We start from the raw sequence: 60948 nt of genomic DNA, 5'->3' as shown, positions 1-60948 counted from the left end.
AAAAAAAGAACAAACTTTTGCAGAGTTGTTTGTCTGTGTTGCCATGTTTGGAAAGAGGCATGGCTTACTATGTTAGAACCATTGACTTCGGAATTATTGATCCCGGAAGTTTGAATCTGTGAAAATGTATCTAACTTTACTGTAGTCTCTTCAACAGTGTCATGTTCCGTGTTGTCGCTCTGCTGCCGCCTATCTGTTTTCTGTTTCAGTGCACACCAACCCCTAATGACTCACGTGAAACACCTGTGTTCAATTACCTATGCCTTTAACAGCTGCTGCCAGACTACAGACTGTTGCCAGTTATTCCCTTGCCAACCCTGCTTCCTGCTTCCTGCTTCCTGCTTCCTGCTTCCTGCTTCCTGCTTCCTGCTTCCCTACCCTACCCTACCCTAACACCCAACTGGTCACTATTTCCTTGTTGCTATTTTGCCTTATGTGTTTTTTCCTAGCTAATCGTTGTATACTTGCCTGTACTGAATTCCGTTTTCTGCAGCCTCCTTAGTTTATTGTGTGTGTTTTTCTCCTGCCATTGCAGTGTTTTTTGTTAGTGTTTTTGGCCTGCGCCCTGAGTACCTTAGTTATATTTTTGTATTTTTATTGTACCTTTTTGTATTTATTACCTGCGGTAATAAATTGTATTTTTTTACCAAGCGCTGTGTCCAATCTGCATTTCGGGTTCCAACACTTGGCAACAGCCAATCGTTTTACATTACAGTTTTACATTATCTCGCAAAATAGTTTTGCGAGGGAACACAAAACAGTTTCTGAGATCTTGCGAGATAATTTTTTTTTTTTTTTTTACCCATCATAATTTTTTTTCTCCGTGTCCCCTCTGGGGCTCTGTACTTTTTGAATGTCATAAAATCATTAAATATTTTTATTCTGCTGTATCTCATTGTGACCACTAGATAGCAGAGTTTTACCTGTGACGTATTTTGTGGCGACTTTTTTTTCTTTTTTATAATAAAACAAGTGTTTTAATGCACTTGATTGATGCCTCAGAATGTTTATTGCTCCAGCAAATATTGTAATATAAGAAGACTAATAGGCTCATGTTGATATGCTCTGTACTTGATCGCAAGGCATTCCAATATGTTTGTTTGTAAGTTCAAGTAAAAAATATCAATAAAGTTTTTTTAGGGAATGGGGCGGAAATGATGTATTTTGTACATGCGCACTAGAAATCGGTAGCTAAGTGGACAGGCTGCGGAACAGATTTAGCATTTCTATTTGTTTTTCCGGTTTCACCGATGTTCTTGGATTCAAAACACCAACCACCAAACGAAGAGAGTTACAAACTTCCTGGTTTTAAAAAAAAAACTTACGTTTGAGTATATTGGACATCAACAGAAGTAAGATGATTTTGGTTCCAAACGCCAGATGGTAAGTGGTATGTACAACTTTGGTTGTGCTATTAATGTTGTCAGTTCATTTTCAATAACCTATTTAACAAGCTGTTAGCGTAACACCATCGTATCGCTACTCAGTGATGTTTGTTGCGTGACAGCTGCTAAGTTTTCAAGCTGCTATTTCGATTCAATGATCCCGAACCATTGGACGGAGGTACACGACGAAGTAAACAAGTTTGGACATTGTCGTCATGATTAACTCCGCCAGCGCTTTGAAGAAGTTATATCTAATTTGAGAATCAATGACGCCACTCAGCAGTTGGCGGGGGTATCGAGATGGCTGCTTCCAAAAAACATACAGTATCAACACATATCTTTACATGTCTTGATATGCTCAGAGGTGGGTAGAGTAGCTAAAATTTGTACTTAAATAAGAGTACTGTTACTTTAGAATAATATGACTCAAGTCAAATGGAAAGGTTTCCTTCAATAATTACTTGACAAGGCCTAACTATTCAGAAAAAGTGCCTGGCGATTGACTTCTGATGTATTATTCTAATTTTTTAATATCGACGTCAAATAGACAAATGTATAAAATAGGAATGTGCAAATTCAGATATTGCTCAACAATGTCAACTAAATTTAATAAAATAAAAAAAAACAAATTGATGCAAATTCAGCCACAATAAATTAGTTTTGTCACGTGATCACACCCGTGTCTGCAAAGTAGAGAAAAAAAGATGGATAAACTAAATAATGGAGCCAAAGTTGTTTTATATTTATTTTGTGATTATGCGTTGCTGGAAAGACAATAGCAATAGTTCAGTGCGAAACCTTGCATTTTAAATCATGATAATATTACTTCATTGCTTCGAGCTAGTCATCCCATTTGTACAGCACTTGTCAATGAGGGTGCTTTAAAATTGCCTTCATATATAGATTTTTAGTATTAATAGGTTGTTTGGCTATCTACAAGTTATTTTTTTTTATTTATCATTATTATTCATTTATATCTTAACTGGAGGGTTCACGATTCTCTTCATTAGCCAAGTCAAACCATTTCTTAACTATTCTTATTTTAATAGTTATGCATTAGTTTATAGAGGATCTCATTTGTCGATAGAAGTTTGTGAATTTTCATATAAATATATATATATAAAAAATATATAAACGTCTTGGTAGCACACTGATAGGCAGTCATCTTTGCAAACTTACTTGCTGGACATAAACCCTCACAAACACGCGGGCTATACTCTAGATCAGGGGTCCCCAACCACAGGGCCGTGGCCCAGTAACGGTCCGTGGGCGGGGCCGAACTGGGCCAAGGAAACCTTTCGGGCGCAATGATAAAAAAAATACACATACAAAAAAATACTTTTGTAAATAACTAAATGCAATTTTAAGTAAATACAGATCGATTTTGGAAATATGGGCCATTATTTTTGTTAAAAAAATAATATAGTTATAAGTTTTTGCATGTTTGTTTGTTGCGAGTGAACCACTTTGTTTGACAGTCCTTGAACGCACCATTGTACGTGCACTAGCCCTCTCCCACTCTGCACAGATTGTCAACTATACTGCATTTTTATCATTTTTCTTTCACTTCATATTTGCTTTGAAATGCTGATACTGTTATGCGTGAGTGCGCGGTGGACCACAAATTGCAGCAGCAAGGTGAGTGATGACAGTTCTTTTAATAGTCTTAGGCGGGAGCCAACAGAAAGCGCTGGAGTCCGTGGGTAGCGGAACTCCAGGAAAAAGGGTGTCCACACAACATAAACTATGCAAAAGGCAGAACAAGGGGACAACTGGAGCACCCAGCTGTAGAGACGCCGAAACTTGGGAATGCTAGAGTGGAGATGCCGTGAATGCTCTGACCAGCAGCAAGGAAGGAACCGGCGTCTCACAGCTGCTCCTACTCAGGTATAAGTAGGAGGGAGGATGATTAACTGCCGGTGTGTCCAGTTGTCCCTGCTCCTGCTGTGCGCCCAGCTGTGAGAGAGAGAGATAGAGAGAGCGAGGCGCAGCAGCACATGACCGTCACAGATACTCTGGAAATGCATAACGGTAAAGTTTAATGATGTTAATACGTGTGATGCTATTGTGTATATTTGTTATGTGCACAGCATCAAGTTAATTCATGCTAGCACACTGGCTGTTACCACACACATCAAGCAGCGGCGCTATGATCTTCTCTCTGAAAAACAAATTCCAAGCTTATAGTGGTGGATGGTGGGTCTGTATTCACTTTGTGCTTTTAATTTGATGTTGTTCCTGTCTTTGCTTTACACAATACATACTAAATTAGATAAATTACATCACTATACGAACCACCCCACCACCACCCGGTCCGCGGAGATTTGTGGGAACACGAGCCGGCCCGTGGGTCCAAAAAGGTTGTGGACCACTGCTCTAGAAGATGTCCCAGAAAGACACAAGTCATCATGGTCCTCGTTGTTGTTACAGCAACACCACACACTCCTACTCAACTAGTGCATATATTTTACACGTTGGTCTAGTGGTTAGCATGTTGGCCAACACAGTAACAGTCTGGAGATCAGGAAGACCTGGGTTCGATTCTCCCATGGGCATTTCTGGCGTGGAGTTGGCATGTTCTCGCCGTGCGTGCGTGGGTTTTCTCCGGGTAATCCGGTTTCCTCCCACATTCAAAAACATGCATGTTAGGTTAATTGCCGACTCTAAATTGTCCATAGGCATGAATGTGAGTGTGAATGTTTGTTTGTCTATGTGCCCTGCGATTGGATGTCCAGGGTGTACTCTGCCAGTTGCCCAAAGTCAGCTGGGATAGGCTCCAGCATGCTTTTTTTCTATAAATGCCCAGACAGATTTTCTAACAATAAATAATCCTTTGTCCTTACAATATAGCACTTGTTATTATGTTATAAACGTTAGTACTTTAATTGTATTGATATTAAGTGGAATAGATCAACAGCGGTAGCATAATTTCTTGATTCTTTGCTATTATGGCAGAGGAAATGCATGACATCAACAGTACTTCAGCACATTATCAATGAGTATTGTTAAAAAAAAAAGTTCCTCCAAAGCTGTAAGTGTATATACATTTCTATTATCCATTTCTTTGTGCATGGTCTGTTGTCCTTCAATTTGTCTTGTGAATCAATTTACTCCCGGAATGTTCTGAACAGAAAACACAAAATCACATTAACAACAGTCATGTAAAAGCATAAATGTTAACATTTGCTAATAAAATAAAATGTGCATTATGTCCACATACAATACTACGTAACTCCATCCTGTCCGTTTACGTATTTGTAGTACATAAGTATCTGTGTAGGCTCTCAGTCGTACAGGAGTTGTCCAACGAGGGAAAGGCTTCTTGAGACGTCATCTGTACTTCTGTGAAGAAGGTGTCGGACGTTTCGCTCCTCAGCCGAAGAGCTTCGTCAGCAAACTAACAAGTTCTGGTAGCCTAGGCCTTAAATACAGTAAGAGCGGGCGGAATTGGTGTGCCAATGCCCTCCTGCTATTGGTTCCTTACACTAAGACTGGGAGGAGTTGTGGTCTAATCCTCTCCTACCATTAGCACCTCCGAACAAAGGGAAGTGTAGCTCCCTGTAGTTGGGTATGAACGACTCTGATACTGGCTCGTTAGCATCTATTGTTTTGGCTCGGCCCTGGCTCCACCTCATTTGCATGACTAAGAGCTGTGGGTTTTGGTCTCGGTAACCTGCTGAACACAGGGTCCAAATTAAACCTCAAACCACCATTCCGATTCAATGATGGGTTCTGTTGTTTGACAAAAATAGCTTCCTTTTTACTCCTCTTTCAAACCATCTGTTTTCTTTGGCCAAAATCTTTACCTCGCTGTCCTCTAAAGAGTGATTTAGATGGCGCCGTTTCGTTGATCTTGAATTCTCTTGTGGCGGCTCGATTCCCATGTTCCTCCGCATAACTGATAGTTTGCAGTTTAAACTGTGCTTCATATGCCATATGTCTCTTTGTAGGTGCCATTTTCGAAGGTCATTAGCCAAACCGATGTTGTTTTGCACAATGCACATACTGGCGCTATGTACCACCTACTGGGGGCATGCCTTTTGTTGTCCTCTTTTACGCCAACCCTTCCCCGTTTAACGTCCGCATGCTGTCCTCAGTCACGTCCGCTTTACCTCTATATAAACAGCGTGTTGGCAAGAAATGCTTCCAGTCAGTCAGGCGAAGCACTCATCAAAAATCCTTCCATTTATTGATTCAATACATCAATGTCTACATGGTGGTGTTGAGTTTTCTTCTTCTTGAGGGTGGCGCGAGTCGAGTGGCAACCAGCTTTGAGGCGCATTACTGCACCTACCATGTTGGAGTGTGGCTCAGAGTTACGAACGTGATACGGCAACCAGATCGGCCCGATGTCGTGGCGGAAGCCGATATTATCCAATCTTCACAAATACAGCGAATCGGCAGCCGATCCCCATCCTGAAGATCGGATCGGGACATCCCTATTTGTGATAGAACATCAGCTAATTTTCCCCATCTTTTTTTTTTTTTTTTTTTTTACAGATTTAATGGAAGTCACACAGAAGGCTGCTTTCTTAGCAATGCGACCTGGATGTTGAAACATTCAAGAAAAGGCCTGTCCTGCACTCCAACTACACAATATTACTCCACTCTCATCAACTTGAAAGAGTAATATTATATGTGATTGAGTGGTTCACCCTGAAAAAGGACTGCTGACTAATGAAGCAAATCAGTGTTTTGGGAAGCCCAAAATAGTCTCTTCTCCGTCTCAGAGGCACTGTGAAGACAGTTACCCAGTCAGCCGTCAACAGAAGCAGACTGCGAGCAAAGCAAACCCAGGAATTAGACTTCATCAGCGACCTCGCCTACTGCCGATGACATCACATGTGGTCAGTGCAGATTTCAAATCCTTATTAAATGCACCATTTTCATCAGAGAAGACCTATGCTAATTTCTATACAAGAGCCCATTCAAAAAATATCTTACCATCTGCTTTAGATTGTGGACAAAATCTAGACTATGCTCATTCAATTGTTTGTGGGCAACAGATGTATTCTCCACCACTATCAACATGTGGACCTTTGTCAACTGGAGGAACAGAGCCACCGACAGATAACCAAATACAAACCCTGATTGCTGAAAAGCTCGCCTCCTTTAGGACTCGGAACGACAATATTCATGGCTCTGCAACCACTCACAAAGGTACATCACTTTGGACAAATGTTGAGCACTTGACTGTTGGGAGTTGCACACATTGAAAAAAGAAAAGCTTGAATGAGGTGAAAGGAAAGGCTGGTGAAATACATCCCAAGTCCAAATAGGATTACACTTATTTCGGTACATAGTCACTGAGGATGTAACGGTACACAGTAAAATCGAGTCCCATTTGGTCTGCCATTCACTTGACAATCCACCTTATGAACGGGCGGGTTTTAAATACATTTTGTACGCGCACGCTGGCTTGTCCAGACTAGCGAAAAGCCCTCCCCATGACGTAATACCCCATTTACACTGTAGTCAGGGACAGTGCCTTAAAGCGGACGAAAAGGCGAGGCATTCGGCGACAGAGTAAAGGACAGAGTAGTGTTCATATCGGAGAGTATCGTATCGTATCGTGTCAGGGATGTGTGAGGTGACTTGGACCGGCTGGATCTCGTAACTAAAAGTAATGTAAAACCAGAGCAAAAATACCACATTAATGCGCCATTCCCGCATATGGCAATCGTTAAAATATGTATTTCAGAAAACACTATGACTAAGATTGTCCATCATAACAGGAAAAAAGTTCAGAAAACGCCACATTTCCGGCGTTAACTAACAAGCTGTTGCTCCCGTCGAGTGGAGCAGAGTAAACAGGCTCCAGTTTACAGTGAGCACCAAGAAGCACAATTTATACCAAAATTACAGTTTAAACATTCTTGTAACTCGAAAATCTCTTCCCTGAGCTACCACCTTATCGTGGTGGAGGAGTTTGCATGTCCCGATGATCCTAGGAGCTAAGTTGTAAGGGGCTTTTATACCCCTGGTAGGGTCACCCCTGACAAACTGGCCTGGGAACGCCTCAGGTTCCACCAGGAGGAGCTGGACGAAGTAGCTGGGGAGAGGGAAACCTGGGCTTCCCTGTTTAGGCTGCTGCCCCGGCGACCCGACCTCGGATAAGCTGAAGAAGATAGATGGATGGATGTAAACATGAAAGTCATTTTTTCTGTATGCTACATCAATATTATTATTTTTCATTCGACAATGTTGTTTATCTGAGAATTACCTACCAGTAGATTGCAATTGCATTTTCATACTTCTTTAAAAAAAATCATTGAATAGTAAATTTGGGGTGAGAATTTGAGGAAGAAAAAGTCTCTACGCACAATGTTTTTCTTTACGTTATCAAAAGATGTGAAAGATTATAATTAGCCGGTACATAGGTGAAACAAATAACTCTGCTTGGGAATGATTGAGAGTCCAGTAATTGGTCAACAGTTTTGACACTTTTTTGTTGTTGCAGGAAACAGAAATAGAATGTTTTACAATTAAGATTAATATAGGATATTATATTATAAAGCCATGATATTATAAAGCCATTAGTTGTTTAATAAAAGTACTGAATGTATTTCCAGCTGCAGTCCTTCGTTACACCATGTAGTGTGACAATTCTAATACTGTATAAATTTACTTTTGTCACCCTTTAAAGGAAAACTGCACTTTTTTTGGGGAATTTTGCCCATCCACAATCCTTATCACATGAACATGTCTTTCTCTTTTCTGTGCTTTCTAAAGATATAAAAACAGATAAAAGAGACAGCTCAATACTGCACAAAATGGGACAGACCTATGCAGCCGACAAAGGCCGCTATTAAAACACCTCCAAAATCCTCCAACAAGGTTTTATATACATGTACATAGCATGTAGTGACATGGATGGATGGAACTTCCTTCCTGGGCGCATTGATTCCGCATAGCAACATAGAAACGAACGCCTACACCTAGCATTTACTTTTCCAAACTCAAAAATAAAATGACGCGCTGTGGGAGTGTGTGTGGTGAAGCTAGTCGCCGTGTGGCAAGCTGTCAATATGGCAGTAATGTAGTTCGATCGGCATAACAATGGTAATAATAATAATAATGCTGCTTAATATGCACGTCACATTATATGTAAATGGAGCGTTGTTGGCGCTTTTTGGATTTTTTTTCCAGAAGGCTTATGTTATTTTGTACATTATGTGCATTCTTAGCTCTGTCTTTTTTATCTGTTTTTGTATCTTTAGAACGCACAGAAAAGAGAAAGACGTGTTCATGTCAGAGAAATAATCTACTAAATATAATAATCTAGAGAAATAGTCTATTTTGTATCAAAAAGGTATTTATAGCACCTGCCTTGATTTATTTATCACCCCTTCTTAATGAAATGCCCCTCCCCCTGCCCCACCCACCCCAACCCCCCTTTGTTTATGCTGGTAAAGGTCACAGGTCACATTCCATAGTGCTATAAAACCCTAAGACCAAAAGGGTTTGGCTGTTATTAAACGGCCATCTGATTGAAGGGACGTCATAAAACAAACAAACAAACAATAAAACAATAAAGTCACACCTGCGTGACAGAGATCAAAGCATCAGGAAGCGGACATCTGGAAGCCATAAAACATGAAAGGGGTAAGGAAACAAAGGATCTGGAAGTCATAAAACAAACAATCATAAAATTAGAATCATGCCCACGTGACTGTATTTTCTTCCAGCTACGGGTGGGGGAAGCCCCAATCCCATACCCCTCCTCTCCTAACTACCCCCCTCCAACCCCCGGCCCCCAAGACGTCCTCCAGCCTTATCTGAGTGTGTCTCAGCATGTGTGACTGGGTCCGAATACCGCCCCCTCCAGCCTTTCTGTGTGTCTGGCAGTGTCTCAAAAATGTAGTTTTTCCATTTAAATAATACAAACCAGTAAAGCGCTAAAACAGTCAAAACAATGCATCCTTAGCTACCACATTCCCATTTAAACAATACAAACCAGTAAAGCGCGAAGACAGTAAATTGCAAACTCTTTTTTTACCACTTTCTTGTATTTTAGTCCACCCAATTTAATACTTTTACAACTATAGTCTATATTTATTGTTTTTAAAAGACCAAATTTATGATGTGCTTTTACAAAAATCATTACATCCTTAGCTACCAGGTTTCTATGGCAGCTATTTTGTTAAAGATTATATTGTGTTAAAAAATATCATGATTACCTGTCAGCCGTCCATCCACCAGCCTTGTTTCTCCAAGAGCAAAGTAGAAATACCCCATCTAGGCCACTCCCCCCAACCAGCCGATACAATTATTGTTGAAAAAACAGAGGTATCAGCTTGACGTGCGTGCGTGTGCGTGTGTGGGTGTGTGTGTTTTACTCTGACCACGGACAATGTAGCATGTAGGGACATGCCCTATTTTTTAAAAAAGTCTAACGTCATCACAACGTCAGAGGTTGGGGGCCGTGTAGGACCGGACTCGGTAAATAAAACACATCTCCAGTGTTCGCACTCCACACATGATACAACCCGTTGTAAAGCTGCGGTAGAAAATTTGGATCATGGACAAATCAACACCCAAGGGAATAATCAGTGAAACACCGGTCTCTATTTACCATAGGGACTGTGATGACGTCAGAAAAACTCCACGCAAAACAGTCATGTGTTTACAGCGAGTGCAAAAGCCTCCATTTCAGCTTTGAAGTACATACTATATAAGAAAAACAGAAATTACCTCGGATGTTGAAAGGATGTCTACATCCTCCCACCATGTCTGCTTCAATGTTGATCAAGTCTTGCAGGAAAAAAAACAATGTACATTGCACTCAGTGAGGACAACGTTTTATTTGTATTCCTTCTTTTTACGTCTATTTTATTGATTTATTTCCAAACGCAGTATCAGTATACTGCAAATGCTCAAATACATGAATGTACTATATTCTATTTATTTATTTCCAAACGCAGTACCAGTATACAGCAAGTACTCAAATACAAGAATGTACTATATTCTGTTTATTGTACTTATTTATTTATTTCCAAACGCAGTACCAGTACACTGCAAGTGCTCAAATACAAGAATGTATTATATTCTTCCGAACGTATATGACGGAGTAGAATATATATTCACCGTCTTAGATTTATTCCAGTAATGTGAGTGACAGAAACAAAAGACAAATAACACCCTTGAGAATGGAGACAGTCTTGACATCAGAAGGGGTTGCTCAGCTCAAGAGGGTCTCTCCCCCTCAGCCTTTGTCCCCCCTTATCTAGTCTTTGTAGAGCTTTGATCAACAGGGCTCCTCTTGGAACTTCTTCTCCTAGCTTGTTTGTCGTGAACAAACATCCTGTCTCGGTTCCATTCGGTGTGACTTCTCTCGGGAGTCCATCCTGACCGCATCCCCATTTGGTCTGATTTCTTATGCTAAAGTGTATTGCATTGTGACGTCGTCCTCTGAGCATGATGTATTCAACTTGTAGAGCTTTCCTCACACAGCCATGCTATCCCTGCAGTGTCTTATCTTTTAATCAGCACTCTAGTGTTATGAATGTCTAAAGGAAGGTAGACTTACAACTTGCAACCATTTGGGCTCTGTTAATAAAAATACAAAGTCTAGAACATATAAAGTTTATCTAAAACGATAGTGACTTTGTTAGGTATGTGTCCTTCTGAAAGCCTTTCCTACAAAGGAATGTCTTGATTGAAAAGTGTGAATGTTGGTTATTAGCAAACCTAATTGTCCTGATGCATACATTTGACATTACATTATCCCCTAAAGGGGATGCAAATACTGTACATACTTTATGTTTACATATGACCAATATTATATGTATTATCACCATATATATATATATATATATATATATATATATATATATATATATATATATATATATTAGTCATTTAATGCACCCGGAGAGATTGGTTAGAGGTTGTTATTATTGTTATTCATTGTCTAGTTGTCCACAGCTGTCCAGATATGATGTTTTGTATGAGTTCTATTTATTATTTTCACTGTGTCTTTTTTAATCACAGTTAGTTAGTACATATGTGTACTATTCATTTTTGACCTATCTATTACTTCTTTCATAATTTTTTCATTTTTATTATAGTTCGAACATTGCGTTCAAGGGGTTGGTAATTACACAATATGCATGCTACCCGTGCATTCTGTATGAAATCCTACAGAGGTACTGATATGATGCACTATGGTGTGCTACTTCAGTTACACATTTGACGAATACATGCACCATGGCTCGCTCAAAAGAGCTGTCTGAAGACCTGCGATCAAGAATTGTTGATTTGTATAAAGCTGGGAAAGGATACAAAACCATCTCTAAAAGTCTGGATGTTCATCAATCGACAGTCAGAGAAGTTGTCTTCAAATGGAGAGAGTTTGGCACTGTTGCTTCTCTCCCAAGGAGTGGCCGTCCACCAAAGATGACGCCAAGAGTTCAGCGCAGAATACTCAGAGAGGTAAAAAAGAACCCTCGAGTGTCTGCTAAAGACTTACAGAAATCACTAGCACAGTCCAATATCTCTGTGAACACATCAACTACAGTCAAACCTGTCTTAGCGGCCACCTTTATAGAACGGCCACCTGCCTATAGCAGCCACTGAAAAATCCCCCGCAGCAAATTTATATGTTATTGACCCTGTGTATAGCAGTCACCTGTCCAAAGCGGCCAGCGGCCACCCATTTTGTCTCCCTTGGTCAATATCTGACCGCATATAGCGGCCAAATTAACGACTCAAGTAGAAGCTTCATGCACGAAAAAGTTTCGTTTTTCAATCAATGAAGCCGTCGTGTGTAGACTTTAATTACTGAGTCCGAGCTCAGTCACAATCATTCACAAGATCCACACAAACTGTCAGTTGTTCCACATAAAAAAGCCGTCTTCTTTTGAGCTTGCTATTTCCTGGTCAAACATGTAACTTTAAGAGCATTTGCACCAAAACATTACCGCAAAGTAGGCTGGGAACAGGATGTGCTCCCAGCGACGCTACAATAAAAAAAAAAAAAAACGCTAGCATGCATGCGGCAGCGGGAGCAAAACTGAGTTCGGTTGTACTTAATTGAAGTATTTTAGAATGTACTCACGTTATTTTTGATCAATCCTCATCCACAAATCCATCAAAGTCCTCATCTTCTGTATTCGACACAAAAAAAGCCGTCTTCTTTTCCGCTCGCTACTAGTCTGTTAACTTGTCAGTGTTATTCAGCTCCGAAGCAAAGAAGGAAACTTCTCCTGTTGCTTCTGCCAACTTTATTTATTTAACGCGGCCACCAGATAGCAGCTCAGAACACACACACATCTCTCAGAATCGTCTCTCCTTCCTGCTTGCCCACAAGGCAAAGGTTAAACAAACCCCACTACATAGCTGTCCAGCCAATGGCTGTAACAAGTGACACCGTTTATTTCCTGGTGTGAGACAATGTGCACTGGTCAATACAGTAATGCCGCTTGTTGTGGGGAAGGAGAGACTCACGTCGCCGATGCACTTTAATCATTTTATTAACAGCGGAGAACACTGCAGGACTTTACATCCACGCCAACATAAACACACTTCCCAACTCTCTCGACACTCACAGCTAGCACTGAGCCTAGCTCTCCTGCTCAGGACGCCCACCGTCACTTCCCGTCACTTCCTGATGAACTAAAGCTGTAATGACACTCGTCAAAAAGTAAAATAAAAGTAAAATATAAAAAACAAGCATAAGACATTACTAGCACAGCTTTGTTCTGTGGGTCGTGGATATATTCTATCAGTTATTATTAAGCCTCTAGCTTCCTTTTAGTAAGTAAAAACCTTGGCTATGATTGCACTACGATGTCATGCAGACCTACAAAGTACACTTGGAAGAACAAGAGGTGAATAAATGTATTGCAACTGATGTGAAACTAATGAGGGGTAGGATTAAATAAGCTTTGCTTCTTCCTACTCCTTTTTGGACACGCAAAATTGTGAATTGTACTATGTGATGTGCTACTGTTTGACTCATGCATGTTCAGGATGAATTAAAACCATGAACCATGATAATAACAAGCCTAGTAGTGCTGTACAACTTTTATCCGCAGTCCGCAGTGCCCTCTACTCGTCAACATTATTATTATTTTTTTCCCTTTTTTTGTTTTTTTTCCTCTACTGGTCAACATTCAAACTGGACGGCAATCTGTCTACAAGTATAGAGGCCACCTGTCTATAGCGGCCACTTTTGCAGACTCCCTCGAGTGGCCGCTATAGACAAGTTTGACTGTACATTAAAACAATGGCCAAGAATGGTGTTCATAGGAGGACTCCACGGAGGAAGCCACTGCTGTCTAAAAAAAAAAAACAAAAAAAACATTGTTGCTCGTTTAATGTTCGCAAAAAGGCACTTGGACACTCCACAGAAGTTTTGGCAAAATATTTTGTGGACTGATGAAACCAAAGTTGAATTGTTTGGGAGGAACACGCAACGTCATGTGTGGAGGAAAAATGTAACAGCTCACCAACATCAACACCTCATCACCACCGTGGAGCATGGTGGAGGGTGCATCATGTTTTGGGGCTGTTCTGCTGCCTCAGGGCCTGGACAATTTGCAATCATTAATGGAAAAATGAATTCAAAAGTTTATCAGGATGTTTTGCAGGAAAACCTGAGGCCGTCTGTCAGACAGTTGAAGCTAAAAAGAGGATGGATGCTGCAACAAACAATGATCCAAAACACAGTGGTAAATCAACTTCAGAATGGTTTCAGAAGAACAAAATACACGTTCTGGAGTGGCCAAGTCAAAGTCCAGACTTGAACCCCATGTGGCATGACCTCAAGACAGCGATTCATGCCAGACATCCCAGGAATCTGACTGAACTACAGCAGTTTTGTAGAGAAGAATGGGCCAAGATTAGTCCTGATCGATGTGCCAGACTGATCTGCAGCTACAGGAAGTGTCTGGTTAAAGTTATTGCTGCCAAAGGGGGGGCCACAAAATATTAAATGTTATGGTTCAGTTACTTATTCCTCCCCCTTTTGTCATTGTTTGCATGCTATTGTCATTAAAATACGAAAACATATAAATGTTTGGGTGGTTTTAGTTAAAGCAGACACTGTTTTTTTCATCTGTGTGATTTTGACAAAGATCAGATCACATTTGATGGTGATTTTATGCAGAAATGTGAGAAATTCCAAAAGGTTCAGATACTTGTTCATACCACTGTATGTATGTATATATGTATACAGTGAAACCTGTCTTAGCGGCCACCTGTATAGAATGGCCACCTGCCTATAGCAGCCACTGAAAAATCCTCCGCAGAAAATTTACGTGTTATTGACCCTGTGTATAGCGGTCACCTGTCTAACGCGGCCAGCGGCCACCCATTTTGTAGCCATTGTTTTAATGTACAGTCAAACTTGTCTATAGCGGCCACTCGAGGGAGTCTGCAAAAGTGGCCGCTATAGACAGGTGGCCTCTATACTTGTAGACAGGTTGCCGTCCCTTGGTCAGTTTGACATAAAAAAGCCGTCTTCTTATTTTGCAATGCCGCCCTGAAAAGATTCAATGACGGCCAAAACGGTAATCTTCCCACTTTGCAATGCCGTGAATAGATTCTAAAATAGCCAAAACACCTGAATAAAACATCTAAAATATCACTTAATTGCCGACTAATTAGAGATGAGAAGCCCATTCAATAAGAAAGGAGCGATGGTATTGTTAGTTTACGACGATCTTCGCACCTCCTCCGCACTCAGTTGTTCACGCACACACCCATTTATGACTGCTTCACGCGTATCCTGTACATATATCCTCAGGCTAGTTCACAAAAATTTTTATTTCTTGCTTTTAAAATCGTGTTTAAAAAAAAAATCAAAGATGGAAATTTGTGACGTTCTGCTGGACAGGAGCGAGCGTCCCCTGTCCTGCGCTCTTATTTGGCGGGCTGTGCCTTCTCCGGGGAGGAAGAGGCAGCCGCTTCATGCCTCGTGGCCGCGCAGCTGCGGTCAATTGACATTTGTGGCAGATAAAAGGCCAGCGCCGTCGAATGTGCGGCGCTGGTTCATTGTTGTTATTGATATTACTAGTTTCCTCACCGGAGCTGTTATCTAGATTTACCTACCTGTTTATGTGTCAACAGAACGTTTTCCCCTATGTCTCTTGGTTTTGTGGCAGTCTTTTTGTGAATACATGTTAATATGTGTGTGCACAAATTCAAAATGGCTGCCAACCTGTCTATAGCGGCCACCTGTCTATAGCTGCCACTTTTGCCGTTTCCCTTCAGTGGCCGCTATAGACAGGTTTGACTGTATATATATATATAAAAACACTGAAGGGAAACGGCAAAAGTGGCCGCTATAGACAGGTTGGCGTCCAGTTTGAATGTTGACCAGTAGAGAAAAAAAAAATGTTGACCAGTAAAGGGCACTGTAGGACTGCGGATAAAAGTTGTACAGCACTACTAGGCTTGTTAATCTCCACCACCCACAGAACAAAGCTGTGCTAGTAATGTCTTACGCTTGTTTTAAATATTTTAATATTTAAACATTACAGCTTTAGTTCATCAGGAAGTGATGGTGGGCGTCCCGAGCAGGACGCCAGTCAGTGTGGATGTAAAGTCCTGCAGTGTTCTCCGCTGTTAATAAAGCGATTAAAGTGCATCAGCCACGTGAGTCTCTCCTTCCCCACAACAAGCGGCATTACAGTATTGACCAGTGCACATTGTCTCACACCAGGAAATAAACGGTGTCACTTGTTACAGGCATTGCCTGGACAGCTATGTAGTGGGGCTTGTTTAACCTTTGGCTTGTGGGCAAGCAGGAAGGATACACGAGACGTGTGTGTGTGTTCTGAGCTGCTGTCTGGTGGCCGCGTTCAATAAATAAAGTTGGCAGAAGCAACAGGAGAAGTTTCCTTCTTTGTTGGAGTCAGGTCGCCCTTACTACGTTTCGGAGCTGAAAATTCCACTGTAGTAGCGAATGGAGAAGACGGCTTTTTTTTGTGTCGAATACAGAAGATGAGGACTTTGATGGATTTGTGGATGAGGATTGATCCAAAATAACGTGAGTACATTCTAAAATGCTTCAATTGAGCACAACCGAACTCGGTTTTGCTCCCGCTGCCTTTTTAAAAAGCATTTTAAAAAGTGTTTTAGCGTGCAGGCAGTATTGTATTGTATTGTAGCGTCGCTGGGAGCACGTCCTGTTCCCAGCCTACTTTTTGGTAATGTTTTGGTGCAAATCCTCTTAAAGTTACATGTTTGACCAGGAAATAGCAAGCTCAAAAGAAGACGGCTTTTTTATGTGGAACAACTGACAGTTTGTGTGGATCTATTGAATGATTGTGACTGAGCTAGGACTCAGTAATTAAAAATTGAAAAACGAAACTTTTTCGTGCATGAAGCTTCTACTTGAGTCAGTAATTAGGCCGCTATATGCGGTCAGATACTGACCAAGGGAGACAAAATGGGTGGCCGCTGGCCACGTTAGACAGGTGACTGCTATACACAGTGTCTATAACATGTAAATTTTCTGCGGGGGATTTTTCAGTGGCCGCTATAGGCAGTTGGCCGTTCTATAAAGGTGGTCGCTAAGACAGGTTTGACTGTATGTGTGTGTGTATATATACAGTGTATATATATACAGTATATACACACACATGTATAGACCAGGTCGCATAGGCGCCCGCCCTCAACCGCCGCCCAAAGCGCAATGCACCGGACCCTTATGCTTGCCCCCGCAGGTGGTGGGTCTACGGGGAGGAGATCCCGTGTGACTTGTTCGGGCTGAGCCCGGCCGGGCCCCACGGGTGAGAGCGGTTGAGACATTCCGACTAGATATAGTCGGACTCACCTCGACCCACAGTTTGGGTTCTAGATCCAAACTCCTTGAGAGGGGCTGGACCTTGTTCTACTCTGGAGTTGCTGCAGGGGAGAGGCGGCGAGCTGGTGTGGGCTTATTAATAGCCCCCCGGCCCGGTGCTTCCGTGTTGGAGTCATCCCCAGTGAACGAGAGGGTCATTTCCCTACGCCCCTGGGTTGGGGAAAGGGTCCTGACTGTCGTTTGTGCGTACGCGCCGAACGGCAGTTCAGAGTACCCAGCCTTCCTGGAGTCCATCAGAGGGGTGCTGGAGGGCACCCCAACTGGTGACTCCGTCGTTTTGCTGGGAGACTTCAACGCCCATGTGGGCAATGACAGTGTGACCTGGAGGGGCGTGATTGGGAGGAACGGCCTCCCCGATCTCCGACCCGTGCGGTGTGATGTTGTTGGACTTCTGTGCGAACCACAGTTTGTCCATCACAAACACCATGTTCGAACATAAGGATGTCCATAAGTGTACATGGCAACAGGACACCCTAGGCCGCAGGTCTATGATCGACTTTATAGTCGTATCATCAGATTTATTATTTTTTTGTTTATAAAAAAATTGTTCTTTATTTATTTATTTATTATTGTTATTATTATTATTATTATTAATGCATATGTATATATATATTTAATTTTTTTTGTTGTTTTTTTTTTGGGAGGGCTGTCTTACCATTATCTATTATGTATTATCCTGACTATGACAGAAAACATGACATGGAATGCAGGAAGTGAACTACATGTACTGTACTAGATGTAGAATGGATGGGGGGTAGGATTAAATAAGCTTTGCTTCTTCCTACTCCTTTTGGACATGTGGAACTGTCAAAGAATGATTCATGAGATGTATTCCATTGTAACCTTCATGTTCAAATAAACTAAACCAAACCAAACCAAACCAAACCAAATGGTTGCAAGTTGTAAGTCTACCTTCCTTTAGTCATTCATAACACTAGAGTGCTGATTAAAAGATAAGACACTGCAGGGATAGCATGGCTGTGTGAGGAAAGCTCTACAAGTTGAATACATCATGCTCAGAGGACGACGTCACAATGCAATACACTTTAACATAAGAAATCAGACCAAATGGGGATGCGGTCAGGATGGACTCGCGAGAGAAGTCACACCGAATGGAACCGAGACAGGATGTTTGTTCACGACAAACAAGCTAGGAGAAGAAGTTCCAAGAGGAGCCCTGTTGATCAAAGCTTCACAAAGACTAGATAAGGGGGGACAAAGGCTGAGGGGGAGAGACCCTCTTGAGCTGAGCAACCCCTTCTGATGTCAAGACTGTCTCCATTCTCAAGGGTGTTATTTGTCTTTTGTTTCTGTCACATTGCTGGAATAAATCTAAGACGGTGAATCTGAAATCTACTCCTGCTTGGTGAGTCTTAATTTAGAAAATAAACGAATACGTTCGGAAGAATATAATACATTCTTGTATTTGAGCACTTGCAGTGTACTGGTACTGCGTTTGGAAATAAATAAATACAATAAACAGAATATAGTACATTCTTGTATTTGAGTACTTGCTGTATACTGGTACTGCGTTTGGAAATAAATAAATAGAATATAGTACATTCATGTATTTGAGCATTTGCAGTATACTGATACTGCGTTTGGAAATAAATCAATAAAATAGACGTAAAAAGAAGGAATACAAATAAAACGTTGTCCTCACTGAGTGCAATGTACATTGTTTTTTTTCCTGCAAGACTTGATCAACATTGAAGCAGACATGGTGGGAGGATGTAGACATCCTTTCAACATCCGAGGTAATTTCTGTTTTTCTTATATAGTATGTACTTCAAAGCTGAAATGGAGGCTTTTGCACTCGCTGTAAACACATGACTGTTTTGCGTGGAGTTTTTGTGATGTCATCACAGTCCCTATGGTAAATAGAGACCGGTGTTTCACTGATTATTCCCTTGGGTGTTGATTTGTCCATGATCCGCAGCTTTACGACGGGTTGTATCTTGTGTGGGGTGCGAACACTGGAGATGTGTTTTATTTACTGAGTGCGGTCCTACACGGCCCCCAACCTCTGACGTTGTGATGACGTTAGACTTTTTTAAAAAATAGGGCATGTCCCTACATGCTACATTGTCCGTGGTCAGAGTAAAACACACACACACGCACACGCACGCACGTCAAGCTGATACCTGTTTTTTCAACAATAATTGATCGGCTGGTTGGGGGGAGTGGCCTAGATGGGGCATTTCTACTTTGCTCTTGGAGAAACAAGGCAGGTGGATGGACGGCTGACAGGTAATCATGATATTTTTTAACACAATATAATTTTTTAACAAAATAGCTGCCATAGAAACGTGGTAGCTAATGATGGAATGTTTTTTGTAAAAGCACATCATAAATTTGGTCTTTTAAAAACAATAAATATTGATTATAGTTGTAAAAGTTGTGGTAGCTAAGGATACAATGTTTTGACTCTTCGCGCTTTACTGGTTTGTATTGTTTAAATGGGAATGTGGTAGCGTGGGCATGATTCTAATTTTATGATTGTTTGGTTGTTTGTTTTATGACTTCCAGATCCTTTGTTTCCTAACCCCTTTCATGTTTTATGGCTCTCAGATGTCCGCTCCCTGATGCTTTGATCTCCGTCATGCAGGTGTGATTATTGTTTGTTTTATGACGTCACTTCAAACAGATGGCCTTTTATACTAGCCTAACCCCTTTGATCTTATGGAATGTGGAAATTGAATGTGACCTTTGACCTTTACCATCATAAACTGAGGGGGGTGGGGCATGTCATCAAGAAGGGGTCATAAATCAATCAAGGCATGTGCCATAAATAATATTTGACATATCTCACATAAGGATTGTAGATGGGCAAAATTCCAAAAGTGCAGTTTTCCTTAAGAGGAATCAGATAATCAGACCTGTGTTCATTTGAATAGGAAGTGGGGAATCAGGTTCTAAATGGGCCAACTAACGTGTGTACTGAACTTAAGATACTAGCATACTAACAGTCATCTCTTTACATCCACAGAATGTCCCCCAATTAGGATGGAAGTCGCTACGACTAACACACAGAATCAAGAAGACTGTCCAATGGTTGAAGTCACAAAGCATTCCTCTGGTTTCATGGTCAACAATAGCTTACTACAAAATGAAAATAAGCCTGTTTGGTCAAATGTGAGCAGTAAACCAGAACGTTGTCAAGTTGCTTATACCAAGCCAAATGTGTTACCAGTCAAAGTCACAAACACCGTATTTGAAAGTAAAAGTGAGGAGACGTCCCTTATTCAAATGATAAAGGATCCACAGTATGATGACATTTCAGATGATGACGGAGAAATACTCAAAATATGTTGCGAAAAGTCACAGTATGAGGACATAAGTGATGATGAAAGTCCTACATTTGGGATCCCATCGCCAACTGAACCAAACATGTCACTATTAAACAGTGACACCTACAGACAGGATGGAGCCAAAGTACAGATGATCATTTCAGGTGAGATTGAGGAGGTAAGACAAATTCATCAGTCTGTTTCGCCAAGGAAATGTCAACTTGAGGAGCAGGAAGACAATGCCTTTTATGTTATTCCTCTACACATTTTGTCCCTTAAATATGAACCCCCAAAAGAACAACATGACTTTGTCATGATTGACAAATGTGCAATGAAAGAGACTAGACAGCAAGGTGGACCAGCACCACCTCTAGAACCTTTATTATCCCCCTCTGCTTCTTGTTTAGAGATCTATGATTCATCTGAACTATATCAACAGGTGAACTCTATGAAATTTGCTGACCATTTTGAAGTACTTGAGGATGACATAGATGAGAGGAAAGATGCATTTCAAAAGGAGGGACTGCTGTACGTTGATCTTGACAGTTGTGAAACTGAAGACAGTTGTGATTACTCTTCTTCATCGGAACACAATTATTTGACTGTGTCGAAGCATTTGCTGGAAAGGACAGTGCCACTGTGTTCTGAGGATGAAGATTCTCAAATCGGACAGCATATTGAGCACAAAAGCACAACAAAAGTGGAACAAATGCAAACAGGTGTGGGCTGTAAGAATGTTGCACACAAAGCCAACAAACTAACTGATGACTTGGTTACAAACACGGTACATATACTTGATTCGTCAGAGGATGAAAATGATGTGCAACTGACTGATGAGACCACAGATTCTCTGCATGTGCAAATCAATACACGAGGAAGTGTTACGAATCTGGACTGTGATGAAAAAGAACAACATGGTCATGTAATAAAGGGGAAAAAAAGATTTCCCTCTGGATCACTGGACATCATTGATGACTATTTTGTGCCGCATAAAAAACATCCATCTTGAATTGAAAATGAACCATGGCTGTAGCAATTGCTTATATCAACAGTCTTGTGTGACTTATTCACAATTAAATTTGAAGGAAAATCATTTAAGTTTTTTTTTTGTCCATTTATATTATACTATATTCTGGAGTGATTAGGAAACAGAGTTCTTGCTCCTTCACATCGAGAGGAGCCAGTTGAGGTGGCTCGGGCATCTAGTCCGGATGCCTCCCGGACGCCTCCCTGGTGAGGTGTTCCGGGCATGCCCAGCCGGGAGAAGGCTCCGGGGCAAACCTAGGACATACAGGAGGGATTATGTCTCACAGCTGGCCTGGGAACACCTTGGTGTCCTCCCGGTGGAGCTGGAGGAGGTGGCCGGGGACCGGGAAGTCTGGGCTTCACTATTGAAGCCACTATTGATTCACTACTGCCCCCATGACCCGGACCCGGATAAGCAGAGGGAAATGGATGGATTCTTGCAGCTATATTTTATTCTGTGATGGAAATAATATCGTATAAAATGTCACACATCATCTTTTACAACTCTTTATTGCATTCTGTAACTTTATTACATGCAACGTAACTAAGCATTTAGCAAGCTCAAGTATCATCTTTTGATCAATTTCTTAAGCATACATACAAATGACCTGAGCAATTACTTGGACCTCTGTTAGCGCCATCACATTTGCACACTGAAGTATCACACCTGTCCAAAACCTGAGAACTTCCATTCTGTGCTGTTTTGTATATGAGTGGGTTCAAAAGAACAGCAAGGCGGATGTTACAATGTAGCTTTCTTTATTTTCAACCTCAGACAAAACAAGCCATAGAACTATCATTCAGTTCATCTGAATCTTGTGGAAATTAATTTTCCGTTTTTTTCGTTTCCATTTATTGTGTTAATTATGTATACTTTCATTCCCTTGCTGTTGCAGCAGCCTGTTGTGACACTTTCATCCTGGAAATGTACTTGAAATTGATGCCATATTTGTAGTAAATGGTTTGGTTTGGTTTAGTTTATTTGAACATGAAGGTTACAATGAAATACATCTCATGAATCATCCTTTCACAGTTCCACATGTTGAAAAGGAGTAGGAAGAAGCAAGGCTTATTTAATCCTACCCCCCATCCATTCCACATCAAGTACAGTGCATGTTATTCACTTCCTGCATTCCATATCATATTTTATATAATAATCAGTGTAATAATAAATAACGGTAAAAACAAAAAAACAGGCATGACAGAACAATCACTGTGATGATCAAAACTCTTCTGTCTTGTATTTAGCAAACATCAACTGCTTGGATTGTTTTTTGAATTTGCTCATCTCTGTACATTGAGTTCCTTGCTTATCCGTTCCGTAATTTAATTCCACATACAGAAATGCTGTGGGTTTTCAGTGTTGTTCTCGCATATAAGTGTTTTAAGTTTAATTTTCCCCTAATATCAAATTTCTCCTCTCTGAGAAATACTGTATGAGGTTTTCGGGTAACGAATGATTATTTACTTTATGCATTATTCTAGTGGTTTGAAAGAGTACTAAATCTGCAAATTTTTATATCTGTGATTTTACAGTAAAGACGCGTTTCAGACCGAGTAGAGTGCATTTATGAACATTGGTCAAAACTGCCCAACAATACATCCTAGCAGCACCAAACCACATTCACCATGCAGAGGGTAAGAAGCTACACCACATACATGAGATTTCAGCCGATCGCACCTTCTGCTGGATTGCAGTGACTAAATCTAACAGTTATTGCTTAAAAATGCGTTTCAGACCAAATAGAGTGTATTTATGAACATAGGCCAAAACTGCCCAACAATGAACCAAATATGCACCAAACCACCTAAAAAGTGCTTTAAACACCTGCTGAGGCCAAATGAATTACTTTTTTCATTTTGCCTGTAACTGCCCAACAATTAATTACATCTCAGCAGCACCAAACCACATTCCCCATGCAGGGGATAAGATGCTACACCACATACATGAGATTTGAGGGGATAGCACCTTCTGCTGGCTTGCAGTGACTAAATCTAACAGTTATTGCTTAAAAACGCGTTTCAGAACGAATAGAGTGCATTCATGAACATAGGCCAAAACTGCCCTACAATGAACCGCATGTGCACCAAAGCACTTAAAAAGTGCTTGAAACACCTGCTGAGGCCAAATGAATTACTTTTTTCATTTTGCCTGTAACTGGCCAACAATACATCTCAGCAGCACCAAACCACAATCCCCATGCAGGGGGTAAGAAGCTACACCACATATGTGAGATTTGAGGTTATAGCACCTTCTGCTGGCTTGCAGTGACTAAATCTAACAGTTTCTTAAAAACTCGTTTCAGACCGAATAGAGTGCATTTATGAACATAGGCCAAAACTGCCCTACAATGAACCGCATATGCACCAAACCACCTAAAAAGTGCTTGAAACACCTGCTGAGGCCAAATGAATTACTTTTTTCATTTTGCCTGTAACAATACATCTCAGCAGCACCAAACCACATTCCCCATGCAGAGGGTAAGAAGCTACACCACATACATGAGATACCTCAGCAGGTGTTGAACGCACTTTTTAGGTGGTTTGGTGCATATGTGGTTCATTGTTGGGCAGTTTTGGCCTATGTTCATGAATGCACTCTATTCGGTCTGAAACGCGTTTTTAAGCAATAACTGTTAGATTTAGTCACTGCAAGCCAGCAGAAGGTGATATAACCTCAAATCTCATGTATGTGGTGTAGCTTCCTACCCCCTGCAAGGGGAAAGTGGTTTGGTGCTGTCAGGATGTTATTGTTGGACAGTTACAGGCAAAATGAGAAAAAGTAACTCATTCGGCGTGAGGAGGTATTTAAAGCACTTTTTAGGTGGTTTGGTGCATATGCATTAGAGTTAGGGTTAGGGGTTAGGGTTAGGGTTAGAATATGGTTAGGGTTAGGGTTAGAATATGGTTAGGTTTAAGGTTAGGGGTTAGGGTTAAGGTTAGAATAGGGTTAGGGTTAGGGTTACGTTTAGGGTTAGGGGTTAGGGTTACGGTTAGGGTTAGAATATGGTTAAGGTTAGGGTTAGGGTTAGGGTAGGGTTGGGGGTTAGGGTTAGGGTTAGGCTTTTTGAACCAAAGTCCACCCCCCCACCACCGGGGAAGCGGCACAAGCACGGGCCTACCTCCAGTTCAAACCCCCACCCCATCATGAAACCAAACATTGTTCTAGTGCTCTAGTGTTCTAGTGTGCCAAAGCACATGTTCTGTATGCCTCCGGCCTCCAAATTAGGGTTCTTACCATTTAGGGTTCTTTTTCTATTCCAATCAGGGGCATTTATCCTTAGGGTTAGGGCTAGGGCTAGGGCTAGGGCTAGGGCTAGGGCTAGGGTTGGGGCTAATTTCACTTAGGGTTACCACTGATTGGGGTTAATTTCACCTAGGGTTACGACTGGTTAAGGTTAGGGCTTAAATTAGAGGTAGGGCTCGTTCCAGTTGGGGTTACGATTAAGGTTAGGACTTAAAATTCTGATAAGGCTAAATCCAAATATTTCACAGTTGTGGTTTGAATTATTGCTCCAATTGGCTTTCAACTTCCCTAACACTGTTTACAAAGAACAGTAGGGCAGGAGCTTCCCCGGAGGCGGCACTGGCAGGCTAGGCTTTTTTAACCAAAGTCCACCCCCCCACCACCGGGGAAGCGGCACAAGCACGGGCCTACATCCAGTTCAAACCCCCACCCCATCATGAAACCAAACATTGTTCTAGTGCTCCCATAATTAGGCTTTAATGCTCTTCGTGCATGTGGTGTCATTCTATTCCTCGTTCGTTCTGTCTCTTTGCTGTCCTCAGCGGAAATTATTTCGCTTCTGTGGCCCTCTTGGCTACACAGTGCATTCATTTGGCTTCTGCGGCTCTCTGGCTACGCAGTGCAATCCCCCGATGTGTGTGGCTCTATTTGCTTCGCGACGTTTCAACTTATTTTAGTCTTCTTCAGGCAGCCCAAACACACATCCCCCAGACAGAAAATATCATGGCACCCCCTAGTACTACTCGTTGCACTTCTTGTGCTTAATATATTGCCACCGCCTTCCTTGCCTCTGATCCCACAACCACAAAGAGCTTCCTGCAGAGCAACACTGTCCATACTTTGGTCTGGTCCTTTTCGCCCAACAGGTGTTTCAATCCTGGCTTACTAGCCTTTTCTAACCGGTAAGTATTTTTCCTTTTAATTTCTGATATATGGGTTTATTTCCCTTTCCATTTTTCTAATTTTCTAACAGGTGAGTATATTTTCCTTTTCTCTGTTTTTCATTTTCTTCTTGTAACAGGTGAGTAGTTTACTCTTCCCCTGACCAAATCCAAACGACCGCCCTGTAAGTTTTGGTCTCTATTTATAATGTGGCTCACTCGCTCCCTCTAGTGGGGCTCCAATTGACTTGCTGGTCCTTAAGTCAGCATTTCCTGAAAAAATGTTCTCTCCGTATCAGGTCTGCCATCCACCTTCATCCACATCCCACCGTGCCATCCCATCCCCACTCCCCCCTCCCAGTCCCAAACATCCCCCCACCCTTAACCCCACCCCATTATTTCTAACTTTCTGGCCTTTTAATTTGTCCAATTTGGCCTTTATTTCTTTAATAATTTAGGGTTCCTCCAAACCTCCGACTTGATGGTATAAGTCCCAAAACACGTGCTTTGCATGCCTCCATCCTCCAAGACCTGATGTTGTAAGTCCCAAAGCACATGTTCTGTATGCCTCCGGCCTCCAAATTAGGGTTCTTACCATTTAGGGTTCTTTTTCTATTCCAATCAGGGGCATTTATCCTTAGGGTTAGGGTTAGGTTTAGGGCTAGGGCTAGTGTTAGGGCTAGGGTTAGGGTTAGGGTTAGCGGGTTATGCCAATCATGCCAATCTTATGCTGTCCCTCTTTGGCTTTTTCAGGACTACTGCAGAGCCAAGGGTGGACACTTGGCCTCAGTTCACACCAAAACCATGTCAGACTTCCTCCATGGATTGGCTGGTGGACAGAGGACTTGGGTTGGGGGCTACAAAGAGGTGGGTGATTGAATAATCACAGGTTGATGAAGACAAGCTGTTTTTTGTAGACGTGTGTGTTGTGTAAACCAACATGTACGCCAGTGTTGTAGGAATCATCTATGAACGTGTTCATGTTGTAAAAGTAACTCACACGAGAAAAAAGGTCAGCACTGCTCAGCAGGATGCCAATTTCGTAACTTCCACACATCCTTTCATTTTTCAGGGTGGTGTGTGGAAATGGGATGATGGTTCCACGTTTAGTGTGAAGAATGATGGAGTGGCAGGCAGCAACGATGCTAGATGGGAAGCAGGCGAGCCCAATAACAGGGGTGGTAAAGAAGATTGTATGGAGAAAACGCATTCAGGTAAGATTGGAGTAATGCAGTCATGATTGATGAACACTTTAACAAACATTGGAACTTTTTACCTGATTTCTTCACAGGTGGACTCAATGATTTGACATGCTCTTATTGGCGCCCATTTCTTTGTCAGCTGTGATGGGATGGTCTCGGCTGTGTGACGGCTGCTCCTTCAAAGACGTCGGTGCTGAAAGATCAGCACTCTGCCTTCAATTCAGTTGCTTTCATGAATCCTGATCATAATCGGCGTGCTCATGATCCCAAACAACCTGCGAGACACCAACTGGCAAACTAAAGCTCGTCCTGTTTGCAGTTGAGGAGCTAACACAAGCCATCACACAGAAAATAATCATTCCCGTTTTTAGTCAACATTTTGGAGCAGCAGCTGTGTTAGCATTGAATCACATTGAAATTGGCTCATCTTCTACATTTCCTAGAAGCTAAAATGATGCACACAGCAAATAACAAGCTGCTACCTGACAAGACGGGACAAATAGAAACACACCTGAAACACAACATCAGTCATAAATAGAAACACACCTAAAACACAACATCAGTCATAAATAGAAACCACACCTGAAACACAACATCAGTCATAAATAGAAACACACCTAAAAGAGAGGAAATGAGAAACGATTAAAACAAAGTTTGAAATATTTCTAAAAGCAGTAAGAGTGAAGGTGATATGAATGATGGGCTTTAAAGCTGACATGCACGTTCTTGGTGAAAGATGTACAAGTGGCATCTCTGTGTGGATTTGGCATGTTCTCCCCGTGCGTGCGTGGCTTTTCTTCCAAAAACATGCATGTCAGCTTGATGGAGACTAAATTGTCCACAGGTGTGAATGTGAGCGTGAATGCTTGTGTGCCCTGCCATTGGCTGGCCCACAGTCAGCCGAGATAGGCTCCGGCACACCCCCGCCACTCTAGTGAAACATTGAAGATGTTCTGTGCGCCAACACCACAAACCTTCAGCATATCTGAAAACAAGGTAGATAGGATAGATCCATTTCAACAAACGGCACTAATGTGATTTTCCCAAAGAATGCTGACAAGTGCTGTGGTGGTGCTTCCGTGATGTTAAAAGGGACTGTTTGCAACCGTTGGGCGGCTCCCTTGTGGGCACGTTGAAACTTTGGAAGGTGTTGCACGCATGACATTGTGGGTACGTATGCCCCGCCCCATGTAACGCACGAGCACCAGCTATGTTAAACTAAGTTAGCTGCAAATGTTGCGATCTTTGAGTGTATAGCCTATAGCAAGCACAAATTGTCAATTTTGTTGCTAATTGGGTCAAGTCTCCATGCTTTTATTGAAAGCACTATGCTAACATGCTAGCTGCCGCTTGGCTAACCTTGAACGTTGCAAACGGTCCCTTGATTGTTTATGCTACTGTTTGACCTGTTTCAGTAGGGGTGTCACCATGCACCATCTTGGCTTCACCAGGACCAGACCATATTTGAATGACTCAGAAAACTACAAAGAAAACGTCCAGAACTTGTTCATCAGTCCAGTGATGCTGGAAATGCCTGCAAGGTTTCCAGTGAGTGGAATGTGTTGCCCGGCCCACTGCCACTTCCATCTTGTGCGTGTTCTCATCGACAGTAGCGATGCCAGAGTTGAGTCTGATGGGCTCCTGGCTGCCCTGTTCCTGCCAGACGTGTGCTGACGTGTTTTTCATCATGATACAGCATTTCACACGTTATTCCAATATGTGCTACTGGATGTTGGCATTGCCTTTGGAATCAATAAAGTTTACTTAAATCCTGCTGCTGAACGAGTGACTGTCATGAAGCAACATTGAATGTAGTTTACTGCTGGAATTCTCATCTTTGTGCTGAAAGGCGTCACGTAGCTGCATCTAGAGCACTGATCTAAAGAAAAGACTGGATCGAGCTTCTATTTTATTTTTGAAGCCAATGGAAATTTGCGGCGGCCATCTTGGTGAGACCACTTTGCTGTGAGACAACAGTATGGCAACGCACTGGTAAAACTTCGATTGATCGTATAGCCACCAAAATCAACTGCAAAAGGTTATAACTACTCAGATTTATACGCTTTTGTGTCATTTATCAAGCTAGTAAGATGTATTTTAGCTTCGAGACGGACGAAAAATTGGCTGTGTGGCAGCCTGCAAACATTGTTTACGTACGGAATTTAAAGTCTATCTTTGTCTAATTATTTTCCTACGGTAAACCATTATTTTTTTTATCTCAGGATAAGGTTAAGGCAGGAAGAAAGCAGAAATTTTGTCACATGTCTTCTACCTTGCGTGAATCATGTGTGGTATCAGAATTAATGTAACTTGGTAGTTGTGGTAGCTTTTAAAAAAGCTGTTTTTTGGTACAAAAAGATATTAGATAAGTGCAAATACTCAAAGCCTACTGTCAAAAACTGCATAGAAATAATTTTATCATTGATTGCTAGGCTAGGCACCAAAAAAAGGCCTAGTTGTTACAGGAAGGTGTAACTAGAAAATTCTTGCAAAACCACCCATCAAAGTTCATACTTTAACGTTTGGTTACATTTCGAGAACTTTTCAAAGCAAAGCCGTTCAAGTAGTGGCACATATATCAGGTCAAAAAAAGGTGCCAAGTAAAAGTACTTACGAGTGGAAGGTTCTTGGGAAGTGCTTTTTAAGTTGTGTTTCCTCATCCTCGCTTCCGTCACTGGCACTCCTGATGTTTTTGATGATTTTTCACTAATTCTGCGTTCGTATACCAGCACAATCACAAAGCTGTGGCGCGTAAGGTGGTCTCACCAAGATGGCGGCGATCGAAAAAAATCTGGCTTCAAATTTTGGCGCGTGAAAACAATAGGTTGCTCGATCCAGTCTTTTTTTTTAGATCAGTGATCTAGAGCTGCTGCCTTCTGTGAGTGATGCAGGTCGCTCATGTTCTGCTTTTTCCACTCCTTTTGCGTTTTGTCTGCTACACTGGGCTAACTCCCTAACAAGTTTTGTTTCGCACGGGGGCCCTAGACAGCGCTTGTCTTGGTCTAATGGGAAGTCTGCCCCCGCTCGGACCGGTCAAGAGTACAGTTGCCTCGATTCGACCTCCTGCGGATTATGTGCGATTGGTGTGCGCATGTCCAACTTGTCACCTGCCAGAAGGTACTGGAGCACGACAGGTGTTTTTATTGTCACTTATAGCGGAACCTGATTTTTTTTTTTTGCTTTGAACTGGGAGCTAAAATTCAGGTTAGGAGCTGCCTGTTAGAAGCTGCTAGTCAGCAGCAGGCATAGCCAAGGACAGCTATTTGGGTGCTCGTGTCAATGTGAGTGTGGCTGAAGGTGCAAAACATACTGTGTGTACATTATAGCCATCGAGGTCATCTTTTTGTGTAAAATGTTGTCAAAATGTACCTCCATGCCTTCACGTACAGCAAAAGTTAGATGGCAAGCAAAAGGACTGGCCAACAAAGTGGAACAAGTCGGCGCTCACATTAAACATGCAAAAACTGGGATTTCTATTATTTTTTAATAAAGCAATGACCCATATTTTCTCATTATTTGTTTCGTTTTTAATAGTTTATTTGTAATGTATTTTTTTTATTTTTGTGTTCCATGTTTGTGTTGAGCACCTTCTTTGCGGTCAAGACGATTTTGCTCGTCTTCTGTCATCCTGCACAGTCTCCAACGCGGCCGCAAGGTGGCATCGGCGTGACGTCACGGACATCTGTCTTGCAGTAAAACCTCCGAAGAAGAAGAGGAGCAAGGCGGACGTTAATGGTGATGGAAATTTCCGCTCTTTTTTGAGAGCTAGTTCTTTTGGCACGGCTCACTAAAAAGACCCGGCTCTTTCGGCTCCCAAGTGGCTCCTCAGATTTTAAAGTAATCTATTGCCAAATGTGGAAAATGAATGACTAATGTAAAAAAATACACAATATCAAATGTAGATTTTTTTAAACACCAATGAGCAGCTACTAAAATAAATTACAATGTATTATAAAACACCAAAACAGAGCCATCTCAATAGACAAGTAAAATCTCTTTCACATTTTCACGATTTTTTTGTTTGTGTTATGAAATAGAAATAACCTCTTTTCTGATATAGAAATATATTTTAACAAAAAACACAGCAATAATATGTGATAACCATAATGTATAATAACCATAACACATACACCCACACACACACACACACACAGAAAAAAAACAACACTGAAACAAAACCATATGCTTTGGGTAAGACAATACGTTGTTTGCAATCTCAAACATACGGTATGCATGTTCAGTAATATTATTTTCCAGAACATATATGAATAAATCCTTTTATGTCAGTCATTCAACAGCAAAAAAAAAAATGGTTGTTTATCCAAATGAAGGGTTATGCCGGGTCAATTGTATGCAAACTGGCTTGCTAACTGCACTGTATACAATGCCTGGTAAGCATCATGGAAGCACTGAGATTCTCCCATTCCTTCAAGTAACGCAACCTTCCTCCCTTAAAGAAATACATATGTCATGATATAACAAAAAAGTAGGTACATTTTATATATATATATATATATATATATATATATATATATATATATATATATATATATATATATTCTATAATACCTCTTAGCTATTATAGAGCTAGATAAAACTAAAATCAATTCAGGACATACATTTAATCAGAGGAATGTTACAGGATCGAAAATATTTGGGAGATGGACAGTGCAAAACCCTTAAATTGTGACGTGGAGCGCGTACAAACTGTTAATTGTGAATCCCAAGATGCAGAGGACAGCGGGTTGGAACAGAACAGACATTTAATTGTCTCTGTTGCACATATGAACAAAAAACAACGGTGCTCGAAGAAAACAAAAAGGCACTGCGACAAAAATAGAACAGAGGAATGAGAGGAATAACTTCACCAGGCTTGACGGAACTACGGGACGTGTAGCAAAACTGCAATGAAGGTCACCGTGAGGGTTGCAGCAGGAAGCGTGGCTTGGCGTGGTGAGCATGAAGAATAGCAGAGTGCTATCAACAGTAACAGGTGAGTTTAAATAGGTATGATAATTGACAAACAGCTGCCGCACATCCCGCAGCTCTGCCCAAGACAGGAGTGGCCAGGGTCTAGGTACAAGACAGAGAAAAATAAGTAAAATACACCACAAACTGAGTAACAGTATGAAATAAACCAAATCATACCGCCAGTGTCTTCAGCAAGGTGTGACATAAATTAGCAATCATAAATGTACATTTAAATCATACTTACAGGTGAAATGTTTGTCTGCAGCCTTTGAACTGGCAATTTGTGCAGTTAATAGCTGCACATGCAGGGATCTTAAGGCAAAATTTGTGTCCAATCTGAATTAATAAAATAAGTTCACCACGAATGCAAAAGTTTGTCCGAGAAGTGTTTCTTGGGAGTAGCAAAATGGCGGCCGTGTGGCTTCACAAGTCATCGCCAATGGTCTATCCAGATATATAATACCGAACAGTGCGGCTGACTGCATGAAGCCACTGTCGGCCATCTTGCTTCACCCAAAAAAAGCACACACCCATACACATACATGTATGTGTGTATGTGTGAAATTACAATGCATAACAAGTCAATGTCAGTGTTCACAAGGTATTTGTTATGATAAGGATCTACGTAGTATCAAAGTTAAATGCTAGCATACCTTTAGAAGATGATCAGGAAAGTCAAATATTGTTGGAACTGCATTTTGTCCTAATCTAACAGTCTGGTCGGTCCTGTCCAAGTTCTCCTCGGTGAAATGACGAACAGAGTTGTGATCTGGCTGCAGGAATCCACCTGTCTCTCTGCATATTTACGAGCCATTACTTTAGAAGTTGAGCATTGCAGTGTTCAAATCTAAAGGAGAATAAGGGGACATTTACAACTACTTAGATGAAAAGATGCTTACAGATGTAAAGTATCTATTATTTATAAGCATTTACCTACCTGTGAAATGTAAGTCCCTTCTCGCGATTTTCACCAGTATCATGATTAATAGCCAGTAAGGCATGTCCATGTGGGGCCCATAAGGGTTAAGTATGGGCTGCAAACATGGGTGCCAAGTGGGTTTGTCCGCAGTTTCCATGGTGGCCCCACCTTATTTGCCCATATGGGCTTCAAGTGGGTTCCTACTGTGTTTCAGGTGGGGCCCAATATGGTGAGGTGCACGGGACCCATGTAGGCCCCATATATTTGCCCATATGGGCACAAAGAGGGATCAGAATAGACCTTAAAAAGGGCCCAAGACGGCAATGTACCTGAGACCCATTTAGGCCCCACCTGTGTGACTTTAAGAGGGATCTGACTGGGCTTCATGTGGGACCCAAGCAGGAGATTTTTATGAGACTCCTGTGGACATGCTCATTTTTACAGCAGCGTATACTTTGTGATCATAGCTTTAACCCATTTCAACCCACCAGTCACATTTTTGAAGGACAAGAATGATTTGATTTACAGGGCTCTAAAAATTTTCTTGAGTAATCTTTCAAAATAGTTTCAGTATATATTGTAAGAATACATTGTTTAGATGAAATGTATGCATTTACACATGCTTGGAATAAATTATCACATGACCAAAGCTGTTTACTTCCTGGTTGCACGTTGAGAAGAAGATGGCTTCCTCAACTCCTTCCAAAAAAAGGTCAGTAAAGTATGTTCAAATAAACATAAAGCAAAGATTTTTTGTACACATGATCTTTAGGTTGTGTAGTAATGATATACGCATTTGCAATTACTCAAATATGTTTGATATCCTTGCAGCATGAGCAAACATTTGCATGGTCACATTAGTGACCTGTGGGATAGCGCATTGTAGCTAGGTGTACACATAGGTCTATACATACAAATTGCTAGCTATGTCTAAGTCTGATCTTTTTTCTCGCTTTTAGATTCACTTTGAGTGAAGTGCTTGATATTTTGGGGGTGGGTGATGGTCCAGACAAGGCATGCAACATTGCAGTTATCCCTCAAAGTGAAAAAGATGCCATTTTCAGTGATTGTGATAGTGATGGATCTGATATGGACTATGAGGGGGAGATGGGCCATTTATATGGGTATGGATGAACTTCTGGCCGCACGGTGGTCTAGTGGTTAGCACGTTGGCCAACACAGTAACAGCTTGGAGATCGGGAAGACCTGGGTTCGATTCTCCCCTGGGCATTTCTGTGTGGAGTTTGCATGTGCGTGGGTTTTCTCCGGGTACTCCGGCTTCCTCCCACATTCCAAAAACATGCATGTTAGGTTAATTGGCGACTCTAAATTGTCCATAGGTATGAATGTGAGTGTGAATGGTTGTTTGTCTATATGTGCCCTGCGATTGGCTGGCGACCCCGCCTGTCGCCCGAAGTCAGCTGGGATAGGTTCCAGCAACCCCGCGACCCTAATGAGGAAGAAGCGGTATAGAAAATGGATGGATGGATGAACTTCTCACATTCTATGGGATTCTTCTGGCATCTGGCTACAGCACTGTTCCACGAAGACACACGCACTGGTCAGGTGACACCGATGTACATAATCTATGCATTTCCAATGCAATGCGGAGAAATTGATTTGACGAAATAATGGCCTCAATACATTTTGTGGACAACACAAAGATCACTGAAGATCCATTTTTCAAGGTTAGGCCAATCTTCACTGAGCTGAACAAGTCTTACAAAGTCATGCCATATCCAGAATGTTTGTCAGTGGATGAGAGCATGATAAGATACTACCATCCAATTTTTTTAAGCTCTCTCTGAGCTCTTACCGTTCTGTTTCCGCCTCTGTCACAGCTCCAGTGAACCACTTGGAGAGGACCTTCTCTGCTTCCTTCTGGGTAATTCCTTGAGTTAATGCGTTCCTCTTTATTGCGCCTAAAAATAAATCACAAGACCCAACTTAGTAACTATAGCCTGATTTTTTATTATGAAACTATTGTTACAGACCGAAAAAAACAGACAGCCATTAAAAAGTTTGTAACCACTGCAAGTTTTTATGGGATGAGTACAGTCTGATGGGTTGGCCAGCACAACTGGCTGATATAAATCCTACTGAGCATTTGTAGGAACAGTGATTAAAAAGATGTATGACAAATCACACAGTATGACAAGTGTTTCATGAAACTGGGTAAAATGTCAACTGATCTACAGAGATCTAATGAACCTGATAGTTAGAATCCCAAGGTCTGTAAAAAGGTCATCACTAAACACTCTGATCAAGGGAGTATTTGACGAATAGAGCAATTAATATTTCTGTGATACATTTAAAAAACAGTACATTGAAGCATCTCATGAACATCATCAGCCTGTGAGGCATTAAAGGATATCTGTAAATTCCAAGAAAGGTTATGGTTACACACTTCACCTCTCCCAACAGCCCATAAATGGAGGATACGAACCAGTTCTTACAAGCAGACCACCACTACTTTTACAAAGTATAGGAAGGACTACCATAAATTGTTAATAACACAAAGCTAAAAAATAAAACAAAGTTGTACTACAGAATAACAAAGTTCATGATGCACCATCAGAGTACGTTGGTAAACCTTACTCCCTCTGCCTTAAGAGCTGTGCTGAACACGCGGCCGACAGTCTGGGCTTTTAGTCGTGTGGTCAGCGCCCTCGCCTCCCATTACGAAGGTCCTGTATTCGATCCTCGGTGCGGGCAGGTGCGAAACAGGTCGGGTTACACTAATAGTAGCGGTGCTGATTAGGAAGGCATGATATAAAAACTAATGTTCTCTGAGTGATTACCCGACAAGTGTAGAGAAAGAGGTTCGGTCTGATGCGTAACCGCTGCTAGAAAACGCCCATCTAAGTGTGGCGGGGAGGGTGAGGGAATAATGAAGCTAAGGCACCCAGGTAAGCTTACCTTGAATGAGGCGACAGAGACACTGGCTCCATTTACAATATTTATTATGCTTATTATAAATCCTTAAAACAGACGTTTATTTCAACTTGATTAAAATAGTGGCTCTTGTCTTCTAAAACATTTGGCGCCAATAAACTCACACGCACACACCCACATACACTCACCCTCAAAGAGCCAGGGAGCTGGAGTTAGGCTGGACGGATGGAGCGAACTAAAATGGGGCAACCTAAATAAAGCAACAAAACACAACAAAACCACTACAAAACCAAAATCAACTGAAAGTGCTTTGCAAATATATACAAACAAAGTTACCACCACCGAACGACCACCACCACCACCACCATTTGACCCGCAGCTCCTGGGAAATAAAACACAATTTTTACAACATAAACATTTTGGTGCAACGTAGAGCAACAGTTCAGTCAGTCAGAATAGTTCACTCAAGTCAACGCGAGCGGCACAGTTCGTGGTTTGGTGAGGGGAAAAGCGTTCCGTAGAGGGGAGTGGGGTAGCTCCCGCAGAAAGCCCCAAACGTAGCCCCCCAGCTAGTTGTCGACACTGGAGGGTCGCTCGCATCTACCAAGCGTGCCGTAGCCGCGGTAGAAAAGTGGCATTTACAGCAAGCAGATGGGACCGGCGGACATGCAGAACCGGCACAACAAACATGCAATATATGTCAGCTCGAAACTTTGCACACGGGCAAGACGGCAGCGTCTACCAAAAACAGAAAAAAAGGAGGAATAAATCACATTGGAATAGGACAGCTCATGCACCAGGAAGACGGACACACTTACCACCAGCCATCAAGCTTGTCGCTCATTGAGAGGCGAGAGGCGCAGACACGGGAGCCTACAAACATAGCATAGAGGCTATAAGCTAAACTAAGCTATACGCTACACCGTAACCAGGGGGAATCCTACCTTAAGTTCAGTTGCATGCGGCATAGGTCCGCGAGCGGCATTAACCCCGTTTGCGCAGCAGCTGTCTGTGCTGCCGAGAGGCACGAAGCGGACGCGGAAGTGAACGCCGAAGGGCACCCAGCGAGAGGTCAAAGGGCAAAAGACAAAGCAGCAGGCACTCTTATAGGACGCCACCTAGCGCTATCAACCATAAGAATCGGTCCAACAAGCAGTGCACGCGTCTTCTCATATCACCACATAAGGACGGAACCTCCTTAGGAGAAGATAGCTTAATCATCTGGATATTATGTCTTTTCACAAAGGAAGTATGCAAAAAGCAGTCGTCTGCGCCGGAGTCACCTAGCGTGGTTACAGTCACATTTCTGCCCCCTCCTGTAATAATCCCCTTGACCTGGAGTCGTCTCAGGGACTCCTTGCTTGTGTCAGTTATTTCCTGGGAGTACACACAAATCCCAGCTGCCAACTGGCTGCTGGTGACAGGAGGGTACCGGTACTGGGTACCGATAGTTGTGCCGGTAGCGGTCCTGGGGTCGATCCTCGGTGGCGAACTGGACGGATGGGGCATTGAAGAAGCCGATGACCTGGGTTACCGCAATACAGGCCCAGGTCCAGGCGACGGGCTCTCTCCTCGGCGGCTAGTCGTGGTCTAGTTTGATGGGATGAGTAATCCTCCGCTCCGTCGATGGATGCGATATCGGCGTTCGACCATGGTATCCCTCCTCTGCATAGTCCCTGATTCTCTCCTTTACTTGGTTATCCAAGCAAATCGCTAAATTTATCAAGTTGTCAAGAGATGTAGTATTGTCCTTGGCTATTAGCTCATCCTTAATGCGGATGCTGAGTGCTCTCCGGAAGATACCACGGAGCACGGTATCGGGATATTCGCTTCCTGCCGCGAGCACACGAAACTCAATGGAAAAATCAGACACAGAAAGTCCTCTTTGTTTTAAGTCCAACAAATGATTGGCGGCTTCTAAGCCCGGGACCGGGTGATGAAACACCTTTCTTATCTCCTCTAAAAATAGTGGTAACGAGGTGCGAATGGTGGGCATCGAAGTGCTTATGGCCAGGGCCCAAGTGGCAGCTCTTCCAGCAAGCAAACTCATTATGAAGGCTACCTTAGATTGATGAGAGGAGTAAGATGTAGGTTGTTGGTCAAACACTGCGAGCACTGATGTAAAACTGGTTACAAGAGTCAGAGTCACCAGAGAAGCGAGGAGGGTGAGGGATAACAAGGCTCACAAGGTTCATGAGCAGCAGGTGTGCTTGCAGCTGTGGCATTAGCAGAGTCACTCATAGTAGTGGGGGTACCGACCTCTGGTGGTGGAATCGGAGTGGAGTGTCTTAGTCGTTGATTTAGTGCTTCCATATTAGCGGAGAGAACTGAAATGGCTCCCATGACCCCTTGGAGCGATTTCTCATGGCTTCCAACCATGTGTCCTTGATGTGACAGGGCTATCTGGAATTGGTCCATGTCTGCGGGATCTATGTCTGGCCAGATTGTTCGATTGTTCAAACGTGACATAGACAACAGTTTTCCTTATAGTCATGACGCCAGAACCTTTATTTTGCACCTCCACCTGAATAGCCATGTACAGCACACGTTCAATGTCCAATGTAAATGATCAGCCTGACAGTGGGTTCAGGAATAGCGTGCGTCTCAGTTGCATTCTGGCATATGCGTCCACCATGCGCCGATAATTCAGATGCATGTCCCTAAGGACATACCTAAGGAATACCCTAAGGAATCAGGCAAAAGAAATCGTGGGTGCCTCAAAACGGGGGTTGTACACCCCCCGCACGCCCCTCTAAATCCGCGCCTGATTTTACATGCTTGGTTCAAAAAGCTTTACTCAAAATAACCGTTTGACACAACACATGCAAACGCACACGGGAGAAAAACCCTTTAGTTGCTCAGTTTGCAATAAGTCTTTCAAAAGGTGCAAGTGATTTTCCACATGAGAACGCACACTGGAGAAAAACCTTTTAGTTGCTCAGTTTGTGGCGAACGATTCTCTCGAAAGGAGTCCATGCTGTAGCACATGAGAATGCACACAGGAGAGAAACCCTACAGTTGTTCATTGTATGGCCAAAGTCCAGAGCTTTCACGTCTCTTTTACACAGATCTTTGAAGCGGAGATGGGGCCGGCCTCAAGCTCATTTTCCGGATGCAAGTTCTCCGTATAGTATATCTTTTGGTATTCTTCCATCTGCCATCCGATGGACGTGTCCTACCCAGCAGAGACGGCGCTCACGGAGCAGGGTGAATAGGCGTGATAAATTTGCACGGGAGAGTACCTCGTTGTTGGTGATACGGTCGCTCCATTTGATGTTGAGAATACTCCTCAGCATACGGAGATGAAAAGAGATACGGAGATGAAAGGCGTTGAGCCGTCGCCGTCGCTCTTGCGAGGCATATAAACACCACGTCTCACTGGGGTATAGCAAGGTACTGAGCACGCACGCGGGGGAAAAAAACGTTTAGATGCTCAGTTTGTGGGAAAAGTGGATCCCATAAGAAAACTTTCCACACGTCACAGCATGTGAACATACAGCACAACTTCCACACCCCATGCAAAGGGTCCCTGACATGATTGATCAGCATTGCATATATATGTTATGTAGTGTTTTGGAAGTGTGTTCCTTATTGTTCCATTTTTCAAAGCCACTGGTAAACCAGCAAAAATGAGATTTATAATTGACAGCCCATGACGAGCTAGCTTTCGCTGTTCATGCCTCATTTCCGGAAGTGACATCATTGGGGGCGCCTCTCAGCTAAAGCGCAGTAAACAAACGCTTCTCCAGGTAGATGTGGGACTCGCTTCAGTACATTTTTCTTCGAAATAGAAGTCATGCCAAACTGTCGTGTTTCTGCTGGATGTTCATGGAATCGCTGTCATACTATAACTTTCTTTTCCAAGAGGGGAAGCTTTAAGACAACAATGGACGAAGCAAGTGCAGAGAACCGGAGACAGATGGACACCCACCTACAGTTCTGTTCTTTGCAGTGATCATGACTGCTGTGAAGGAACACCTTGACGAGAAGCATTTGGCCTGAAAGTATGCATTTTGAAAAAGATTGCTATTCCGCCTGTACGCAGGAAAAAATAATCAAAACAAGGAAAAACAAGGACTACATCAAAGTTGCCATAGAACAGAGCAAGTCATGTCTTGTTTACATCATGTCTTCTAAACACTAATCCATGATAGCGACAAGGCTGCAAAGCATTATACTGTACATGTGATATAAACGTCTTTTCACAGCCATATGTCCACAGTTGGGGGCTATAAAGATCCCTTTACACTCATTAAGAAGCCGATTTCAAAGAATCATTGAAGGACAAGCAACTCCAGAGTAATTTACACTCTTCAGGCTTAAGTCCATGTTCTAAAAGTTCTGTGTTTCTCCAAATGTTTGCTCCTCCTCGAAAACTATTGACACATCCCTCAAATCTTGTGTATAATCACTGTAAACATCCTTCTGTCTCATACACCGCCATGTTTGTTTACCTGAGGCATGGCGCCACTTCTGTAAATGAGACTAAAGTTGATAGTAAATATGTGTAGAGCTGCAACAGTTCATCCATTGTCCAAAAAACAAGTGTTTTGGTGTTCCACAAATTGTTTTTTTATTTGAAAATGTAAATACATGTGAGTATTATCGGATTTCCTTAGTCATCCTTGAAAGCCTAGCTATTATCTTTGTGTTTTATGTAAAACAAGATATTCACACACATCAGATTTCACAGGTGTTTTTTGCTCCCGCTAGCTAATTAGCCTTTGCTTCGATCGAAAAAACAAGTTTCAGTTTAGTCGACTAAGCGGATGATGGTTAGTTGCAGCCCATATGTGATAGCAGAGCATAACATGTACACGTTGTCAACCTGTTGTCTCCAGGTTGGGTTCCTTCCTTACCCGGTCAGGACACACGCTGTCGTGATGTTGACCAAAGGCCACCACGTCTGTGGAATCATGGCGCCAACCAGTCTAGTAGTCAGGCTGCTGGAGGAACTTTGGCCATCACAGTGCCTCACATGTTCCTCGAACACGTGTGGAGTGTGATAATGGAGTCTCATGAGTGCCAGATACTACAAACATAGGTGATATATGACAGTAAGGGGCTATCCACGCGGAAACGGCAAAGTATTTTATGGTTTCAGCTAGGGATGCTCCCATCAGGGTTTTATGCTGCCGATTCCGATACTGATTATCCGGGACTGATAGCGACCGCATGGATTAATTTTGCATTTTTCAATGTTTTCATGCTAAATGCTACTGGCTGGGGGTGCTGTCTAAAGGGGAAATGTCAGGACAGTTCCAAGGTCCCTTGACTGCCAGGGGACCCGAAAAACAGGTCATTACTAATGACACTTGGACTACTGTACAACTCAACAAAAATATGAAAGCAACACGTTTGTTTTTTGCCCTTGTTTTTGTTTTATCCATAATATCAGCATTTCTCTCAGATATTGTTGACAAATGTGTCTAAACGTGTGATAGTGAGCACTTCTCCTTTGCTGAGATCACCCATCCCACCTCACAGGTGTGCCGTATCAACATGCTGATGATTAGACACCAAGATTAGTGCACAGGTGTGCCTTAGACTGCCCACAATAAAAGGCCACTCTGAAGTAGTCCTACTAAGAATAGTATCATATAAAATAACCACTGGCACCAAGTACAGTAATAGGCCGCCATCTTGATGTACTTCTGGTGAGCTGACTGTGATTAGAAAAATAATAACATGCTCTCTCACCGGCTTTGTATATTGGTGACATAAATATTTTAAAAGATCACGTAGAAGGTTTGTGGATATGTAAACATACCTTCAAGGTGGAGCACACTTCCGTTTTTGCTAACAGCTTCCAGTTGTCTCTCCATCTGCTCTGTCGTTTGAGAAAGTTGCTCCTCGTAGGACATCGTTCTTTCCAACAGCGCCAATATTTCATTGGCCGCCGCTCTTAGTTGCTCCCTTAGCAACACTTTCAACATTTTGCTTTTTTTGTACCGATTTTGCCTCTCGTCCACTCCTAGAGTGGCTAACTTCAACCACGTGGCAGTGACATCAACACCTTCCTGTTTTGCCATGACTTCCATTCTTCAGTGCAATGCTGTTTCTCACCTTCTTTGTCAAAATGCTGCCACTTGCAAACATGAGTGTATGCAGTCATCCCTCGATATGTCACCTTTTCTCAGGAATTCATGGTTTCCTGGTTGACTCCGGCCTAAAATATGCATTTTTAAGCAAATTGGATGCACCCTTGGCCTAAATGAAGCCTTTTCCATCAGAGAAATGGTTGCGTGAAGGAGAATAGCATGAAAATGGTGTTTATTGCCAAGCATGTGAGCAACAACGTAAGCATTCCATCCCGTATACGCCGGGAAGGAATCATAACCTCCTCATAACAGTAGAATAAACTAGAATGTAAAACCAGTTTTCATTCCTTTTTTATGACAATACTATAAAACACAAACACACTTTCACTATCATCGCTATACTACTAGTATTAACTAGTACTAGTATTACTACTACTACTAATATTTTAGTATTAATTGGACTGGAAAGCAATTACTGTCTGTCGTGTGTGCGCACGTGTGCTGTCAAATTGTGCCGCGTGAATGTTTTAGCACAGAGTGAGCAGGAATATGGTTCTTCTCCTGTGTGAACTCTAATGTGTTGAATGAAATGGTGTTTATGAGGAAAGCCTTTACCGCAGATTGAGCATCTGAAAGGTCTTTCTCCGGTGTGCGTCCTCGTGTGCCAACATTGTCATTTTACAGGAAAATCTTGCGTCACAAACTGAGCAACTAAAAGGTTTTTCCCCAGTGTGCGTTTTCACGTGTTGAGTGAAATTATGCTTATGAGAAAGCTCTTAGCGCAAACGGAGCCTCTAAAAGGTTTCTCTCCAGTGTGTGTTTTCATGTGTGATGCCATACTTGACCCTTGAGCGAATCCTTTACCACAAACCGAACAACTAAAAGATTTTTCTCCCATGTGTGTTGTCATGTGATGCACCAAAGTGGACCTCAGAGCAAATTTATTCTCACAAACTGAGCACCTAAAAGGTTTTTCCTCAGTGTGAGTTCTCCTGTGTCGTGCAAAAGTTGACTTTTTAGCAAATTTCTTGCCGCAAACTGAGCAACTAAAGGGTTTTTCTCCCATGTGCGTTCTCATGTGTTCATTCAAAAGGCTCTTAAAAGAAAAGCTTTTAGTACAAACCGAGCAGGTCAGATGTTTTTCACCCGCCTTCTTTTCGGAGCATTCAGAGTTTTTGTTGTCAGTGTGAGTCCTCTTATCACCTTCACAGTCTGTATTGCTGCTCAAAGCTTCTTGGGTGGGATCTGTGTCTGTGTGCTCACTATTTGATAGCAGAGCTAAGAAGCTGTCTGCTTAGGGTTTGTCTTCAAGCTCTTCAATCTTCACAGAGACGACCGTCAGCGGCAACGTGGTGAGATCGACCTCTTCCGACCCTAGAAAACCCCCATTTTGCATGTCCACATTTGGAATGGTTTAAGACAATAATGGCCTCAGTCAAGATGGGGTGCTGAGTATACTAATGAGAAATAAAATGAACTTTTTTGGTTTCGGCCAGTTATTAATGTAAGATATTTTTTAATGTCACCCTTATTTAGCTTGCACAATTAAGACAGGATGTGACTAACAGCGCTCTTATTTTGAAGGCCGGAAGTTTGTTGTGTGTGTTGTGTTATTAGCTCCCAGCACACAATGTTCACCTGATTATTCATAACTTTGAAAAAATGCAAATATTTAAATTAAAGAACCCTGAAGAATAACAACATAATCAAGCGAGCTAATGTTGCAAAACGAACAATGACATTAATAAAAAACACAATACCATAAACGCTGGGACTGATTTTATAACATTTTAACAAGAACGGTGGAGCTACTCATTACTGAGTCCTACTAAGAAAAGTGTTAGGGTCTGCATTAAACTCATGATTCTGCATAGTCAGTCGCCAATCCAGCTAACCTGCGTGTTTTTGGATGTGGGAGGAAACCGGAGTACCCGCAGCGTTTTTTGCAGTAGTTCAAGATTGTAAGTTTGCTCTGGTGTTTTTCATAACCGGAGAGAGGCTCTCACAACAGGCACATATAATAATCACCATGATGGTAACATAACTTTCATAAGGCACGTGTGTCAACATCAACAAGAGCAAATCAATGCATTTTGGGGTTTAGCCCACATTCTGATTTATCAGTTTAAAATTGTGCCAAACCCCCCAAACATTCATCGGGGGCGCCAGCAGGACCCAAGGATGGCTTAACGCCACTTTTCCGAGGGGTCGACCCCCGCCAGCCCCCTCAGCGCCGGCACCGCCACGAAATCACACCCTTTCAAGCCGCTGAAACGACACTCTCCCGGTGTGTGTATGTGTGAAGCAGCTGCCTCATTGGGATTAGGCCCTGCCTTCTCAGTCATCAAGTCAGCGCTACATTTGATTTCTTTCTTTCTCTACAACAATCGGTTGGCTCGACCACCCCTCTTTATTCTCTGCCATGCAAACACAGAGCAATATTCCACATCATTCCTAAAGTGAAATCATTTGTGTTCAATGTATTTTTACAAATACAGTTGAACAGATTTGGTGCTATGTCAGCCCACGTTTCCGACTATTTAAACTTTCTTTTTGTAAATTTTCTTCTGTTAATTATGACTTGATTCTCACACTATTTTGAGTTTATTCTTGTAATACTATAACATTTCCTGCACATATTTCCTAAAAAATACAATAGGTCCCCGCTTTTTGCTGTGGATACGTCCTCCAACCACAACTCACCGTGCTGGGTGAGTCCCCCACTTTTGTTAATGGTGTTTGAATGTTTGGTCATGAGCATTTGTATTTTTATTTTTTTATCAACTACATGAGAATCGGGTTGCAAGCAGCAACGTGGGACGGATTGAGTCGAGATGTACGTTGGCGCAAGACCATGAAAATAATTGTACACAACAGAATTGTTAGTGTGACCTGTTTATGTTTTGTTCCTCCTCATTCGTCATTTGTAGACCAATTCAAGGTCAACCGGAGTGACTTCTAGTCATATACACTAGGTCCCCAAATTACAAACATCCGACTAGCGAACATTCGGAGATACAAACACAAGCCGACTGGTCTATATTTTGCCTTATAAGTCCATATTTATACTGCTACATGCTTGACCAGCAAGGCCATATTTACACTGCTACATGCTTGACCAGTTGAGGGCACTGTGACACTGCTAATGGGACCAACAGGCGATGAAGACCAGCGGGAGGAGACGTGAAGAAAAGCCAAATTGTAGCTCTGTACGTGCAACCTGACACAGCTTGTGATTAAAGTTTATGAAGTGTTAATAGGCCTGCTTAATTCTACACCACCCACAGAACACTACCTCTTTTAGAAGAGTCTAACCACCATGACCATTTGTCCTTTTTTTCAATAACTCCTCCTCCAACTTCACCACAACGACATATGCTCGACCACTCCTCTTTAAAGGTAAATAAAATTTTATCATGATGTATTATTATATCATTTTTATCATTTTTTTCCATTAATTATCCTGGTTTAATATTACTACTGCATCCAAACTCATATTTACATACAGTACATATGCATATAGTGTATATGTATACACGTACATGTAGTACCTATATCATTGGTAATATTACCTTTTCCCCTACTTAAGAACAATTCCATTTAAGAACGGTCGTCTGGAACCAATTGTGTTCGTTGTTGGGGACCTAGTGTATAGTAAATACTGGAGTAAAAATAAATGCAAAGAAATTGTGTATATAATGACAAGTAACTCAGTTTCACAGATTGTTTTGACTGCAATTTTTGGGGCCAGAGTCAACATATTGGGTAAGTTTCCATTCATTTAAACGGCATGGTTATAGATAAATTTGTGGTGTGATTGAGAACATATGACTTTGTTTTTTAACAAACTCTACACAAACTAGTCTGTTGGCCCGCATATCATCCCGTCAACCGTCCCACTGTAGATGGACATACCGGCCCTATTTTAAGTGTCGCCTCAGCAACCCCCCCCCCCCAAAAAAATGCAACCTCGTGACAGCGCCGGCACTGGAAAAAACGGGCGAAAATCGACCCCGGAATTTTTTTTTTCTCTTTTCCTTTCTAATTTGGAGCGACCGGACCGGAGCAGGAGGGACAGAGAAGAAGAGAAAAGTAAACAGAGGGGGTGTGCGGGGATAAGAGAGGGACAAAAAAAGAGACAGAGACAAGGACAACAGCAATGTAGCCACAAGAGGACACAAGCCAGTGTCTTATTATGCCGGTCCCAAGCCCGGATAAAGACAGAGGGTTGTGTCAGGGCATCCGACGTAAAACTTTTGCCAAATCAAACATGCGAATCAAACCTATGACTTCCATACCGGATCGGTCAATGCCTGGGTTAACAACGCCAGCCATCCATGCTGTTGACCTACAGGGTGCCGGTGGAAATTGGACTACTGTTACTAAAGAAGGAGAGGAGGAAAGTGTGTCCGTAGGAAGAGAGAGAAGAGGAATGCCAAGAGTATAGGACTGAGAGTAGGGACGTTGAATGTTGGAACAATGACAGGAAAAGGTAGAGAGTTGGTTGACATGATGCAGAGAAGGAAGGTAGACATACTGTGTGTCCAGGAGACCAGGTGGAAAGGTAGCAATTCTCGAAGTTTAGGAGCAGGGTTTAAGTTGTTCTATCATGGTGTAGATAGGAAGAGAAACGGAGTAGTAGTTATCTTGAAGGAGGAGTTTGTTAGGAATGTCCTGGAGGTAAAAAAGAGTGTCAGATAGAGTGATGAGTCTGAAGCTAGAAATGGAAGGTGTGATGGTCAATGTTGTTAGTGGGTATGCTCCACAGGTAGAATGTGAGTTGGAGGAGAAGGAGAAATTCTGGTTGGACTTGGATGAAGTGATGCAGAGCATACCTAGAAGAGAGAGAGTTGTCATTGGTGCAGACCTCAATGGACATGTTGGTGCAGGTAACAGAGGTGATGAGGAGGCGATGGGCAGGTTTGGCATCCAGGAGAGGAAAGCAGAAGGACAGATGGCGGTTGACTTTGCAAAAAGGATGGAAATGGCTATAGTGAATACTTTCTTCCAGAAGAGGCAGGAACATAGGGTGACCTATAAGAGTGAAGGTAGGAGCACACAGGTAGACTACATCTTGTGTAGACGGTGTCATCTGAAGGAGATCAGTGACTGTAAATTAGTGGTAGGCCATATTGTAGCCAAACAGCATAGAATGGGGGTGTGTAGGATGACTCTTGTGGTGAGGAAGATGAAGAGGACAAAGAGGACCAAATGGTGGAAGATGAAAAAGGAAGAGTGTTGCATGACTTTTAGGAAAGAGTTAAGACAGGCTCTGAGTGGTCAGGAGGTGCTTCCAGATGACTGGACAACTACAGCTAATGTGATCAGGGAGACAGGCAGGCAGGTACTTGGTGTGGCATCTGGAAGGAAAGTAGACAAGGAGACTTGGTGGTGGAATGAGGAGGTACAGGAGTGTATACAGAGAAAGAGGTTAGCTAAAAAGTGGGACACTGAGAGGACTGAGGAGAGTGGACAGGAGTACAGGGAGATGCAGCGTAAGGTGAAAGTAGAGGTAGCAAAGGCCAAACAAGGGGCTTATGATGACTTGTATGCTAGGTTGGATAGTAAGGAGGGAGAGACTGATACAGGTTGGCAAGACAGCGAGACAGAGATGGGAAGGACGTGCAGCAGGTTAGCGTGATTAAGGATAGGGATGGAAGTCTATTGACAAGTGCCAGTAGTGTGATGGGAAGATGGAAAGAGTACTTTGAAGAGCTGATGAACGTGTAAAAAGTGAGGAGGGCATTGAAGAGGATGAAGAGTAAAAAGGCCGTCGGTCCTGATGATATACCTGTAGAGGTTTGGAAGTGTCTAGGAGAGGTGGCAGTAGAGTTTCTGACTGGGTTGTTCAACAGGATCTTAGATCATGAAAAGATGCCTGAGGAATGGAGGTGAAGTGTGCTGGTGCCCATGTTTAAGAACAAGGGAGATGTGCAGAGCTGTGGCAACTACAGAGGAATAAAGCTGATGAGCCATACAATGAAGTTATGGGAAAGAGTAGCTGAAGCTAGACTAAGGGCACAAGTGAGCAGCAGTATGGTTTCATGCAAAAAAAAAAAGAGTACTACAGACGCAGTATTTGCTTTGAGGATGTTGATAGAGAAGTACAGAGAAGGCCAGACGGAACTGCATTGTGTTTTTGTAGATTTGGAGAAAGCTTATGACAGGGTGCCCAGAGAGGAACTCTGGTATTGTATGAGGAAGTCTGGAGTGGCAGAGAAGTATGTTAGAGCGGTGCAGGACATGTATGAGGACTGTAAGACAGTGGTGAGGTGTGCTGTAGGTGTGAAAGAGGAGTTCAAGGTGGAGGTGTGTCAGGGAAATCCTTGCAGATAACCAAGACAAGTACTGGACTGTATAACTACTCAAACAGACTCAACCACGGCAAGATTGTCTTACTCGCGAGGAGATGTGTGGTTTAATTAATTTTCTAACATCACAGAATGGGAAAAGGAGCAAAAGACCTTGAGCAACTCAACGTCCTCCATGTCTCTGAGTTACACAAGACTGACCCCTTTGATTCCCCTCACAGGGCCTGCTTACTCCCTTCCATACACAAGAGTACAACAATAATATATAAAGTGGGTGATAACGTATATAGATTTCTCTAACAAGGCTCTTTTTTGAACTGATGCTGCAAATTGCAGCTGCTCTCGTTCATGGTCACATCACATTCTCACACGTGAAAACGTGTGAGCGTTTAGTACATTTTCATAACAAAATCTTCACAGCAATAGAAACACATTCTTTCACAATTCCCTCCTGTTTATGAAAATAATCATCAAACCTTCAAAGTCTCATTACTTGAGTGGGGAGAAAACTACCCCAAAACCCCGTAGGGAAAAAGGTAGAAACCCTTCCCAAGTAAGGGGAAACCTAAATATACAGTACATATACAAGCACGCTAGAGCAAAATAAAAAGAAACGGAAATGTAACGCATCAGAGAAAATCCAAAAATATCAGAAAACCAACACTGTCAGGTAGACTTTTCATTTGCTTCATCATACGGGATGTACACCGAGGTGTCGGAGTCATCGTCGGGTTGATATTCAGCTAAAGCAACAGTGACCTGGGCAGCCACCTTGACCTGGATGGCGTGCATGAGTTTGGAAGACATCAGCCGGCACAAGGGGATGCCACAGATGACACAACAAAGTACTAACAGAAACCCACCGACACACATACTAGCCAGTGAAAGGATGACGTTTTTCCAATTGCCAAATGTGTCGTGTAACCATTTAAGGAAGGAGTTAGACAACACCTTCCATGCTCTGTGTTTTTGCACGGTACGCTCGTAACAGTGTGAGGGTTTCTGCTATTGTGCCATTTTGCAAGGTGTGTAGCGGAATTTAAGTTCAACATTAGTCTGTGCTCCAGATGTACTTTGCACACTCCGCCTTTTTCTGCCAAAATCATTTCTAAGCTTGCCTGTTCCGTACTACCATTAATGATGTAGCATGTAATTGTGAAGCTGTGTGAGTGGACAAGACTTCCGTGAAGATGGTCAAGGTGTTGATTTTGAGGTTCTTTTTGTCTGTTCACGAGGTGACACGTAACGGGGATCTGCTGCGTGAGACGCGTCAGGGGTGACGTGGCCGGGTCCCTTTGATGTCCAGAGGCCGACAGTCACCCTAAGGGTCACCAGAGTCGCTGTGACTCCACCGCCCACTCTCCAGCAGCGATGTTGGTGGAATTGTAGTTTGTTGATCATTCTTCCTGAGGGGGGGTGTGTTTGCCACGGAAAACCCTCTCTCCCACTGTGGTCTTTCGACGGGGGGAGTCGGAGTCTAGGTGATGGTCTCGCGGTGCTGTCTAGCTCAGGAGACTGGCGTCGCTCGGCCCACCAGGGAAGTGTCGGACCTTGCACTGGGATTGATGAATTTAGCCGGCTCGTCCCGTCACCTTTACTGCAGTTGGTGTGACGGCGATCACTTCGAGTGGACCATCCCAGCGTTCACTGTCCCATCGGGGTAGTTTCAGCACTTTAAGGAAGACCTGGTCACCAACTCGGACTTGGGTTGTCTGTGGAGCAGAACACACTGGCAAGTAATTGTGTTTATGCACCTCCCTCTGTTCATATATTCTCCTCGTATGGGCGGGTATGGCCCCTCCCACGGGTGTTTTTCCTTCCGGCATCAAGTCTGGCAACCTGTATGGTCGTCCAAAAACTATTTCAAAGGGAGAAAGTGTCTTTCCCTCAGCTGGAATGATTCTCATTCCAGTCTCCACAAGTCCGATGCAGTCTGGCCATTGTTTTTTCGGCTCTTTCATTGTTTTTGACCAGTCTGGACTTAACAGTTCCATTTGTCCTTTCCACTAGTCCTGCGGACTGTGGGTGATACACACAATGTCTTTTCAAGTCAATATGTAATAACTCTCCCACTTTTGTCACAGCTTTGTTCACAAAATGTGTACTATTATCACTTCTAATCACAGATGGCATGCCAAATGTGGGTATTATGCGGTTACACAATGCCTTGACAACAGTCCTGGCATCGGCATGGGCACTTGGAAACAGTTCAACCCATTTTGAAAATACATCAATGATCACCAAACAATGTTGTTTTCCCTGTACTTTTAGTTCAATGTAGTCCATGTGTATTGTGTGGAATGGTTCCGGTGGTGTTGGGAACTTTCCTCTTTTTGGGCGTAAATACCCTTGTGCATTATTTTTAACGCATATCAGGCACTTGTGACAAAATTTTTTTGAAAATAGTGTGAAACCATGGGTGTGGTAATGTTGGTATACCTGTGCCACCATCCCTCCTGTTGAGACATGACTCAACCCACGGCTCAATTTTGTAGCCCACTCAAAGATTTGGGTAACCATGGTCTCCCGTCAGGTAGTGTGCTTAACATGTTATTGTCCAATCGCGCACCTTTGTTTTCCCAATAAGTTTTTTCAGCATGAGGTGTGTGTTTTCAGGTGTGGTTGATGTATCACCAGAGGTTTGTGCAAGTGCTGTGTCAACTGGAGGGCCGCCATGTGCCGTCTCTTTAGCTGCCTTGTTTTCCAACAGTAATCGGGTCGTTTCCTGTTAAATGTGCTTCGCATTTACAAATAGCCAATGTTCGAGGTAGTTGCACTACATCTTTTCCTGTTGTGGTTTTAAAACCTCTTCTCGCCCATTGTTGACAAAACACATGCACAGCTCCGTAACCATATTGACTGTCAGTCCATATGGTAACGTCTTTTCCTTCAAACAATTCGCATGCTGTTATGAGAGCTGACAGCTCTGCAGCTTGGGCCGAATTAGTGGATTTCAGTTTGCCTTGATATAGGATGTCTTTTGTTGTTGTTATGGCGAATCCTACTTTATTTTTCCCTGAGCTATCTTTGCTAGCTGAGCCATCCACAAAAACTACAGCTCCTGTTGACAGAGGTGTGTCTGTCAGGTCAGGTCGAGGTTTGTTGGAGACTTCCACATGCTCACCACAATTGTGGGGTGTGCCGTCAGCTGCTGTGGGCACAAGTGTTGCAGGGTTGAGTGCACCACATCTGATAATGTTGATGTGTCCTTGAGACAGCAAGACTGCTGTGCCGTGCAGGTGTCGTGCGGGTGATAAAAACTGCATCCTTGTTTTCAGCATCACAATGGAGACAGCGTGTGGCACTTTTAGGGTTAATGGATGGAAGAGCACCACTTCTGCTGAGGCCTCAATAGCCAATGCGGCTGTGAGAACAGCCTGTACACATTCCGGTGTTGCTCGCGCTACTGCGTCAAGCTGCTGGGAATAGTAGGCCACAGGCCTCCATTTCCCACCATGCTTTTGCATTAATAGTGACATCATAAACCCATGTTTTGCCGTTACAGTTTGTTCGAATGGTTTGGTATAATGAGGCAGGGCTACAACAGATGAGTTTATGAGTTCACGCTTTACTTCGTCAAGTGCTTTATCACCTTCACTTGTCCAGGTGATTTTGTCTTGCGTTGCCAATGGTGTTGAGTTTATCATGTCTAGCAGCAGTCTGGTGTTTTCCGCGTAATTTGGAATCCACGTCCTGCAATAGTTACATAGGCCCAAAAAGGACATCATTTGTTTCTTTGTTTCAGGTTTGGGTGCTTTGGACACTGCTTGTTTTTACTGCTCTTAAGTCTTGTACCAGCCTCAACGCTCCAGTGAGGGCCTTTTTAACAGGAAAAATTGGAATGTTGCACCGCGAGTCTGGGCAAGGAACAATTATTCCGGCTTCGCGCAATTCAGTTATTACAGGACCGATTCCTTTTTCATCATCTGGTTTTAATGGGTATTGTCGAATTACAGGCCGATATTCGGTTTTACCGTGTATAACAACTTCTGGTGTGTCTCTCATTTGTATAAATTTTTGGTAGAATTGGTTTGTTCTCTACGGAGAAATAAACATTGTTTCATAATGTTGCTTTGTTCCTAAGCCAATGGTTAATTTCCTGTTTCGAACTTTGCTGTTGCATGTCAGCCAAAGTGTCATAGCCAAAAGGATTGTCAGTCTTATCAACATGACGTAATGCTTTTGCTGCTGCAAGTTTTGCTGTCTTATCTGCAAAGGAATTTCCTAATGAGACGGGATCAGTTTTATTAGTGTGTACAAACTGCTAGTTTTGTGGGAAGTTGTATGGCATCTAATAAGACAGTTATAGCTAGAGTAGTATAGTGGTATACCCCCTTGAAAGTAAATTTGGCCATTTGCTTTGCTTAAGAATGTGTCTATTTTTTGCATTTTATCTTTTCCTTTCATCACTTTCTCAGAATGTTGCGCATTGGTAATGTAATCAGCCATATTTGCAGTCGGCATGTTTATGAAATTTTTATCCACCCAATTCTTAATTCCTGCACTTGAATTGGAGTGCAAGACATTTTTTAATTGTTGTTGATAACGTTCAAACCTTATCAACTATTATAACACATTATTATATTATTATATTATTATGTTGGTGATTATAACACATTAATCATGCGCACTCAGTAGTCGTCAAAGGCTTCTCTGTCTTTTTGTTTACATTGCCCAGTTGCTGCATAATTTGCTCTTTTCCTGAATTTAGTAGTCACTCGATCTATCAATTGTGTAATCCTTCGGTCTAAGTGGTGATATGATCTCAAATTTTCCATGTCAGCAATAAATTGTTGGACATCCTCTTTTGCTGATTTTATTCCCAATAGTGCCTTTTTAATGTCATCTTGTGTCCAGGTTTGGTACACAAGAATGGTTGGTTCATTATCATTTATCACATTTGGGTTTGGCACTTCTATCATTGGAAAAGCGTCTGCATCGGTTGCAGTTGTAGGTGGGGGCTTGGGTGAGAAACTCCTCCCAAGTGTTTGGACCATGAAACAGACATGGGATCACTTCTGGTCCTGGGTGCTGATGGCTTTTGTGCACCCTTTGGTTCCTCGTATTGAGGTGGTTCCACGGGTAGATGTGGATAAAGTCGAGAAGGAGAGGAAACCTCGTCAGGCTTTCTTTCCTTTTCTTGGCTAGTTGCCAACACAACCACCCGTCATCATCCTCGGTTCTAACTTCCGACTTTCCTTTTTCCTTTTCTGCTAAAACAGTCCGAAATGGTACGTCGTCATACCAGTCAGTCCGCATCTTAGTCAATCTCTGTTTATTCTCAGTCTCAATGTCAGTCCGTAGTTGTCAATTTAGTCAAGTTCAGTTGTCCGTCAGACCCATATTTGTTTATCCATATCTCTAAATGTTTTAATTTTGTCGGGTCTTGTTGTTGAACGTATTGCCAATCTTTATTTTTTAGGTCCTCTCATTTAATTTGTTTACCATTTTTATTCCCCATTTTGAATAATTTGGATTCTATGAAGGCAACATAAATGACCTAGTGTTGTTGTTTTCTCTCCTGTCAGTATCCCGTCAACCTTTGGCTTCCAGTTATTGAGTCGAGAAGGCAGCCCATGAAAGGGTCTGGTCTGCCGTGGCCACGGTCTTTCTGCCTCGTCCACTCTCCAACTGGAATCCTCATGTGTCTTGGGACAACTACTGAGGAGTATATTCAACTCGTCGGAGTCGTCTACATATCTTGAGAAGCCATATTGAGTCTTCCACTTCTCAATAAACTTACAACTATCTTCATTACCGACTTCTGCCAAACGTACTTTCCCCTCCAAATCTGCTTGTGTCAAATACACAGTGACTCCTTTTTGTTTTTTAGGGCGTGCCCCCTTCTCGGGGGTCTTACTGGTATCACTAATATTAAGTTATGTGTCTTATTAGTTGAAAGAGAAATGAGAGTTCCTGGTGTCGTGTCGGATGCCAAGCTTCTACCTCAGAAAGGCGGACATCCCTGGGTGTTTATTCTCACGACCGTTTCACCAGTTTTAGATCTCTTTTCACTGAAGACCATCCACACAACTCATTCACACTTCTCATTCACACTTCGCGCGTCCGTTCCTAGCAACACAAAGTGTTGTTTCGGTAATAACAGTATGGGCCAAATACTGCTTCCTGTTTACTTGTTACGGTAAACTTGTGTTACGTAGTGATCAAGTACCCTACACGTCCGTGTCAATAAAAATTAATTTACTGACCATAACAGTATAAAACTGCTTCCTGTTTAATTTTTACGGTAAACTCGTGGAAATGTGTACACCAATCCACGTCCTGTCAGAAACATTTACTGACCTCAATAAACCTTTCCGCTGGTTGAGTCGTTCAGGCTGGTTGGATGCTGTTTGCAGTCTCTCGGTGGCAGATGTCCAACTTCTGGCCTCGTGGAAAGGAGGTCTGTCTAGGGACCTGGTGTCCCCGACGGTGCACCGATTTGGTTCAGTCGTCGTCGATCATCCACCGAAGAGAGGCGTTACCATCCGGCTCGAAGGGCCAAGTTTTAAAATGTCAGGGAAATCCTTGCAGATAACCAAGACAAGTACTGGACTGTATAACTACTCAAAGAAACAGACTCAACCACGGCAAGATTGTCTTACTCGCGAGGAGAAACGGAGGGACGCACCAGAGTTGTATCCCATACCGCTCTGGATACGCTCTCCGAAAAACCTCTCTCTTGCTATTGGGCGTTCCCTAGTTACAGGAGAGTTCAGCTTCTCAAGGAAGGGGCCTACTACAGCTGAACTCTGTGTCTCTAGCTATGTGTGTGCGTCAGTGTAGTGATATCATACATGTGTGGTTTAATTAATTTTCTAACATCACAGAATGGGAAAAGGAGCAAAAGACCTTGAGCACCTCAACCTCCTCCATGTCTCTGAGTTACACAAGACTGACCCCTTTGATTCCCCTCACAGGGCCTGCTCACTCCCTTCCATACACAAGAGTACAACAATAATATATTTATAAAGTGGGTGATAACGTATATAGATTTCTCTAACAAGGCTCTTGTTTGAACTGATGCTGCAAATTGCAGCTGCTCTCGTTCATGGTCACATCACATTCTCACACGTGAAAACGTGTGTGTTTAGTACATTTTCATAACAAAACTTTCACAGCAATAGAAACACATTCTTTCACAAGATGCGACTGCATCAGGGATGAGCTCTGAGCCCCTTCTTGTTTGTTATGGTGATGGACAGACTGACAGACGAGTTTAGACAGGAATCTCCATGGACACCGGAGACATCTGATTGGTCCTCAGGGACTACAACACCACACCTCCAGCGGCATCTGATTGGCTCTCCAACATCTGCAGTGACAGGCGCTGTCTTCTCCCATTTGCTGAGGATCAACCCACATTTGCATCTAAAAATGTATAAGGACCGGGCAGGGATAGTCAGCTGTGCTCTTCCTGTCTGACTCTGTATTAAGACCAACCTCTGTGTAGGCCTATAGGGAAAGACGCTAGGCCCGGAGCTCCGTTGTATTAGGTTTGTTTGTCAGGAATAAATATATCTATGGCTTGCTCAGAAAGTCTCATGTAGTATTTCTCCTCCGACTTCGACACCCACAAGGATCAGAGAATCCTTCAGCAGTTACAGGCAAAATGAAAAAAGTAATTTATTTGGCCTCAGCAGGTGTTGAACGCACTTTTTAGGTGGTTTGGTGCATATGTGGTTCATTGTTGGGCAGTTTTGGCTTTTGTTCATAAATGCACTCTAAAATATAAAATCACATTCCTCATGCAGGGGGTAAGAAGCTACACCACATACATGAGATATGAGGTTATAGGACCTTCTGCTGGCTTGCAGTGACTAAATCTAACAGTTGTTGCTTAAAAACACGTTTCAGACCGAATAGAGTGCATTTATGAACATAGGCCAAAACTGCCCAACAATGAACCACATATGCACCAAACCACCTAAAAAGTGCTTGAAACACCTGCTGAGGCCAAATGAATTACTTTTTTCATTTTGCCTGTAACTGCCCAACAATACATCTCAGCAGCACCAAATCACATTCCCCATACAGGGGGTAAAAAGCTACACCACATACAGAGATTTGAGGTTATAGCACCTTCTGCTGGCTTGCAGTGAGTAAATCTAACAGTTGTTGCTTAAAAACGCGTTTCAGACCGAATAGAGTGCATTTATCAACATAGGCCAAAACTGCCCAACAATGAACCACATATGCACCAAACCACCAAAAAAGGGCTTGAAACACCTGCTGAGGCCAAATGAATTCAAATTCTTTATTTTGAAAAAGGGACAGTGTACATAATCAACATTTCATCAGAGTTAGCTGAAAGGCTAATTTTCATCGGCAGTCCCTTTGCCAGACGGTAATAGACCCAACAAAACAAAACAAAAAAGACACCATACACAACAGACATAGACAGAAAAACAGTCAGCATTACATTTCCCCACAGTACAAGTTATATAATAAAATTAATAAAACCAAAATGAAAAATTATAATACAAATACCGCCAAGCCTGCCATATTGGCTACCTTACCATTTACATTTAATTAGTTCTCTACCTGACACTGGTAGAATAATGGATAGTACCAGTGATACTGCTAGTGCACACATCTTTGCGATTCAACAAGCCAATTCTTAGCATTGAGTTTAAAAGAGTGATATGATGAAGATTCTCTGACTGATTGTGGTACTGTATTCCATTGATGGGATGCTCTAAATGAGAATACAGCCTGGCTAAATGTAGTTTTCCTGATTGGGATTGTGCAATCTTTTTTAGTGGCACCTCTGGTGGCTCTGGTAGCAGAGGACCGAAATATTATGAAACCGGATAGTGGAAGAGGAGCCAAACCGTGAAAGATCTTATATACCAAGCAGATGTTTTTGTATTTGATGAGATTTTCCCAGCTCAGCAATTTCTTCTTCTTCAAAATATGGCAATGGTGGTATCTGAAAGGTTTTTTATCCAGTGTTTTAAGTGCTTGTTTATATAATGATTCGAGTAGTTTCATTACAGTGGAGTGTGCATTAGACCAACTTATCAGACAGTATGTGATGTGAGAGATAATCATAGAGAAAAGTATATCGTGGCTGCTTCAATTGATAAGAGCCTCTGATAAATCTAAAATTTGACAAACTAAACTTTACCTTATTGCAGACTTTATGTGATTTTTGAAGCTGAGATTCGAGTCAATGTGTAGTCCTAGATATTTAAATTCTGTAACAACCTGTAGCCTCTCACCAGAGACAGAAATGACCGGATTCATGTTTGAATTGTTCATCCTTGAAAAAAACATACAGACCGTTTTAGTAACATTTAACTGCAAACAACATTGATTTAGCCAGGATGTAATTCTCACCATTGCATCAGTTAGCTTAGTCTCAACCTCCCCTGCCGTCTTCCCATGACCTAGGATTACTGTGTCATCAGCGTATATTAAGATGTCACATGATTCACACACAAAAGGGAGATCATTAACATACATGCTGAATAGAAGTGGGCCTAGTACTGAACCTTGCGGAACACCAGTTGATAACCCTAAGACATTGGAATTATGGTTATGATTTTTAACCAGCTGAAAGCGAGATGAGAGGTATGACTGTAACAAGTTAAGACAGTTTGTGGAGAGATTGAAATTCAGGAGTTTCTTTAATAATATAGAGTGATTAACAGTATCAAATGCTTTCCGCAGGTCTAGGAAGACAGCACCCACTGCCCCCCCTCCCCAGTCCATGGATGACTTGATTTTTTCAACAAAGTAGCAAGGGGCAGTTTCTGTAGAGTGGTTCGCTCTGAACCCAAATTGCTTTGGATGCAGTGCGAAAGTGCTATATTTGAGGTGGTCAATGATTTGTTTGGCAACCAATTTTTCAAAAACTTTTGAGACAGTGGGTAATATGCTAATAGGCCGGTAATTTGAGGTGAGGAAAGGATCCCCTCCTTTAAAATCTGGAACAACGGCAGCAAATTTCCACGCTTCTGGAAATATCCCCTGACTTAGTGAAGCGTTAATAATGTGTGTTAATGGACCAGCTATTGACTCACTAACTTCTTTAAGTATGAATGTGTCCATCCCATACACATCCTTTGCTCTGGATGTCTTGAGAGATGTTATCACTTTTGTGACTTCAGTTCTTGACACAGGTTTAAAAACAAACTGTGTCTCATTTCTGTTTGCTATGACAGTACTAGTAGTACACTCATTATATTGAACTGGGAAACTCCGAGCTATGTCCGCAACCGACTCGATAAAGTAATGATTGAATGTCTCAGCCACATCAGTTGGGTTTTGCAGGATGGTACCATTAACTTTTAATTCAATTTCTTTCGTAAAAGTATGATTTTGACCAGTTAGTTTATTTATTTGAGTCCAGATGCTTTTCGAGTTGCCGTGGCAGTTTTCAATAATAGAAATAAAGAAATCTGCTTTAGCGTTTCTCATTTGTCTAATCACTTTGTTCCTTAAATATCTGCCTGTCATGGCTCAGTTTAGTTTTTATGGCTACTTTTAAAGCGTTATCTCTGTCCTTCATGAGTTTGATGACATTGTCAGTCAGCCATGGGAGAGCCTGCTTCTGGCTTTTGCGTTTAGTTCTAACTGTGAATTCCTTGATTTTGCTTTGTATGTTCTTTATAAAATTCTATTTCCACATCATTGTCTGAAAGTAATTGTCCCAGTTCAGGTTTGTTATGGCTGTTTTGAAAGCTTCCTGTTTATTTCTTGGGATACTAATGAAGTCTTTACTGCCAGAAAGTGTAAAATTTTGCCTATTACTTAATTTCCTAGATATAAGTACCAAATTATGATCCGACAGCCCAGTTATCATATTATATGATTTTGTAATTCTTTCGGGCCTGTTGGTAAAAATCAGATCAATTTGAGTACTGGTAGAGGTTGTAATCCGTGTAGGACCCTTTACTACTTGGACCAAGTTTGAATTTTTATCTTCCCAGTTTGAGTTTAGATCACCCATTATAATGACCTCCTTTTTAAAATCACACTGGCGTAATATTTTAAACTAAATTACTTTTTTTCCTGTAACTGCCCAACAATACATCTCAGCAGCACCAAACCACATTCCCCATGCAGGGGGTAAGAAGCTACACCACATACATGAGATTTGAGGTTATAGCACCTTCTGCTGGCTTGCAGTGAGTAAATCTAACAGTTGTTGCTTAAAAACGCGTTTCAGACCGAATAGAGTGCATTTATCAACATAGGCCAAAACTGCCCAACAATGAACCACATATGCACCAAACCACCAAAAAAGGGCTTGAAACACCTGCTGAGGCCAAATGAATTCAAATTCTTTATTTTGAAAAAGGGACAGTGTACATAATCAACATTTCATCAGAGTTAGCTGAAAGGCTAATTTTCATCGGCAGTCCCTTTGCCAGACGGTAATAGACCCAACAAAACAAAACAAAAAAGACACCATACACAACAGACATAGACAGAAAAACAGTCAGCATTACATTTCCCCACAGTACAAGTTATATAATAAAATTAATAAAACCAAAATGAAAAATTATAATACAAATACCGCCAAGCCTGCCATATTGGCTACCTTACCATTTACATTTAATTAGTTCTCTACCTGACACTGGTAGAATAATGGATAGTACCAGTGATACTGCTAGTGCACACATCTTTGCGATTCAACAAGCCAATTCTTAGCATTGAGTTTAAAAGAGTGATATGATGAAGATTCTCTGACTGATTGTGGTACTGTATTCCATTGATGGGATGCTCTAAATGAGAATACAGCCTGGCTAAATGTAGTTTTCCTGATTGGGATTGTGCAATCTTTTTTAGTGGCACCTCTGGTGGCTCTGGTAGCAGAGGACCGAAATATTATGAAACCGGATAGTGGAAGAGGAGCCAAACCGTGAAAGATCTTATATACCAAGCAGATGTTTTTGTATTTGATGAGATTTTCCCAGCTCAGCAATTTCTTCTTCTTCAAAATATGGCAATGGTGGTATCTGAAAGGTTTTTTATCCAGTGTTTTAAGTGCTTGTTTATATAATGATTCGAGTAGTTTCATTACAGTGGAGTGTGCATTAGACCAACTTATCAGACAGTATGTGATGTGAGAGATAATCATAGAGAAAAGTATATCGTGGCTGCTTCAATTGATAAGAGCCTCTGATAAATCTAAAATTTGACAAACTAAACTTTACCTTATTGCAGACTTTATGTGATTTTTGAAGCTGAGATTCGAGTCAATGTGTAGTCCTAGATATTTAAATTCTGTAACAACCTGTAGCCTCTCACCAGAGACAGAAATGACCGGATTCATGTTTGAATTGTTCATCCTTGAAAAAAACATACAGACCGTTTTAGTAACATTTAACTGCAAACAACATTGATTTAGCCAGGATGTAATTCTCACCATTGCATCAGTTAGCTTAGTCTCAACCTCCCCTGCCGTCTTCCCATGACCTAGGATTACTGTGTCATCAGCGTATATTAAGATGTCACATGATTCACACACAAAAGGGAGATCATTAACATACATGCTGAATAGAAGTGGGCCTAGTACTGAGCCTTGCGGAACACCAGTTGATAACCCTAAGACATTGGAATTATGGTTATGATTTTTAACCAGCTGAAAGCGAGATGAGAGGTATGACTGTAACAAGTTAAGACAGTTTGTGGAGAGATTGAAATTCAGGAGTTTCTTTAATAATATAGAGTGATTAACAGTATCAAATGCTTTCCGCAGGTCTAGGAAGACAGCACCCACTGCCCCCCCTCCCCAGTCCATGGATGACTTGATTTTTTCAACAAAGTAGCAAGGGGCAGTTTCTGTAGAGTGGTTCGCTCTGAACCCAAATTGCTTTGGATGCAGTGCGAAAGTGCTATATTTGAGGTGGTCAATGATTTGTTTGGCAACCAATTTTTCAAAAACTTTTGAGACAGTGGGTAATATGCTAATAGGCCGGTAATTTGAGGTGAGGAAAGGATCCCCTCCTTTAA

General features: G+C 42.2%; 1 protein-coding gene and 1 long non-coding RNA gene across 5 annotated transcripts; both read left to right on the top strand.

The window, feature by feature from the left end:
• The first annotated feature begins 1184 nt into the window (after positions 1-1184).
• LOC129168184 (uncharacterized) lies at positions 1185-23055 on the top strand. Of its 4 annotated transcripts, none has more exons than XM_054753162.1 (5): positions 1185-1383; positions 5886-6011; positions 6116-6232; positions 6392-6545; positions 20189-23055. In XM_054753162.1, exons 3-5 carry the CDS (start codon positions 6218-6220, stop codon positions 21496-21498), a joined length of 1479 nt encoding a protein of 492 aa, XP_054609137.1. In that variant the 5' UTR covers positions 1185-1383; positions 5886-6011; positions 6116-6217; the 3' UTR covers positions 21499-23055. The 4 variants fall into 4 exon arrangements, with proteins under 4 accessions (XP_054609137.1, XP_054609138.1, XP_054609139.1 ...); XM_054753163.1 differs by adding an exon at positions 19771-19807 and having other exon boundaries at positions 5886-6232; XM_054753164.1 differs by adding an exon at positions 19729-19807 and having other exon boundaries at positions 5886-6232.
• Positions 23056-25859: 2804 nt separating this feature from the next.
• LOC129168057 (uncharacterized) lies at positions 25860-28463 on the top strand. The gene is made up of 3 exons (XR_008566209.1): positions 25860-26510; positions 26716-26857; positions 26935-28463. It is a non-coding gene; the product is annotated as an uncharacterized LOC129168057 (long non-coding RNA).
• The last annotated feature ends 32485 nt before the right edge of the window (positions 28464-60948 follow it).

This window comes from Dunckerocampus dactyliophorus, chromosome 15, assembly GCF_027744805.1.
Source record: "Dunckerocampus dactyliophorus isolate RoL2022-P2 chromosome 15, RoL_Ddac_1.1, whole genome shotgun sequence".
Classification (NCBI taxonomy): domain Eukaryota; kingdom Metazoa; phylum Chordata; class Actinopteri; order Syngnathiformes; family Syngnathidae; genus Dunckerocampus; species Dunckerocampus dactyliophorus.
This window is presented reverse-complemented; position numbering and strand designations above follow the sequence as displayed.

Coding starts and splice junctions, on each gene's coding strand:
- LOC129168184 (XM_054753161.1), top strand. Junction 6,233..6,391: donor TGCCGATGACATCACATGTG/GTCAGTGCAGAT, acceptor TGTGGGCAACAG/ATGTATTCTCCACCACTATC. Junction 6,546..20,188: donor CTCTGCAACCACTCACAAAG/GTACATCACTTT, acceptor TTACATCCACAG/AATGTCCCCCAATTAGGATG.